The following is a 72,089-nucleotide window of genomic DNA, read 5'->3' as shown; positions in this document are numbered from 1 at the left end:
GGTCCTGGAAGCTCCAGCAGCATGAAGATTCAGGTCCTGGAAGCTCCAGCAGCATGAAGACACAGGTCCTGGAAGTTCCAGCAGCACAAAGACCCAGGTCCTGGAAGCTGCAGCAGCACAAAGACCCAGGTCCTGGAAGCTCCAGCAGCACAAAGACCCAGGTCCTGGAAGCTGCAGCAGCACAAAGACCCAGGTCCTGGAAGCTCCAGCAGCACAAAGACCCAGGTCCTGGAAGCTGCAGCAGCACAAAGACCCAGGTCCTGGAAGCTGCAGCAGCACAAAGACCCAGGTCCTGGAAGCTGCAGCAACACAAAGACCCAGGTCCTGGAAGCTGCAGCAGCACAAAGACCCAGGTCCTGGAAGCTGCAGCAGCACAAAGACCCAGGTCCTGGAAGCTGCAGCAGCACGGAGACCCAGGTCCTGGAAGTTCAAGCAGCACAAAGAACCAGGTCTTGGAAGCTCTAGCAGCACAAAGGCCCAGGTCCTGGAAGCTGCAGCAGCACAAAGACCCAGGTCCTGGAAGCTGCAGCAGCACGGAGACCCAGGTCCTGGAAGTTCAAGCAGCACAAAGACCCAAGTGCTGGAAGCTGCAGCAGCACAAAGACCCAGGTCCTGGAAGCTCCAGCAGCACAAAGACCCAGGTCCTGGAAGCTCCAGCAGCACAAAGAACCAGGTCCTGGAAGCTCCAGCAGCACACAAAGACCCAGGTCCTGGAAGCTCCAGCAGCACAAAGAACCAGGTCCTGGAAGATCCAGCAGCACAAAGAACCAGGTCCTGGAAGCTCCAGCAGCACAAAGAACCAGGTCTTGGAAGCTCCAGCAGCACAAAGACCCGGGTCTTGGAAGCTCCAGCAGCACAAAGACCCAGGTCCTGGAAGCTCCAGCAGCACGAGGATCCACATCCTGGAAGTTGCTGCAGTGAGAATCTCCATGTGGTAGAAGCCCCACCCACCCACTGCTGCACTTGGTGTTCCAGGGTCCACGGTTGCTGGAGGCCTCCAGCTTCCAATCTCTGCAAGGCCCCAGGCCTTCTTCCAGGTTAGTCCCGACATGTCCATGCCATATTAGTCCAGACGTGTTCCAGACTGGCGTGATGTCCCACTGGCAACATGGATAATTGGACGGGGGTACAATTCTAGTCGGGGCTTCATCTGCACCCCATTAAGGGGACGCAAAACAGCTTTATGGCGGCCTCTGGCAGGAATGGCGACCTGCCATGACAGGCATGAGCGCACGTTTCTACTGTCAATTCACACCAGCAGGAAACCAATTTTTGAGCTGCCGCTGCATTGTCATCCCCTCCCCCACCATTAAACCAGCCGCTGTTGGCACTGGAAAATCCCGGCTGTTATGATTTTTGATCACTCTTTATTGAACGTTGATGTTTGTGTTCAGTGTTGTACTCACCACTCTGGGGGACATGGCTGAAGTTGTAGGCTTAGCTGGCCCTCCCTTTTACGCATTATAAAGGAGATTGTCCAAGATCACTCCCAGCGGAGTAACTGAAATGTTGGAGGTGAATTCAAAGCCCTGTCAGGACTCAGCCAGCCAACACCCCAAGATAGATACACATGTGGACAGGGCTGACAGTACGCCTTTTGGGTCCCTCATTTTCATACCTTGACTGACTGTCTCCACCACTGCCTGAAAGGGTGGTAGAGGCAGAAACCCTCATAACATTTAAGAAGTATTTGGATGTGCACTTGCGATGCCATGGCATACAAGGCTATGGACCAAGTGCTGGAAAATGGGATTAGAATAGTTAGGTACTTGTTTGACCGGTGCATACTCAATGGGCCGAAGGGCTTTTCTCAGTGCTGTAGACCTCTATGATTCTACGACTCTATGGCCATCTCCACACCACACCCTGGATCCTAAGGCCCTTCCCACTTCACTCCTTCATGCTCCCGACCCCACTCTCTGCCCTCCCTTGTATCCCTCTTCCACTAATCCATGCCCACAGCCCCTCTCCACACGACTCCCCCCATCCCCACCACTGACTCACCTTTGCCATTCTCCTGCTCCCCTCCCTTGAGCTATAGAGTAAAACTTGGAAAACCACTGACCTTACACACAACTGCGCAAGGCGTTTACAGAAGATAATGTACTATTTAAAATAGTTATCAAAAAGCCTCATTCATGTGTTAATGACTACATTTGTCCTCAATCAAAAGAGTGCAGAAACAGTCAGCTGCTAAAGAGATGCAGCAAAGACCAAATTTTAAGCAGAAAATCAATCTATTGAGCACTCTTACTGTCTGCCAATGATACATGGGGACAGCCCTTAGTTTAAGTAAAATTATAACCTTTAATGAGCGGATCCTATAAACAAGCTCTGGGTTCTGAATCATCTTCCATGTAGCACTCTGTGAGCATTGGATGCAGAGTTGTGCTCAGGCTTCATAATGTAGAGCTCCAGAGTTGGAAATACCACAGTACTTTAGACACTAGCATTCTATACAATTTGTTTTTTTTATTTTTATAAACATTAAAATAATGGATAGAAGAGAGTAATTACAAGGCGGCAGTTCTGTAAAGTACTGAGCAACATGGATGATACAGATATATGTTAGTAATTAGACTGTAAGCAGAGAGTGAGAAAGACATTAGTAAGCCACGAGTGAGACAAATGGCCACAAAATTCGATAAGGTCTGAAAATAGATACAGAGTCTGTGTTGTGTGATTGGGCTGCACCTTTTCATTCTGATGCAGGCAGCACAAACTTTAGCCTGGTCATTGCCATGATTGTAGCTGGCTGAGTGCTGCTGAGTGCTGCATACCCGAGCACAGAGTGCAAAATTGTGAGAGGCTAGCATCACTTGTTAGGATGCTGTCTCATAGTGTTTAAGTTAATGGCCTAATAAGCCAAAGGCTTGGACTAATGATCGAGAGATTTGAGTTGAAATCCCACCATGATAGGTAGGGAATTTAATTTTAATCAATTTAATAGATCTGAAATTAAAAAAAATAGAATCTGTAATGATGTCCACAAATGTCCTGGATTGGCGGAAAAACCCATCTAGTTTAGCATTGTCCTTCAGGGAAGGAAATCTGCTATCTACCTGTAACTCCAGACCCACAGTATTGTGGTTAACTCTTAACCTTCCACTGTAACAGCCTAGCAAACTACTCAGTTATACCAAACGGCTACAGAAAAATCCATTAAGAATAAAACTAGACAGACCTGGCATCAACTTAAACATTGGATACAACAAAGGCACACCCATCCCAGTAGACCCTGTTAAGTCCTCCTCACTACCATCTGGGAACCTGTGCCAACATTGGGAGAGCTGTCCCACAGAATGGTCAAGCAACAGCCTGATGTAGTCATACTCATTGAATCATACCTTGCAAACAATATCACAGACTCCCCAATCACCTTTCCTGGGTAAGTACTGTCCCATTGGCAGGACAGACTGACTTGAGGTGGCAGTACATTGGTATACAGCTAAGGGGAATTGGCTGGCACTGGGAGTCCTGAACTTGACTTTGGGTTCAAAGTTCATGGAGTCTCAAAGCATCAGGTCAGATATGGGCACAGAAACCACATGCTGACTCCTACCCTCCCATAGCTGATGAATCAGTACTCTGACATGTTGAATACCACTTTCAAGAAGCACTGAAGGTAGCAAGGGTACAAAATTTACCCTGGGTGAGGGACTTCAATGCCCAGCACAATTAGTGGCTTGTTAGCACCACCACAGAGTGAGTTGGCTGAGTCTTTAAGGACATATCATTCAGAATGGGCCTGTGGATGGACTAAGGGAAAAACCTACTTGACTTGGTCCTCACCAATCTACCTGTTACAGATGGGCCTATCAATGACAATATTGTTAGGAAAAACCAGGGCACAGTGCTTATGAAAGTGAAGTTCTGCCTTCACACGGAGGACATCCTCCATTGTATTGTGTGGCAGTATGGCTGTGCTAAATGAGATAAGCTCAGAACAGAACAAGAAGATCGATAGAAAACTGGGCTTCCATGAGGTACTGTGGGCCCTCAGCTGCAGTATAATCACATTCTATTACAACCTTCACAGCCACCACAGTATATCCTTCATGATACCAATACAATCAAGCCAAGAGATCAACCCTAGTTCAATGAGAAGTGAAGGGGAGCATACCAAGAGCTGCACCAAGTCTACTTAAAAATGAAGTGCCAGTCTAGTCAATTGTACAGGACTACATGCATGCCAAACAATGGAAGCAGGGTTCTATACCCAGAGCTAAGAAATTTCACAATCAATGAATCAGATCGAAGCTTTGCAGTCCTGCCACATCCAGTGTTGTTTGGACATTTAAACAACTAACAGGAGGAGGAGGATCCATTAATATTCCCAACCTCAGTGATAGTGTTGCCCAACATTTGAGTGCAAAAGCCAAGGCAGAAGGCTGTACGACTAGCTTCAGCCAGAAATGGCATGTGTGATCAATCTCGACCACTCCTGAGGACCCCACCATCATGGTTACCAGTCTTTAACCAATTTGATTCATTCCAGGCGATATCAAGAAATTGTGAGCAATGTAACAAAGGCTATGGACCCTGTTAACATTGGGCAGGATTTTCCCTTTGTTGGGCGGGTATGGCAGACTAGCCCAGGAGTGTCCACAAAACGAGCCGCTGCCTGCAATCAGGCTCTGATGGCGATTTCATGTTGGCTGGCCAATTAACAGCCAGCCAGTGTGAAATGAGCGCTGAAAGGCTCAGTGCTGCAGCGGAAAGGGCAGAAGGAGTGAGAGTACTGAAGTCTGTGCATGTGCGTGGGAGCACTCATTTAAAGCTCCCTGAAGGCACAGATCTGCCTCAGGGAGCTGAAGAATTATAAAATCAAAAATAAAGATTCTACAAATAATATAAACATGTCCCCACATGTGGGTCAGTCACAAGAAGAGGGACATGTTAAAAATTATTTTTAAAAAATGTTTTTTTATCCCACCTTATCCCACCCATGAATGGTTTTGCAAAAAATGGAAAAGGCTACTTGGCCTATTCGTCTTCCCGCCAACGTTGGATGGGCAGCAAACAATTCTACTTAATTGCTTGCTAAAGGGCCTTAATAGCCCTCTTAATTGTCAGTGGGGGTGCTGCTGACTTTCGTGTGCACCCGTCGACCGAAATATCACGTGAGTGCGCGATGATGTCGGGATGCTCACCCAATGTCATCGCGCACTATTTTACTCCCGATCAGGTTGGGCATGCACCTGCCCGCGGGACAAAAATTTCTGCCTGCAGAATCATAGGAATTTATGGAAAAGGGGCAAGACATTGCTCCTCTGCCAGTTGAAAAATACCTGTCCAGCCTAATCCAGTTTTGAATCCACAGCCTTGGACGTTACGACACCTAAGTGAATATCTGAGTATTTTTCAAATGTGATGAGAGTTTTTGCCTCAACCACCCTTTTAGGAAGTAAGTTCCAGACCCCCAGCACCCTCTGGTTGGAAAAAATATTCTCCTCAACTCCCTCCTCATCCTCCTACCAATTATTTTAAATCTATGAACACTGATTATTGACCTGTCTGACAAGTGAAATAGCTCCTTGGTATCCATGCTATCTCGGTCACTCATAATTTTATACACCTCAGTTAAATCTCCCCCTCAGCATCCTCTCTTCCAAGGAATACAACCACAGCCTATCCACTCAAGAACTGAATTCAAAAGGGGATGTGAATGACTTCCCCTGACATCAAGTCAACATTTGTCTAAGTGTGGCATCAAGGAGTCCTGGCAAAACTGAAGTTAATGGGAATTGGCCAGGCAGACAGTGCAAAGGTAGTGGGCTCAAATAGCTATTGAGGATAATAGCTGCAGTACAGCCTGAGGGGCTGGAGATAGTGCTGCAAGAAGTTCTGTGACTTGTTACACATGCAAAGTTTTGTAAGATTGTTAGGTTTTGGGACTGCATCTTTAATTTAGGATAAAATGAAAGTGGTCATATGACTGCCTGACAACAAATCTGGGTAACAGGACTTTTAAAGATTAAAGTGAGGACTGGGTTGTTTTGCTGAAAAGGTGTAAGACCGTTTGCACTTGGAGACAATGGCAGCAGCATTTGTGTTTATAGTAGTTAGACTGCTGGTCTCCAAAGTCCCAGGGAGATGTTGCAAATGTATGGTTGTAAACAGTTACACTTTAGACTGTATTTACTTTCATGATAAAATGGAGTTGGTGTCCAAAGGATAGCTGATCAGCATTTCCACCTGGATAGAAAGCCCACATGATTCACGTTGCCATGGAGATGAGCTTTGAGAGGGGGAACATCCTTAGGAAACCATTATGAGATCAGTTACAGGTTTTCCAAAAGATATTCCTGAAACTGACAGGCATGTTAGTCTGTCAAGATCCGAGAGAAAGGGAGCAGCTAGAGGCTGAACGTCTCTATGGCTCACCATGCAGAAATGTAGGTGGGAGCTCTTGCTCAGGTTGAAAAGATGAAATTCATGAGAGGAAGAATTCCCAGGAAAATCCCTCACCAGTTCTGTGGTTAAAAGTTGCCAGGCAAGAAGTGGAAAGGAACTGAAGTAAACCCTCAGGAGCTAAGAATCACTTTGGACTGGGTCCAGGAAAATTGAATTACTACTTAAATGACAATCTAAAGTATGCCTGGGAAGTGAGCTTTTTGGTTGTTTTAAAAGTAAAAGGGGAAAGGTCTGTTGTTTAAAGTATTAGTTGTCTATAAAAATACTGTTGAGTCAAAAGTGTTTTTAACCTGTTCTTACAGTAACATATGAACATACAAATTATGAGCAGGAGTAGGCCACTTGGCCCCTCGAGCCTGCTCTGCCATTCAATAAGATCATAGCTGATCTGATTATAACCTCCCGCCTACCCCCAATAACCTTTCACTCCCTTGTTAATCTATCTGCCTCTGTCTTAAAAACATTCAAGACTCTGCTTCTACTGCCTTTTGAGGAGTTTTAAAGACTCACTACCCTCAGAGAAAAAAATTCTCCTCATCTCTGTTTTAAATGGATGACCACTGATTTTTAAAGTGACCCCTAGGTTCTAGATTCTCTCACAAGAGCAAACATTCTCCCTCACCCACCCTGTCAAGACCCCTCAGGATCTTATAGGTTTCAATCAAGTCGCTTCTTACATTTCCAAACGCCAGCAGATATTGTCCAACCTTTCCTCAGAAGACAACCTGGCCATTCCTGGTATTAGTTTAGTAAATCTTCTCTGAATTGCTTCTAAAGCATTTACACTCTTCCTTAAATGAGGAGACAATATTGTACACAGTGCTCCAGATGTGGTCTCACCAGTGTCCTGTACAACTGAAGTATAACCTCCCTACTTTTATATTCAATTCTCCTTGCAATAAATAACATTCCATCAGCTTTCCTATGTACCTGGATTCAAGCTAGCCTTTTGTGATTCATGCACTAGGGCGCCCAGATCCCTCTGAGTCTCAGAGCTCTGCAATCTCTCACCATTTAGATAATATGTTTCATTTTTATTCTTCATGCCAAAATGGACAATTTCACATTTTCCCATATTTTATTTCATTTGCCAGATCTTTGCCCACTCACTTAACTTATCCATGTCCCTTTGTAGCCTCCTTATGTCCTCTTCACAACTTACTTTCCTTCATATCTTTGTATCATCAGCACATTTAGCAACCATACCTTCAGCCCCTTCATCCAAGTCATTTATATAAATTGTAAAAAGTTGAAGCTCCAGCACTGATCCCCGTGGCACACCACGCAATACACTCCACCAACCAGAAAAAGACCCATTTATGCCTACCCTCTGTTTCCTGTTAGCCAGCTAATCTTCTATCTATGCCAATATGTTACCCCCTACACCATGAGCTTTTATTTTCCGCATTAATCTTTGATGTGGCACCTTGTCAAATGCCTTCTGGAAGTCTTAAGTACACTGGTTCCCTTTATTCACAGCACATGTGACTCCTTCAAAGAACTCTAATAAATTGATTAAGCACGATTTTCCTTTCGCAAAACCATGTTGACTCTACCTGATTGCCTTGAATTTTTCTCAGTGCGTTGCCATAACACCTTTAGTATACCTTCCAACAGTTTCCCTATGACAGATGTTAAGCTAGCTGGCCTGTGTTTTCCTGCTTTCTGTCTCCCTCCCTTTTTGAATAAAGGAGTTACATTTGATATTTTCAAATCTAATGAAACCTTACCCGAATCCACGGAATTTGGAAAATTTCAACCAAAGCATCAATTATCTCACCAGCCATTTCCTTAAAGACCCTAGGATGAAGTCCATTAGGATCTGGGGATTTGTCAGCCCACAGCTCCAACAACTTGTTAAGCACCACTTACCTGGTGATTGTAATTTTCCTGAGTTCCCCCCTCCCTTCCAATTCCTGATTTACAACTATTTCTGGGATGTTAATTGTATTCTCTATAGTGAAGACTGATACAAAATACCTGTTCAATTCATCTGCCATGTCTTTATTTTCCATTATTAATTCCTTAGACTCACTTCCCATAGGACCAACGGTCACTTTGTTAACTCTTTTCTTATTTAAGTATCTATAGATACTCTTACTATTCATCTTTATATTGCTAGCTGGCTTTGTCTTATACTCTAATTTTTCCCTCATTAATCTTTTTGTCATGCTTTGCTGTTCTTTCCAATCTTCTGACCTGCCACCCATCTTTGCAAAATTATATCCTTTTTCTTTAAGTTTGATACTGTCTTTAACTTTTTTAGTTAACCATGGATGGTGGGCCCTCCCCTTGGAAGTTTTCTTTCTCGTTGGAATGTATCTATTCTGTGTATTCTGAAATACCCCATTAATTGTCTAACACTGCATCTCTATTGACCTATCCCTTAACCTTATTTGCCAGTACACTTTAGCTAGCTCTGCATTCATTTGCACATAATTGCCCTTATTTAAGTTTAAAATACTAGTCATGGACCCATTCTTCTCTCCCTTAAACTGAATGTAAAATTCAATCATACAATGATTGCTGCTACCTAAAGGCGTCCTCACTATTACGTTATCAATTAATCCTATCTCATTGCACAATACCAGGTCTAGCATAGCTTGCTCTCTGGTTGGCTCCATCTGAAACTATCCCAAAAACATTTTATGAACTTCTCATCTAGGCTACTTTTGCCCATCTGATTTTTCTAGTCTATATGTCGATTAAAATCTCCCATGATTATCACCATACCTTTCTGACAAGCTCCCATTATCTCTTCCTTTATACTCTGTCCTACCATGTAGTTACAATTAGGAGGCCCTGTACACCACTCCAGCAAATGACTTCCTGCCTTTATCATTTCTCATCTCAACCCACAACATTTCTATATCCTGGTTTCCTGAACTTAGCTCATCCATCTCTAATGAACTAACACCATCATTAATTAACAGAGCCAGCCCTCCACTAGTTCCTAGCTTCCTGTCCTTCCTAAGTATCACGTACCCTTCAATATCCAGGTTCCAATCTATGTCATCCTGCAGCCATGTCTCTGTACTCTGTAATGGCTATCAGATTGAACTTATTTATTTCTATTTGCACTATCAATTCATCTGCTTTGTTTCAAATGCTATGTGTGTTCAGATACAGAGCTTGAGGTTTGTCCTTTTATTATGTTTGTAATACCTAGAGTTTTCTGCTGTTTTACTCATAGATTTGTACTCTGTCCCTTCCTGTCATATTCTGGTTATCATTTCCCATGTTAATACCTTTCTCTCTTGCCTTGTCTCTACTCTTTGGTTTACCACATCTTCCCAAATTTGATTAAGTATAAGACTTAAAACATGAAATCTTGTCATGTCACACTTCCAGCTATCAACTGAAAGTTCAAATTTCTTTTGAAAAATTAACAGCCTTTATAGTGTTCATGACAGACCTCATGTGGATGATCAAGGTGAGCACATGTATCCTCAAAGGTCTTACCCTCACAAATGAACCACTGGCCTCACAACCTGCTCATCCACCATCGTGCATATACCTACAATGCCTATCAACGACAACTCATAAGTCACATGCATAAATTCACCTTGCACTTACACACTTAGCATTGCTGCAAGATTCACAGCCACATTTTACAGGTTACGCACACTGCCAGCTTTTTACCATGACAGCCACATCAAACAAATACATTGCACCATACTCCCTGACATACTTCACATACTTCTCTCTTTCTGGACAATGTTGTGCATTATTCAAGGCAACAATACATAACCCATGGGTGACAGGCACAGCTGCATGTCCTCATCTTGATGGAGGAGATGGTGCTCGCCTTCATTGATGTGGCCATGACTGAGGCCATGACCAGTGGCCAGGCTGAAAGGTTTGAAGATGATGGTTGCTCATATCTAATTCTCCTTCTCACATCCCACTTCCCAAGCTGCAGATGGTCCAAGCATGCACCTCTCCCATGGTCAGAAATTCTTCACTCTTTTCCAGGTCAGGTTCACTCACAAAGCAACTCCCAGTGCCTGCTTCTGCCACAATGCGCTTCCCCTTTAAGAGATGCAGGCGAGCTTTAAGTAGTGCAAGTTAGTAATGATTTGAGGTCTCCGGATACATGCAGAAATCATATAAATGAGCCTACTATAGGAAGTTTGCATGCTGCCGCATTTCAATCAATGAATATGCATTGCAATCCCCACTCCTGTTTCTGGGGTAAATCAATTTAATCACAATAGAAATTGGCATGGGATTGAAATTACATTTAAGTAAGGAAAGTAGGATTCCTTTGTTATATACATTGGTAAACCAGTTGGGTCTTTATGGCAATCTGACAGATTCATGATTATTTTTACTGGTTCCAGGTGTTTATTTCCAAATTTAAAAAAAATAAACAAGTTGAAATTCCCAAACTTTCATGCTGAGATTTGAACTCACATTCTCTGGATTACTAGTTCAGACCTTTCTGTCTCTCTACTTCTTTCCCTTTTTAAGGTGCTCTTTAAAACTTACCTATTTGACCAAGTTTTGATCATCTGACCTAATGGTGTGGATCTTCCACGAAGCGGCAATCACCATCAGTTTGCAACATCAAACGTACTTTAATGAGCCCTCACATAGCTCTGCATTTCTGGTTTGATCTTCCGAGCCAGATTTCTCCAGAAATGCAGAGCGTACAGTCCATCAAAGAAATCTATGGCAGGGGAGTACTGTCAGGGGGCAGACTGGACACACTTGCTTTTTACAGCACTAGCTGCTGTAAGGTAAGTTTAAATGGGTGAATGGTTGAGCAGATGAATAAGTGAATAGGTAGGGTGATTGGATTGGTAGGGTGGGTGAGGAAAGTGGATAATTGGCTAGGGTGGTTGGTGGGTAGGGTGGCAGATGTGTAGGATGGGTGAGGTGGGCGAGGTGGAGAGGTGGGGTGGGGGATGGTCGGGTCGTGTCAGCTAAGGAAGGGTAGTCAGGTTGGGAGCTAGTCACATCAGGTCGGGAGGGTAGTCAGGTGATGTGGAGTGATCAGGTTTGGTTGGGGGTAGTCGGGTAACAGGGGTAGTCAAGTCTGGCCGGGTTCGTCGTCAGGCCTGGTTGGGAGGGGTAGTCAATCTGGCTGCGGGGGTTGGTATGGGGGGGTCCGGTCAGGTCAGGGTAGTCAGGGGATCGAGGAAGGAGTGGGAGTTAGCATGAATGGTTGAGGGATGGGGGGCGTGGAGTCAGTTCTATAGTTACCTAGGTGTTAGACTAGGATTTTTCTGTCTAACATTTCCTGAGTAGCTATCCAGGTAAATACATTGGAACTATGAAGTCTCCAACTCTAACTCAAAGTCGGAGACTTTCGCAGAGAATCCAGGGGATCAGAGGAATTGCCAATCCAAAGTTCAAACTTCCTGGGTAATCCCCTCAGAGGTCAGCACATCAGGACTTCTGTGGCACCCCAATGAGCATCTTGAGTTGTACATCCAGTCTCTGACAACCTGGAGACTGGAAGATCTGGGCCAATATCTCCTTATGTGTCCCAATGTCATATCTTGTTTTATAATGTTCCTGTGAAGCGTCTTGGGACATTTTTTTGTGTTAAAGTTGTTATAAGATGTCACTGCTATAATGTACCCTGGGGATTACAATAGTTAATCCAGGTGGGTGTTAGGATGGTAGTTATTCCCCAGCCCTGACTTGAAAAGCAGTCAGGAGCCCACCCACAAAAAAGCTGGCTGCCGTCCAGCTATTTTACGTTTGGCAGGATGTTAACAGGCTCAGGGTGAGACTACTGTCCCATCTGGAGAAGACGTCCAGGCAAAGGGAGCTGCCGACCAATCAAATTGGCTGCTGGCTCTATAGCAGTGGTGGGCAACCTGTGGCCCATGTGTCACATGCAGACCATCAGGGTTCTGAATGCAGCCTGCGAGACATCTTGTCGACTGTTGCCCACACGACAGGGTTGCCAGATTCTGCTGGTTTCCTTCCGAGTAGTTTTTTTCTGACCAGTATTACTAAAGTGATATGCATGTAAAGCAAGGGCATGTGAAGTGAAGTGCGTGCTGATTACACACAGCATTGACTGGGAGAGCCGTGCATTCCCTCTGTGTCCAATCAAAGAGCTGCTACAGTTCAATCGGCATTGCCTCAAATTCTTATCCATGGGCTCATGGTTAGTGCACATGCCCAATTTCAATCTTACAGCCCACTGAGATGAAGGAGGACCACTCAGGTGACCCACTCACGAGCCTAGTTAGCCCATCACTGCTCTGTAGCACCAGGTTTGAGCAGTGGCCATTGCTGGGACTGCAGCCAGAACCTAAAGAAGAGGAGATTATGGGAGCCTGACTGAAGCTAGGTCTAGGGTATTGACGGCCTCTGTCTGGTAGCTTTGATAGGCTGGAGTGGGGGTGGTGGTGGTGGTGTAGGGTATATGACCTTGGGGCAGGGGACATGGCACAGAGGACCACACCACCCACCTCCAAAAAAGAAGCTCTGCTCCTTCTTGCATCAGGCAAGAAGGTATCAGACCAGCTTGCCCAGTAAAAACTGCCAGGCCGCCCACTTGGCCTGGGCCTCCTCCTGCTTTGCATAATAATAGCAATGGTGCCAGGAAGAAGCACTTATGTGGCCACTTAAGGGCCTCAATAGGTCCAAGGGCAAGCGGGCCTCGCGATGCCTCTACGATCCCCCCTCTCTCCCCAGCCCCCATAAAATGCGAAACAGTTCAGCGGCGGGTGGAAAGGTGGTGTGCAGGCCACGTGCTGCATTTTACAAGACCCCTGCCTTCAAACATGCTGGTGGAGGGCTGTAAAATCCAACCCATGGAACAGGCTCCCAACAAACACAACTAATACAATGTAGATAACTGCTTACAAAAAGGACCAGGTAACTATCTGGTCAGGAAAATAATTTATGGCAATAGAAATAATTTGAGGACAGATAGAAAGAAAGGAAGGAAAAGGAAGGAAGGAAAGAATGAAAAGCAAGGAATGAAACGGGGAAGGAAGGAAATTAAAAAGAAAGAGTTGTGTTTACATTGCAGGTTTCATGACTTCAGAATGTCCTAACGAGCTTTACAGCCAATGAAGTACTTTTTGAAGAGCGGTAGCTGTTGTAATGTAGGAAACAAGGTGGCCCGCTTTGCCCACAGCAAGCTTTCACAAACAGCAATGTGATAATGACCAAATAACTTTTTTTGTGATTTTGATTGAGGGATAATCAAGCACTACATCGTTTTTCAGTGCTACCGAGACCAAAAAGAGTCTTCTGTGCCAGGCAGGTTCAATCATGGAAAGTTATTGGCAGGTAGCTAGCTGTTCGCAAATTTTACAAGGTTACTTTTAGGAGCCAGGGAAAAAAGTATGTGGAACTTTTCCTTATGATAAATCAAATAGAGATCACAAGAGGGAAATGGTGCACACTCTATATTAGAAATCGAGTGGATGGCATAATATACTTTTCTCACACTTTCTTATGTATGTTATGTAATCTGATTGACAGGCTCAGATTGCATTAGGCACTGCTGCAGCAATATTTGATCTGTTTATACACATTACCTCAAACTCTTGATTGAATTACTGCCTTGTAGTTACTGGCTCCTCTTCATTATTTATGATGGGTTCTGGACTGCCCTGTTTTTGTTCATGTTCCTGACATCGCCTGTGGCTCTGTAGCTGAGAGCTGTGTTTCATGTCAGCACTTGGCAATTGTTATTTTTGGTTCTGGGGTTGGTGGATAAAAAAACCCTTCACTCTAACACTAATAGGGAAGACAATAAACTTGGATAAGTTGAGGTGATTTATTTATTTACTTACTGAAGTTACACTTCCTTGGTCTCTTGGTTATTCCAAATTATTAAATAATTGATTATTGGAAAATTGTACATCCAATTTATATTTCATTGAAAATAATAATAAGCCAGGAGTGGCTTTTCCTGGAATTGTGGTGATGGTGTAAACTGCAACAAATAACAATCACTTAAATCTCTCAATGAGATTACAAACATTGGAGTCATCCCTATGAGGCAATTATTCTTCACAGAATGGAGACTGAGCTGCATTATTTTGAACATATTAGTTTGCCCATTCATGTAAAAGTCACCTGCCCATTATTATAATGAACTTGGATTTGTGTCTCAGTTAAAATAGTAAGCATAACATTCCCATTCAGATTCCAATAGGCCTTGAATAAGCTATCACACCATAGACTAATGAAAAAAGTCAGAGCATGCAGCGCCAGTGGACAGGTAGCAGAATGGGAGAAAAGGAGAGAACAGGGATAAAGAGTAACCATTCAGAGTGGCAGAAACTAGAAAGTGGCAGATGCTAGGAAGTGGTGTTCCACAAGGATAACTGCTGGGACCACTGTTGCTCACAATTTATATTTACAATTCAAACTTTGAAATCAAAAACACAATTTCAAAATTTGCGGATGACTCCCAACTGGAGGGAAAGCCAATACTGAGGCCTGCTACATGTTGCAAGACCTTAATAAACTTGCAGAATGGGAAGAGAAGTAGCTAATCAATTTCAACATGCATAAGTGTGAAGTATTACATTTTAGTCAGAAAAATAAGGAGGTCACATGTTACTTAGAAAATAATGTCAATGAGGTAAAGGAGGAAAGCCATCTGGGAGCACAGGTACAGAAATTACAAAAATGTAGCAACACAGGTTCACAAGGCCATAAAAACAATCAAACTGAGCACTGGGATTTACTTTTAGGGGGAAAAAATTGAAAAGAAGAGAAGTAATGCTAAGCTTGTATCAAGTCTGGGTTAGAATGAGTACTGTGTGCAGTTCTGGTCACTGCACATAAAAAGTACATAGAGGTACTGGAGAGTGTATAAAGAAGGTTTACAAAGATGATATGGGAATTGTAAGGTTATATCTATCAGGAAAGATTAAACAGGCTGGGCTTCTTTTCCACTGAAAAGCCAAGGCTGCAGTGTGACCTTACATAGATGTAATAACTTGATGGAGCAGCAGGTTTGGTGAAGAAGAGGCTAAGCGTTAATTAGGAGACATGTAGAGGTGCTTACACGCTAGATGCGATCTCTCTGTCGGAAGGCCCGCCCACAGGATTACTCATGCAATAAGCTTATTGGTCGAAACCCCTGCAGTAACAACACATAGTGAGTGTTTGACAGGAGGTAGGGACAATACATCTAGTTACTACACTTCCTCCCCCTTTAAAGTTTCTTACATTTACAATTAAAAAAATGTCAGAAAATCGAGCAAACAATTGTAGTCTTTGGTAATTACAAATCAAGTCTCTGAGGAGCTTGGCAGAGGCGATTAGAGCGGTGTAACTCTAGTGAAGGAGGTTCCAGAACAGGATTAATGGGATCTGGAGCTCCACTAGGAGATACATCGTTGGAACTGGGTTGTTCTGTATTTGGCAACTCGTTAGGTATGTCTGGAATATCAGCTCTAGGATGATGACACACCTCAGAAGTCAGCGGCGAAATATCAATCACATGTTGATCTTTCATTGTTGGGATGTTTCTCCAGCCCTAAAATGATCTACATGTTTACATGCAATTTTATCTGCGACATACGCTTGAAAAGAAAATGGAAGTCTGCGAAGTGATGACTCTTGTCCAACAGGGTGCACTTCTAAAATTGCACACATACACAGGGTACATGGAACATACACACCTTGCTTTGTAGATCGTGGTTCAATTTTTGATTATTTTGACTCTATATTACCTTCCCATCTAGGTTTAGATAACCCCCAAGTGTAAACGCGTACAAAAATAGCGTTTCATCTGTAACTCTGATGGTGTCGAGCCCTAGTAGTATGTGGTGTTGTACGGTAACTTAGGAGAAATCTGGAAAGGTGAGACTCCAGAGTACCTCCAGATAACTTCTTCATACCAGCTTTAAAAGTCTGGACAGCTCTTTTGGCGAGACCATTGGATGAAGGATGCCAGGCAGCAGTCTTTATGTGCTGGACGCCAGTCAGGTCCATGAATCCCTGAAATTCCACGCTGGTGAAAGATATTCCATATTAAATGCATGTAGTATGTGGAACAAAATAAATAAATTAATGGCACAAATAGAGGTTAATGGGTATGATCTTATAGCCATTATGGATACATGGTTACAAGGAGAACAAAGCTGGGAACTAAATATTCAGGGGCATGTAACATTTTGAAAGGACAAGCAGGTGGGAAAGGGTAGTGGGGTAGCTTTGTTAGTATGAGAAGGAATAAGTACAATAGCAAGAAATGAGCTTGGATCGGAAGATATAGAATACATATGGGTGAAGGTAAGAAATAACAAGGGGAAGAAGACACTTGTGGGAGTAATAGGCTCCCTAACAGTAGCAATACTGTAGGACAGAGAATAAATTAGGAGATAATGAGGGCATGTAAAAAAGGCAGTATATTAATCATGGGTAACTTTAATCTTCATGTGGTTGGGAAAATCAAATTGGCAGATGTAGCCACGATCAAGGATTCATAGAGTACATTCGGGAAAGTTTCCCAGAACAATATGTTGTGGATCCAATTAGGGGTCAAGCTATTTTGGATCTGGTAATGCATAATGAGGTAGGTTTAATAAATTACCTCAGAGTAAAAGATCCCCGAGGAAACAGTGACCATAACATGGTACAATTTATCATTCAGTTTGAGAGTGAGAGACTTGGTCAGAAACAACTGTGCCAAACTTAAATAAGGGTAATTACAAAGGAATTGAAGGCAGAGTTGGCTGGAGTGGACTGGAAAAGGAGTTTTTCAGAAAGGCCGGTTGATGAACAATGGTAGATGTTAAGAAAATAGTTCATGACTTCCAACAAAGGTATATCCCAGTGAGGAAGAAGGATTCTAGGAAGGGGATAAACCAACCATGGTTAACCAAGGATCTTAAGGATAGTATCAAATTGAAAGAAAAATAACATACAATGTGGAAAAGTTAAGTGGTAAGACAGAAGATTGGGAAAGTTTTAAAAACCAACAAAAGATGACCAAAAAACTAATAAAGAGGGAGAAAATAAACTTTGAGGGTAAAATAGCAAGGAATGTAAAAATGCAAGATATTTTTTAAATATGTAAAATGGAAGAGAGAGGCCAAAGTGAACATAGGCCCCTTAGAGAATGAGGCTGTGAAAATCATAATGGGGAACCAGGAAATGGCAGAGGAGTTGAATAAATACTTTGCATCAGTCTTCATCGTAGGAGATGCTAATAGCATTCCAAAAATACTAAATAATCAAGGGGCAAAAGCGGGGGATGGGGGTGAGGAAACAAATACAATAACTAACACTAAAGAAAAAGTGCTAGGGAATTAATGGGGCTAAAGGCCAATAAGTCCCCTGGACCTGAAGGGTTGCATCATCCAAGAAACCTTAGATTCTGGAAAAGACCCAGATGATTGGAAAACTGCCAATGTAACACCCTTATTCAAAAAGTGAGGGAGACAAAAAACAGGTAACTGTCGGCCAGTTAGCTTAATATCCTTCATTGGGAAAATGTTAGAGTCTATTATAAAGAATGTAATAGCAGAGTGTTTAGAAATGCATAATATATTCAAGCTGAGTCAGCATGGCTTCATGAAGGGAAAATCATGCCTGACAAATTCATTAGAATTCTTTGAGGTGGTAACACGCAGGATAGATAAAGGGAAACCAGTAGATGTAATATATGTGAATTTTCACAAGGCGATCAGTAAGGTACCGCACATAAGGCTACTTAATAAGATAAGAGCCCATGGTGTTGAGAGTAGAATGTTAATGTGGATAGGGGATTGGCTAACTAATAGAAGGCAGAGAGTTGGGATATGGGGGGGCATTTTCAGGATGGCAACAAGTGGATTGCCACAGGGATCAGTGCTGGGGCTACAATTATTTACAAGATGTATTAATGACTTAGATGAGGGAAGTGAATGTACTAGAGCCAAGTTTGTGGATTATACTAAAATAGGTGGGAAGGCAAGAGATGAGGATGACACAAAATGTCTACAAGGGGATATGGACAGGTTACGTGAGTGGGTAAAAGCTTGGCGGATGGAATATAATGTGGGAAAATGTGAGGTTATGCACTTTGGCATGAAGAATAGAGGAGCTGAATATTATTTAAATGGAGAAAGACTGCAGAAGGCTGCAGCACAGAGGGATTTGGAAGTCCTCCTGCATGAACCCCAAAAAGCTAACATACAAGTTAAACAGGTAATAGAGAAGGCAAATGGAATGTTGGCTTTTAATTCAAAGGGAATGGAGTATAAAAATAGGGAAATCTTGCTAAAACTACAAGGCACTAGTTAGACCTCACCTAGAATATTGTGAACAGTTTTTGTCCCATTATCTAAGGAAAGATATACTGGCATTGGAGGCAGTCCAGAGAAGGTTTAGTAGGTTGATCCCGTGTGTGGAGAGATTTTCTTATGAGGAGGGGTTGAGTAGGTTGGGCCTGTACTCATTGGAGTTTAGAAGAATGAGAGGTGACCTTACTGAAATATATAAGATTGTTAGGGAACTTGACAGGGTAGATGCTGAGAGGTTGTTTCTCCTTGTGGGAGAGTCCAGGACCAGAAGGCTCAGTGTGAGGGGGTGCCCATTTAAGACAGAGATGAGGAGGAATTTCTCTACTCAGAGGGTAATGAATCTGTGGAACTCTTTACTGCAGAGGGCTGTAGCGGTTGCGTCGTTAAGTATATTCAAGGCTGAGATAGACATTTTTAGTCAGTAAAGGAATCAAAGGTTATGGGGAAAAGGCAGGAAAGTGGAGTTGAGGATTATCAAATGAGCCATGATCTTCTCGAGGGGCCAAATGGCCGACTTCTGCTCTTACATCTTATTATCAGAAACAATAATCCCAGGTAAACCATGTATACTGAAGGAATGATGCAGCTTTTCAATAGCTGCGGCTGAAGTTGGCATTTTTACTTCATAGACATGAAGCCACTTTGAATTAATAGGAACATGGTGCCTAGAAATGGTCCCACATAATCAATAAGCAGTCTAAACCAAGGTCAACCAGGCCATTCCCATGGGTGAAGAGGAGCTGAAACAGGTAGCTTCCGGTATTGCTGGCAAAGGAAACAGTGTTTAACCATGTTCTCGATGTCATTTTCTATTCCTGACCACCAGACGTAGCTACGTGCCAACATATTCCAACTTCGATATGCCTGGGTGTGCACTGTGGAGCTCTGCCAAGAGTGACTCTCTGCCTTGTGGTGGAAGCACAGGTCTTGAACCTCATAGCTAAATTCCATCTTGACAACTCAATTCAGTGTTTCTGGAATAAAATGGAGTAAGTCATCAGGCACAAGTGTACTTGGCCGTCCTTGTAAAACAAAGTCTTTGACTTTTGACAGTACTGGGTCTCTGTTTGTCCAATTCTTGATCTGTTCGGCACATACAGGTAATGAATCCAAGACATTTAACAATAACATTCACTCTTGTGGAATGGGTATATTGACAAGACTACCTGATAACGGAAGACGACTAAGTAAATCTGCATTGGCTTTATGTGAGCCAGGGAGGTACATGAATGTGTACTCATCGGGAAGAATTTTCCCCTCATCGGGGGGTGGAGGGGAGTGCAGGAACAGATGTGTGCGGGCGCACCTCCGATCGGAGCCCCCAATTGGGGGCGCGCCGCCATTTTATGTGGGTGGGCCATAAGCTGATAATGGCAAAGCCAATGCTAGACTCTTGATGAAGCTATCGGTCGAATAGCTTTGTCTTCGTGAATAAACATGTCAGCAGCTTATGGTCAGACACAATTGCGAAATGTCGCCTGTGTAGGTATTAGTGAAACTTCTTGACACCAAATACAACCGACAATCCTTCTTTTTCCAACTGAGAGTAGCCCTTTTCAGCTTGGGAAAGTGTTCTTGAAACGTAAGCAATGAGTCTTTTTGATCCGTCTTCCATTCGATGTGATGGAACAGTTCCTACACCAGAAGGAGAAGAATCACACATCAACACCAGCTCTTTAGATGGGTCACACTGTACCGTACACACTGTACACCACACTGTAAGCATGGTGACTGAAGCAGTTTCTTCACTCTTACAAAGTCTTCATCTTGCTGTGAAACCCATGACCTACGGTGGCTCTTCCTTAGCAACGAATGTAGTGGTGCCAGTACAGTGGACAGATTAGATAAAAAATGGCTATGGTAATTTATCATACCTAAGAAAGATTTAAGCTCTGTCACGTTAGAGGGCGATGGTGCATCTTTAATGGCTTGGACCTTGTCTTCAACAGAATGCAACCCCATAGCATCCATTCTGTGACCCAGGTAGTTACCTCAGATGCTTGAAATGTGCATTTTTTTCACTTCAAACCCACACCTGCTTCCATAAATCTTCTCAGCATTTCCTCAAGGTTGGCTAAATGTTCAGCTTTGGTCAGTCCAGTGATGAGAACGTCATCTAAGTAAACGGCCACATGTGGAAGTCCCTGCAGGAGACTCTCTGTGGTCCACTTGAATATAGTGCATGCTGATGAAACTCCAAAAGGTAATCGGGTGTACTGGGAGAGGCCTTTATGGGTATTGATTGTCACATATTCTCTTGACGTGTTATCCAATTCCAACTGTTGATAGACATGACTCATGTCTAGTTTTGTATATGAGTTGCCTCCTGCTAACTTGGCATACAAGTCATCGATTCTAGGAATGGGGCATTTGTCTAATTTTGCTGCTTTGTTGACTGTCAGTTTGTAGTCACTGCATATACGTATGGTCTGGTCTAGCTTGACAAGTGGGAATATGGGTGCGGCCCACTCCGAAAACTGGACAGGCTGAATTATTCCCAGGTTTTCCAACCTGCACTTTTCTGCTACCACTTTTTTTCAGTGACTAAGGCACTAGCCTGGCCTTGAAGAGGCGTGGTGTTATTTGGGGGATCAGCATAGATTTTACCTTGCATGCCCTTCAGTTTTCCCAATTCGTCTTGAAAAACAGTGTCATATTTCTTCACGAGCCCTGGAATTCCATTGGGCTTCAAATGAAATATTTCTGACGAGTCAAGTTTTATTTTCTGCAGCCAATCTTGACCCAAAATACTGGGCCCCTTCCTCTTAACAATTATCACAGGCAGTTGAGCTGTCTGTTGTTTGTGGCAGACTGGAGCAGCAAAGCCTTTGACCTGAATAGATTCTGCAGTGTAAGTTCTTAGTTTGGCGGACGTGCGCTCCAATGTCAATGGCTGAGGCCCTTCACTGAGGTAATTGAATGTGTGCTCCCCAACAACAGTAGTTGAAGCACCAGTACTCACCTCTGTCTGAAGTTATTTGCCATTCACTTGTGCTGTCACTGTAATGGGCTCAGATTTAACATGATACAGTGAATATACATCAGTAGTAGCAGCTTTTGCTGTATCAGTTAGATCAATCAGATTCGTTTGTTGTTTTGCTGTTTGCCTATCCTTTGTTCTGCACTGCCTAACCAGGTGTCCTTTCCTGTGGCAATAATTACATTCTGCTTCTTTGAATCTACAAATGTCTGCTCCATGATTTCCTCCACATCTGTGGCAGTTGTGTACCTTATTAGCTGATGTGTTACCATTAGGCTTCATAAGTCTTTGTGTGGTGGGCATAGAATTGTGTTTAAAACTTGCTGTTCTGTTTTTCACACCACACTCAGCAGCAGGTTCCCATCCAACATGGAGTACGACACCGTTATCCACATGCTGCAAAGCCTGAGCGTCTTTCGTGGAGCTTTCCATAGTGAGAGAAAGTTCCAGGGTGCGCTTGAAATTGATATCGGATTCGGTTAGCAAGCGGTGCTGTATGGCGTTGCCCTTGACTCCGCATACAAGTCTGTCCCACAGCATATCATTGAAGGCATCCCCAAACTCACAGTATTCTGTTAACTGTTTCAGATTCGCCACAAAGGTAGCAATGGACTCTCCCGGGGCACGCACTCACGAATTAAACTTGAAGTGCTGCATGATCACAGATGGTTTGGGCTGAAAGTGTGATTTAAGAGTTCCACTAATTCACCGTATGACTTATAACTGGGCGCAGTTCAAATCAGGCTATACGTTTTGCTTCTGCATGCACTCAGCAGGATAGCTTTGCGTTTTCTTCAATGGGTAATCTCATTCGCAATGAAATAGAACCCGAGTCACTCGACATACTGACTTCAATCTTCAATGTTCACATCGTATGAATCGGTTTTTCCAAACTGCGGCATGACTGGTAAGTATTGTTCAACTTCATTTTACTTACATCAACCAGGGTGAAGTATGCTGTAGAAGTCAGTTTTATCCTCATCGCCAAGTGTAATAACTTGATGGAGCAGCAGGTTTGGTGAAGAAAAGGTTAAACTTTATTTAGGAGGTATATAGAGGTGCTTGCACTCTGGACGTGATCTCTCCATCGGAAGCCCCACACACAAGATTACCCGCACAAGTAGCTTATTGGTCGAAGCCCCAGTAGTCACATCACATGATGAGTGATTGACAGGAGGGAGGGACAATACACCTAGTTACTACAACAGGTCTTTAAAATTATGAAAGATTTTTGATAGAGTAGATACTGAGGGGAGAACATTGCTCAAATAGCAGTGGTACGTAGACTTACATCGATTCCTGCATGCAAGGCAGTATCGCAGGCCATCATCGACATGACATTCCTGCTGCTGGCAAATCAATGTAGTCTGTATAGTACCACTAGTAGTACCTCTACGAGAACAAACTTTTCCCCCAGAGACTGTGTTTTTATTTGTATGGAAGAGCAGAGTCTACAAATATAGTATAGACACCACAAATCAAATAAGGAATTCTGAAGAAACTTTTTCTGTCTGCTGCCCCTCGTTCACCACTCCGCTCATAAGCCCTCGTCTCTCCTCTCTTACAACTTACAGCACTAGTTAGATGCAACAGAAACTGCCTTATATCTTGCCCCATCAGGAAAGAAACACATTGCCCATTTAAATTGTCAAAATACCTATCAGATCAGAAAAGTGCTGCTTTCTGGATCATTACAGTCACATCAGGATCTGTCACAATCTCAGGCAATAAATACCTGATTCTCAATCTGCTTAAATATTACCATTTTAAAAAAATGCAAATTTATTTTTAGGGAAGAGAATATAGCATTCTTTGCTGTTTCAGACCAAGGTGCAACTGACACTGCAACTACACGTGTGGGAAGTGTGCTTTCTGCAGTTGCAGTGACACAGACTCAGGCAAAAAAAAAGATATCGCCTCAGCTACCCCCTATGGTAGCAATTTCCACATTTTCATCTGTAATAAACTTGGTGTACCGGACAGGTTTCTTGTTAGAAGCAGAAAACATTACTTACAAAGGTCCTGATGAAGCTATATGCTTGAACCAAGACCAAGGCTAGAAAGCCCCTAAGATTAATCACGCTTAGGGCTGATTCATCTGTACAGTCACTTATCCCCAAACAGTATGAAAGGGTTTAGTTACGATCACTACATTCCTACCCTTTAATTTTGTTTTACGTCTCCTACTCACAAGAATATCTTAATCAATAACATATACAAATATACACAATTAATGCGATTATAGATTAAGTCTCTGAGGTGATTTTCTAATTGGGTTAGAGCGAAGCAACTCTACAATTTGAGATTCTTCCATTGGATTGACTTGTCCAGGAACTGCAGCATCAGGGACATCCTTCGACAATGGCAGCTCAGAATGATTTCCTTCAACAGAGACATCAGGTTGTGTCTATTCTTTGTCGATCTGGCACCTCAGGGATCAAAGGTTCAATTTCAATTTCAGGTGGAGCAACTGGTTGTTGGAGTATCTCTCCACTCCTTCGATGATCGACGTGTTTCCTAACAATCCTGTTTTCCACTTCCACTTCGTATGATAAAGGTCCTGTTTCATAGATTATTATACCAGGAACCCATCTCTGTTCAGTTCCAAAATTTCGCACAAAAGCGTTCCCTCTCACGGTAAATTTTCGATCTTCACTGTGAACATCATGATTCACTTTCTGACAGCTTTGGTTCTTCTCCACTTTCCACTCCAAGTTAGGGAATACCAGACTCAATCTTGTACAAAGGCAGCATTTCATTAGTAATTCAGATAGTGTTGAATTGCTGGTGAGCTGCTTCCAGTATTTCTTTTTGCTTTTTGAGCAGCAAGGACCATGACCCACTTAGTGATTGTCTCCCTGGTTTTCGTGCCATGCCTGTCGGTAGGTTCCCACTCCAACTGAAGAACGGCGCCATGTTGCACACTCTGCAAAGCCTGCAAGTCCGTCTCAGCACTTTCCATTGCTAGAGCTATCTCCATGGCACGCTTCGGGTCAATGCATCCATCCATTCTTAATCAGCACTTTTCTCAGACAATATCACCACCTTCAACACCTCTTTGATCCTTTTGTCTGTGACATCTTTTGATTATCTGCTCCTATCACTGCTTGCTTATCTCCACAATCACCACACCCTCAACTTCTCTCTCCCCCCGCCCCCCCACCTTACACCAGCTTATATTTCACTTTTCTCCTAACTATACTCAGTTCTGCCGAAGGGTCATGAAGACCCGAAACGTTAACTGATTTCTTCTCCACCGATGCTGCCAGACCTGCTGAGTTTTTCCAGGTAATTCTGTTTTTGTTTACCATCTTTCTTTATGCTAGGTATGATTCCAATCAGTAGAGAGTTGTCCCCTTGATTCCAATCAATTTCAATTTTGTTAGGGCTTGCTGGTGTAACACATGATCAAATACTGTCATAATGTCAAGGGCAGTAACTCTCACCTCACTTTTTGAGCTAGGCCCTTTTGTCCATGTTAGGACCAAGGCTGTAATGTGACCTGGTGCCAAATTCCTCCAGCAGAACTCAAACTGAGCATCAGTGAGCAGGTTATTGGTAAGTGCTGCTTGATAGCACTATCAACTACACCTTCCATCACTTTGCTGATAATTGATATTAGATATTAGTTGGCCAGATTAGATTTGTCCTGCTTTTTGTGGACAGCACACATGGGCAATTTCCATACATCGCAGATGCCTGCTTTGAAAAAATAAATAACTCTGCCTTTCTACCTTATTTTCACCTGTTTGTTAGTTGCATTAATGTTATATTAGTTGGAACCTGTCGGTTGATTTGGGCAAAACAATTTTTCTGATCATAATGTTAAACATTTCTTTATGTTGCATGAGTACCAAGTTGCTTCTGTGGGTTTGTGTAAATGAGAGATCAATATAGAAAATATGAACTTAGTGCATATAAAGACAGTATTTGGAACCATTAATGCTGTTTGGCGGTGCTGTATTGACTTGCTTTGATTTTTCTGCAGAACCAGCGCTACTGATTTATCAGCACTCATGTGCGCTGCTATTTTATTTACAGGTCTCACTTGTCCAATTTAGTTCTTGCTTCCAACTTTCAGAATTTTCCACTTAGAAGTCTCAGATCTCTCATTCCTCCTTTCTATTAGTCATGCTTCCAGCCCTGTTGTATGCTATGACAATCAATGTCATCAACTATGGTAAAAGAGAATACCCAGAATCATATTCATCTATTTAACTTGACAGCTCCATGGAAGACACCTCAAATGTTCACCTGATGCAGAATGTAAGAGACATGGCAGTTGCCCAGATTAACTTGGGGCTTGTTTGAGTTTAACACCATAAAGAATATACGTATTGACTGAATTATAACCATATCTATTTTCTACTTCCATGTCACCACTTGACTTGACGAGTGTGTGGATACAATTGATGATGTCCCGTACCCTTGGTTATTAATAAAATGCCTTGCATCTTATATCGCTGCTCTAGCAGGTGGGGGCAAAGTGCATATAGAAAGGTGCATGCCTCAATAAATCCTTGGGGATACTATCAATGCATTGGTGTCATTCCCTCTAGAAGGAACCAGAAGCATAACAATTAAGGAATGTGTCCAAACCCCAGATAAGGGTTGTGCTCACTACCCTGCAAGTTAGCATGTATAATCCAGTCAGCACCTCACTGCACTAATGCAGATGTTCTATGCACTTCTCTACAGAAGAGGTGGTAGATATGATCACGTGGGTATTTGATGGCCATGAGAATTCAATGCATTCTGTGTTCCTTTCTAGACCTCCCTGTTCTATATAATTTCACTAAAAATAAACAGTGTTAATTGCTGTTTAAATTGAAAACTATCCAGCAAATTCTGCACTCTCAGAAGACCAAAACAGGAACAATGATTACAGTACCTAAATAAAGATTAGTGGAGGCAATGCTGGTGAGACAAATAATGCTCTGCACCAGCCTTAATTGAACAAAACAGACTTACGAGAATGAGGAAACATAATTTGCATTGAAGGTTTTAATTTCACTTTTGAGCTGAAGGGCTGCAATGTCTGTTGGCAGCATCCTTTTCCATGACCTACTCAATTTTCCCTGTTTGCTGTCAGATTTCCTGCCTATGACAACAGACGCGATCTGAAAGATGCAGGTAACAAAATAGCTCAATGTGAGTGATAGCCCTGTTGAACCATTTCAATAAGTTTTAGTAAAGCATGAAAGATGTATTTGTTGCTGATATTTTCATATGCCCATCCCTATGATGATCATTCCAAATGCTCAAGGAATGTATTAGTGTAAATGCTTGGGTCCTAATGGAGATTAATTTTATTTTCATGCCATGGATTCTCATCTTGCCATCGGCAGCAGGAAATCTGTTTGCACCAGGCAAAGACAGACTAATAGTTCTGACAAACGTATCTGACAGCTCACAGTCAGCATTTTCATCAAGGAGTTCAGTCAAAAACCTGATGACGAACTGAAAAAAGATTGGGATATTGTGACCCTTACATTTCTCAAATTTTTCATGCCAGGCATCACATCTGAGCAAGTCAGATATTATAACTGTACCATACAAAATAACAAAACTTGGTTTGAATTTTCTAAGAAAATTCAATATTGGCAAACGTACTATTACTAAAGAAACATAGCCAACCACTATCAGCATGGGACATATGCATATGTTTGGAAGGAAGGAGAGCCTTCCTATGCCCCAAGATAACACTGTTCATTCTGTGTCAATCAACAGTTTTACAAAATCTGAATGAATATGCAGTTAGGAGTTGCGTTGAGCATTATAACGACGAGCAGAGATTGAAAGAATCCAATTCAGTGGCAACACAATAGTTCCTGAGCAGTTGGCATATTAGAAAGGCAACCAGTCTAGGATGTAAGAGATAGATACTCTGGAATTTTAAATGGAATATTGAAAGAAGTTATTTCCTCCATTAAAAATCTGAGACCGTATTTAAAATGAACACGTTGTTCATATGTATGATCCAAGCCCCAGCATAACTTCAAGCCAAAAGAGATAAAAATATTAAAATATTTGTAGCACCAGAACTCATAAATGGTGTGATGACATTGCTGCATTGCTGGTGTAAAATTATTATTTTTTCTTAGTAGAACAATGGCAAAAAGGTGATTTACCAGAGAGATTTCTTCTTAAAAGCACCAAGCTGATAAAGTTGCATTTATCTTAGGCTGGAGCTTTGTTTTGAAAAATATCAATTTTGTGTTTCTCTGAACTTCCTACCTTTTCTAAAATATAAATTTGGGAGTATACTAGTTTGCAAAAAGAATGTGAAACATAAAAGCCATGAAAGATGAAAGTATACCCCCCTGTTCTTCTCCCTCTTTATTAATGCCTCATGACTTCATTTCCTTCTGGAAGTGTAACAGGCTGATTTAGTTTCTGATAATCCAAATTCTCATTAAATGATTGGACAACATGAAAAAAATCTCCCAGAGAGATTGAGTGACCTTGGTCAATGTTACTCCCGCTGGAACTGGCAGAGCTCATTTAGTGAGAATCAAATACAGTCAAATAACACTCAAAGCGACAATTTGCTTCACAATACTCATTTGGAACATATAATTAGAGATTTTAAAACAGTAGCAAAAAGAAAAACCTGCATTTACATTGCATATTTGATGATCACTGGACTTCCCAAAGCACTTTACAACTAATGAAGTATTTGGAAGTGTAGTCAATGTTGTAATATAGAAAACACAGCAACCAATTTGTTCACAGTAAGCTCCCATAAAGAGCAATGGAATAATGGCCAGATCACCTATTTTTGTAATGTTGATTGAAGGATAAAATATTGGCAAGGACACTGGGAACAAATCCCTTGCTCTTCTTAGAAATTTTACCATAGGATCTCTTATGTCCACCTGAGGGGACAGATAGGGCCTCAATTAAGCAATTCATTCAAAAGATAGCATCTCCAACAGTGTAGCTTTCCCTCAGTACTACATTGGAGTGTCAACTTATATTTCTGTGCTCAAGTCCTGGAGTAAGATATTAACCCACAACCATATAACTCAGTTGCAAAAAGGCTACCAATAAGCCAGAGAAACAACAGATTTGTTAACATTTAAGACATTTAAAATCTATGTGATTTACTTGTGTATATGAGAATAATTCTATCCACCAAGCTGATGCTCTTGAAACATATTTATAATAGGCTGGGATTTTACTCTGTGACAGTGACTCCATCCATTGACTAGAAAAGTAGCGTGAGGGGCAACCCCACCTCGGTCAGTCATGGAAGCTCTGTCTGTATTTAACTAACATCCTGCAATTGGGGCTTCCATTCCTTTAAGGGATGAGATCCCATCTCTAAGAGATACTGGCCAATTGGATGACTGGCAGTACTTCAATCCCAGCAGTGCCACCAGGAGTGGTGGCAACAGCTGGGACTGCAGCAGGCCTGGACCAGCCATGATGAAGGAGTCTCCGAAATGAAGATAAGGCGGTTTGGACTCGCTGAGGCCAATCACGCAGGTCTTAGTGATATCCATGGGAGAGGAGCAGTTGTGAGGATGGTTGGGGAGGATTTCAACGATGGCAGCCCTTGCCACTGGGAATGCCCTTCATGGGCCACGTTGGCGGGAAGAAGCCCTGAGGCGTTCAGTAATTGGTCAAAAGCAGAGAGGGCCTTCCTCCACTGGTAGAATACCAGCAGCAGCAGGAAGGCAACAGACATGACACCCCACTGCCATCCTACCCAGACAGACAGCCCGACTGCCTGTGGTAATTGTTAAGAGGGAGGGGCTCAGTATTATCGGTTGAGATTGGCTGCAGAAAATAAAACTTGACTGGTCAGAAATATTCCACTTGAAGTCCGATGGAATTCCAGAGCTTGCGAAGAAATATGACACTGTTGTTCAAGAAATGGGAAAACTGAAGGGCATGCAAGGTAAAATCCATGTTGATCCCCCCAAATAACATCATGATTCTTCAAGGCCAGGCCAGTGCCTTAATCACTAAAAAAAGTGGAAGCAGAGTCGTGTAGGTTGGAAAACCTGGGAATAATTCAGCCTGTCCAGTTTTCAGAGTGGGCCGCACCCATATTCCCACTTGTCAAGCTAGACCAGACCATACGTATATGCAGTGACTACAAACTGACAGTCAACAAAGCAGCAAAATTAGACAAATGCCCCATTCCTAGAATCGATGACTTGTATGCCAAGTTAGCAGGAGGCAACTCATATACAAAACTAGACATGAGTCATGTCTATCAACAGTTGGAATTGGATAACACGTCAAGAGAATATGTGACAATCAATACCCATAAAGGCCTCTCCCAGTACACCCGATTACCTTTTGGAGTTTCATCAGCATGCACTATATTCAAGTGGACCATAGAGAGTCTCCTGCAGGGACTTCCACGTGTGGCCGTTTACTTAGATGACGTTCTCATCACTGGACTGACCGAAGCTGAACATTTAGCCAACTTTGAGGAAATGCTGAGAAGATTTATGGAAGCAGGTGTGGGTTTGAAGTGAGAAAAATACACATTTAAAGCATCTGAGGTAACTACCTGGGTCACAGAATGGATGCTATGGGGTTGCATCCTGTTGAAGACAAGGTCCAAGCCATTAAAGATGCACCATCGCCCTCTAATGTGACAGAGCTTTAATCTTTCTTGGGTATGATAAATTACCATAGCTGTTTTTTACCTATTCTATCCACTGTACTGGCACCACTACATTCGTTGCTGGGGAAGAGCCACTGCCAGTCATGGGGTTCACAGCAAGAAGGAGCCTTTGTAAGAGTGAAGAAACTGCTTCAGTCACCATGCTTGTTGGTACAGTGTGACCCATCTAAAGAGCTGGTGTTGATGTGTGATTCTTCTCCTTATGGTGTAGGAACTGTTCCATCACATCGAATGGAAGACGGATCAAAAAGACTCATTGGCTACGTTTCAAGAACACTTTCCCAAGCTGAAAAGGGCTACTCACAGTTGGAAAAGGGATTGTCGGTTGTATTTGGTGTCAAGAAGTTTCACTAATACCTACACAGGCGACATTTCGCAATTGTGTCTGACCATAAGCTGCTGACATGTTTATTCGCGAAGACAAATCTATTCCACCCATAGCTTCAGTGAGAATCTAGCATTGGCTTTGCCATTATCAGCTTATGGCCAGGATATTTAGGTCGGCGAGTAGGGGGAGGGGCCTGCTCGCCGACACGTAAAATGACGCAGGATGACGTTGGGCAGAGCTCCCAACGTCACCCCACATCATTTCAATTTTCAGGTCAGGCGGGCGCAGCCGAATCAGCTGTGCGCCCGTAAACCTGTCAATGGCCTATTGAGGCCGTTTAAGAAGTAACTAAGCTCATTAATGGACCTGCTCGTCCAACCTTAAGGTTGGTGGGTAGTCCTGGAACCCTGGCAGGCTTCAGAAAAAGCATGAATCCTCATCCATGGGTGGGATGAGGTTTCATGAGGGTTTTTAAAAATGTAATAAATGTTTGATTAAAAGTGATGGACATGTCCCAACTCATGTGACAGTGTCACATGAGGGGACATTTGAGGGAAGTTTTATTTTTGCCCCTTCACCATTTTTAAGTTTGGCATCGATCTCCCTGAGGCAGCACTTAGCCTCAGGGAGATGAGCACACTCTTTTGCGCATGCGTGATAGAGCACTCTCTCTCAGCTGAGGGAATCCCCCCCATCCACACAGGGAGCACATAGCATTTCCTGGCTGATGGCAAGCTGGGCATACGCACACACGTGGACACCTCTTCATCAGAGAGCAGGTGGACGCACTCCACTGACTCGCAAGCCACTCTATTGAGGGCTTCCAACAGCTCTGCATGATGTTCCCATGCCTTCTGCTGACTCTCCAGGATGATTGGAAGGCCAAATAAGACCTCACATTTGCCTCTTCCCCAGAAGTCCTCTGAATGCTGGGGAGCTCGGCTGAAACTGCCTCCTCCTGATGCAGACACGTGTCCATGAGGCGACCACAAGACTGTGAACCTGAGCCTGCTCTAGATCTAGGTCCCACTGAGGTGTGTGTCTCTGCACTGGTGGAGGGTGTGGGTAAGCACTGTGATGAATCTTCCAGGCTGTTTGTTTCCAATTCTTCAATAGACAAGGTGTCCTCTTGGCTAGAGATGAGGACCTGGATGGAGCTAAGGGACTGGCTGGCTGAAGGTGTCGGTCAATTGGCAGAGCTCCCTGTAAATCAGAGATAATGGGCAGAATTTTGCCCTTGGTGGGCCCCACCGGTTCGGCAGCGGGCAGACAGCCGACCCCCGCCACTGAAACGGGGTCAGCCACCATTTTGAGTGGGCAGGCCAATTAAGGCCCGCCCAGCGGCCTGCCCAACGGGAAGGGCTACGCTCTTCCTGTGCGGGGGAGGGGAATCCCCAGCTGTCAAAGTGCGCTCTTTCACGCATGCGCACTGCTCCCTGAGACAAAGTACTGTCTCAGGGGGATTACTGACAGTCCAGAAAACTTTAAAAATAGAAAAATTAAAAAATTATTAACATGTCCCCCTCATGTGACAATGTCCCGCCAGTGGATGAGGTTTCATGTATTATCAGAAGCCCGCTGGGGCTCCTGGCCTGCCCGCCAGCCTTAAGGTTGGACGGGCAGGGTCTTTAATTATCTTAATGACTTTGTTAATGGCCTCAATTGGCCATTGACAGGTCGGCGGGCAGACAGCTGATTTCGTTGTCCGCCTGCCTTCCTAAAAATTTAAAGGGACCGGGATGACGTCGGGGGTTCCTCCCGACGTCATCCCGTGTCATTTTCCCCTCGGCGAGTGGGCCCCGCCCCCAAATTGCCAACGGGAAAATTTAGGCCAATGAGTGCATGGCAGCAGAGTCAAAAGCAGGAGAGTGAGCACTCACATTTGTGTTGTGAGGGATGTTGTGGTGCAGGATCCTGACAAGGGTGTTCGCCGCCGACCTTACCATCACCGCAGACACGGTCCACATTCTCACCAGTCAGCATGATGTCACACTCCTCAAAATTAGTGAGGGGCCTAATGCGGAACACTCCACCCCCGGCCTGGGACCTCTCCTTGCTGTTGTGAGCAGGCTTCTCCTGCATGGAAATGGATGGAGAGAGTGTGAGCAGGACACACAGCACTGCTTGGAATGTTTGTGTGGATGAGGACACGAGCTTGAGAGGATATGAGCCTGATGGAGACGTGAGGGTGTATGTGAGAGTTAGCGGTGTTGTCCCTTGAGGTGTGAGGTCCCCTTGGATATGTGATGGGTTTGTGAATGTGAGAGTTGAGAGTGATGAGAAGAGTGAGTTACCCTGACGGAACGGATGAGATCATTTATCCTTTGCAGCACTGGGTAGCAGTTCTATTTTTGCAGGGCATTAACATTGATCACCGCTGCCACCGCCTCCCATTCTGGATTGGTGATGCCACTGACTCTCCTGCGGCCAGAGCAGGGGTATAGGGCATCACAGCGGGCCTCCATGGCATCCAAAAGTGACGCGTCACTAAACCGGGGAGTGGCAGTCTTTTTGCCTTTTGGAGCCATGCTGTCTTCTTTGTACCAGTCCTGGGCAGGAAGCACTGAGAGGTGTGTGCGCAGCTGCACTTTAAATGTGGCACCCAGCGTGATGAAGCAGCAAGGTGATAGCGTGGCGGGCAAATGAGAGCCCGCCCTCAGTCAAATCGGTGTGTTACCCAAGAATGCATAATTAATGCAGCAGGTTTGGGATGATACGGCATGAGAAGCTGCGATTGCAGCCAGTGGGTAAAGCATTGTTTTCCTCACCCACTACTGCACTTAGTGCAAATCTGGGATGATTCCACCCATTGTCTTAAAAGAGGAAAGAGAGGTTTATCAAGGAAATTTTAGAGTTTAGGGCCTTGGCAACTGAAAACGCAGCTGCTAATTTAAAAAAAAATTCTTTCACAGGATTTGGGTACCACTGGCAAAGCCAGTATTTGTTGTCCATCTCCAATTGTCCTTGAGAATGGGCAAGCAATTCAAATTGGGGATATGCAAGAGGCCAAATTGAAGAAGTACAGTTATCTCAATGGGTTGTGGGGCTGCAGGAGATTATAGAGGTGGGGAGAGTTGAGGCCATGGAGAGATTTGCAAACAAGGATGAAATTTTAAAATCAAGATGTTGCTTAATTAGAAGTCACTGAGAGTTTGGTCTGGGAGTCACAGATTACCCAAAAAGAGGATCAAAGCCGTAGGTGATTTTCAAGCAGTTTATTAAGAAGCAACAATTGAAATATGATACATGAGCTAAACGGACAGAAAAAAACATCTCACCTGTTACAGGTGAGAAAGGTTCACTGGTCCTGGATTGAATGAACGGGGGAAGCAGTGGAGTGCTGATCTCCATGGTGACAGTCTCCTCAGAATGGTGTACTGGTCTTGGGTCAGACAAGTGGACAGATGAAGCTGATCTCTGTAGCTGGACATGGCAGTCTCTTCTGTTTTCTTCAGTCTTTTTGAGCTAGCCAAAGTGTTAAGATGAAGCCAACAAGGATCACTTTGAAAATCTCCCCTCTGTCCAAAGTCTTCTTGAGTTAAACAAGGTGTTAGACCATAGCCTTTAAAGGTCCAAGTTGAGAAGCTCTTTCCTGTCTGGAGAGCCTGTTTATATACCTTATTTCTGAGAGTCTTTTGTCAATTACTTATTCAACTGTCTATTATCAAGAGACAGGCATTCAATGTAATCCCTCCTGTTAAATCCATGCAGTCGTCTTGTGGCTTCTCGTGTGATAGGACTTTTTGTTTAACCTTTATTTAGACAAATGATTTACATATGGGTCTTGAGATTCGAACCCACCCCTAATCAGGTTTGCATTGTGTCAGGCCCTGAGCTAGAGATATGTCCTTGGCGAGGATAATGGTCTACGCTGTCTGTGTTTCTCAATCCAGGAAGCTTTCAAGAGAAAAAGAGAGAGTGGAATTCATTGAAATAGTCAAGTCTGGAGATAGCAAAGGCATAGATGAGAGATTCAACAGAAGATGAGCTGAGGCAGGGGTGGACTAGGGCAACGCTAATATGAGAAAACCCTTTCCCTCCAGTAGGTAAGAAAGTAGCTGTGACTGCTGAGTTCTTTTAAGGATCCTTACCTGAGATTGCTTCAGCCCCCTTAGTTCCACTGTGTACTCATCACAATTTCACTGGGAAGTTTCAGAAAGCCTGGGAAAGCCCTGGAACTAGTGTTAAACGGTCAATAGTTAATCCCTCGGAGGAAAGGTTAGAGGCAGGACTGGGGGAAAAATTTGAAAATAACGCTTTAGGTTGACTCTCCAACATGTTCCCGCCTCCAAGTTCTCTTGCTGGAGGTGGGGGGGGCGGCGGGGGTCAATGTGGCAGCGGCTACCCATCTGGCAGCAACCGGTAGCCAATCAGGTCAATTAAAGACCAACTGGGGGCAAGTTTAATGTTGTTGGGATCTTCCTGATGTCAGATGGGCCCCTCCCACTGAGGCTGGAGCCTGGCAGGTACATAAAGGCGGAATTCCGGAAGCAGGCCGAGGTGGGCGGATTTCCCCTCAATCACCTCATTATGAAGCCTCTAGGATAAGGTGACCTGAGCCATAGCCACAAGCAATCCTGTGGAGGGATTCCCCCTTTGCAATGATGGTCTGACAGCTGTGACCATACTTTCTTTTTAAATTTCCTGAAGAATTCAGAAAGCACCTCCATGTTGAGGCACCCTCGCTGTTCCCAACCTGCTTCAGCAGCACCCACCTCTCCCAGTGAGACAGCCAGCCCTTCAGATCTTTGGGCCTTCTTATTGGGCTTCCCACCTCTGGATCACTTAATTGAATGGTGAATGCAGAAGTGGAGTGTATTCCATCAATCTAATGACATACTAATGGTTCCAGGGATGAGGAACTTCAGCTGTGTGGGTGGATTGGAGAAGTTGGGATTGCTCCTCCTGGAGAACAGGAGGTTGAGAGGAGATTAGATAGAGGTATTCAAAATCCTGAGCAGTCTGGACAGAGTAGATAGAGAGAAACTTCCCATTGGTGGAAGGATAAAGAACCAGAGGGCACAGATTTATTGCTAACAATTGAAATTACCTGAGTTGCTGTGTTTAAAGTACAGTTTTGAAAAAGAATTGTTTATCTTAATATAAGGGCAGCTGAAATACATGAAACATATACCTCATGATTGTGTGAGTAGCAAGTGTCTCTGACTATTTGCACTTGCGCTCAAATTTTATGAGCCGTTGGGAACTCTGTTCCAATAAGAGGTTAAGTGTTCCTAAAATACATCTTCTAGGACATGATCATTCCACAGGCAAAGTAAGATATTGAGGAAGAGATGCAAAAGATGAGGGACTTTTGTTTTGAGGAGAGACTGGGGCCTAGAAATTCACTGGCATCCATTTCAGCCTCAGCAATGACCACTGCACCTACCACCTCTGTGTTCAGGTAGCTTTTAAAAACCTAGCTTTGTATTTCTTCCATGGTTTCCAGGGATCCTTTTAAGGACTACTAGTTATACTCCTGTGGGGACCATAGCACATTTCAGAACCTGTGCAGGGCAAGCTCTAAAAGGTTATTGCCCAATATGGCAGAAGACTCCTACAATAGCTACAGAACCCTCAGTTACATATTGAAATTGGGCCACTGCTGCTTTTGGGCCAGGCCATGGAAACATACACAGGACCTCACACAGAAATTGGTATTGTTAGTATTTTTGCACCCATTTTATGCCCAAGAAACAGGAAAAACTCTTACTTACTTTCACTTGGAACTTTTTTACCATAGCAGAAATACTTACGAGGCAATCCGAAAGAAATAATCACAATTATGAAGGAAGTTGATAAGATAAAAAGAGAAAAATAATTTCCATTGGTCAATAATGTTGCTAGCTGATTGATGAAGGATAGAACTGCAGCAATCCTTACATACTTTGATCAACATTTATTTACAGAATTACACATTACAACATGTGTAATCTAACACAACAACCACAGTTTTAGTCTGTATCCATTTCTTGATCCTACCAGAAGGTTACCAATAAAGAGGAAGTAATTGCCCCGTCTGAATGGTGCACCACTAATATACAGTAATAAAAAAAGAGACTTTAAAGGAAGCTTAGTTAATAAGATTAAAATGACATTCCCAGGGGCAAATTTGCACTCCAGTGCCCACTGGACTCAGAAGGCCTGAGGTGTACCTGTGGACTGTGTGCTCCCTCTCCAGGGACACCCAGTCACAGATGTAGTAGAAGAAGAGGGGCAGGCAGCTGGGGCAAATGACTCCTCAATTGCCTGCTGCTAAAACCTGTCAATGGCCACCTTGGCCAGGCCATGGAGCAGTCCTTCGAGGAGATCCCCTGATCTGTCCACTCCACTCCACACCCGCTGACCAAAGATCAGGAGTCTGGGAATGAAGTGCAGCCCAAAATTGGGGAGCAGCCCCCTCAGATAACGGAAGAGTAGCTGCTCTCGCACTCCACATAGATGTGAAACATGGACTCCTCCAGACCACGGAAAATACAGGCGGCCTGAGAGTTCATGAATCAACTTAATAAACTATTGCATGGGATTGACGCTTACAACACCCTCTACAGCAAATCCCATATGGAAGAAGCAAGGACTCCCGCATAGAGAACATTCCACCAGGGGTCCCTGCCTCCTCCAGACAGCAGGACAGAATGCCTCAGGGTGTCCTGATGGTCGACAAGGGCAAGGAAGTGGAAGGTTCCAAGAGCAGCCTGTACAGGCAACCCCTCCAGGCTGTGTCTATTTACAAGGGGGCACAAGTGAATGCCCGGATAATGCCCACCATCTGCAATGAATTAAACACAATTAATATACATATACAATGAACAGGCAGACACTTAAGACTACCATCTAAAGAATGAAAGAGTGGAGTAGCAGAGTTTGTTTTATATGATGGATTGTTAGGTCAGAGAATGTGCCTATCAGAAACAACGGTGGAAACCTTTGAAAAGGGAAGGGGTGGGGGTAAAGATTTAAAAAAATAAACAGTTAAAGGGTTTGAGGAAAAAGCAGAAGAATGGAACTAATCAATTAGTTCTATCAGAGAGTCAGCACAGTCATAGCGAGACAAATAGCTTCCTTTTCTGCCTGGAAAATTCTATACTTCTACAACAGGAAGGTGAACCATTTATAAAGAATATTGGAGGCAAGTACATACCTCCCCTCTCCTCCTATCTATTTTCCAGGAGTGGCAGGGCTTGTTGATGAATTGTGCTGTTTAAAATTAAAATTCCAGGAGGTAGAAATACAGAATGGATCTACATATTTATTCCAGCTGCTGTCATGTTTATTTATCTAAGAAAAACAGCATTTACTTACCTTCTAGGAAGTAATCACAAAGCACTTAATTCACAGATTCTTCCTCCCAATTCTGTCAAACCTGATAGCCCCTCTTGCTACACCCTCAATAGCATTTTCACAGTGACATCAACATTCACTACTGTTCCTCACTGCTACCAAAATCCATGACAGGCTCCTAGTAAACCCCATCCTCATCCAGTATTGATAAATACACGATAGATCATTCCCACAAGTACATTGTATAACAGGTTGCAAAGATCTTCAGCTTTATAAAAGGTAAATAAATAAAAATGAAATGTAATGGATAAAATAACTCATTTACATTTTTCACAAAATAATGGACAGAGCTGTGGAATGCAATCCCCAAGGTAGCAGGAAAGCTCTATGAATCATATTTAATAAAAATGCATTTTATTATAGAGTCAATGTAATTCAGTGACATAACTATAAGGACAGCTATTGTTATAAAATTGTGCATCTCCAACGTACTATGATCAATGGTAGAAAACATTAGAACATAACAACTAGGAGCAGGAGTAGGCCATTCAGCCCTTTGCGGCTGCTCGGACATTCAATAAAATCATAGCTGATCTGTTTGTGGCCTAACTTCAGTTTCCTGTCTGCCCCCTACCCCAAAGTGTGCCCCACCCTTGCCCTTCTTAACATTTGACTCCCTTGTCAATCAAAAATCTGTCTAACTCAGCCTTGAAGATATTTAATGACCCAGCCTCCATTGCTCTCTGGGGTAGAGAATTCCAAAGATTAATGACCCTCTGAGAGAAAAAAAACTCCTCCTTACCTTTGATTTAAATAGGAGATCCCTTATTTTGAAACTGTGCCCCTGATTTTCCCCTACATAGGAAAACATCCTCTCAACATCTACCCTCTCAAAGCTCCCTCAGAATCTTATGCATTTCAATAAAATCAGTCATTCTTCTGAACTCCAATGGGTAAAGGCCCAAACTGCTCAACCTTTCCTTATGAGACCATCTCTTCTTCCCAGGAATCAACCTAGTGAACCTTCTCCGTTTCCAATGCATGTAGATGCCTCCTTAAATAAGGAGACTAAAACTATATTTAATACAGTAGGCACTCTCTTCAATGCCCTGTACAGCTGTAGCAACACTTCTGTACTTTTATACTTAATCTCCCTTGTAATAAAAGCCAATATCCCACTTCCCTTCCAAATTACTCGGAGAGGAGATCTGCTTCTGTTAAAAATATAAGGTGGTTAAGAAGGCCTATGGGATACTTGCCTTTATTAGCCGAGGCATTGAATATAAGAGCAGGGAGGTTATGCTGGAACTGTATAAAATGCTGGTTAGGCCACAGCTAGAGTATTGTGTGCAATTCTGGAGTCTGCATTATGGGAAGGATGTGATTGCACAAGAGGGAGTGCAAAGGAAATTTACCAGGATGTTGCCTGGGCTGGAGAATTTTAGTTATGAGGAGAGATTGGATAGACTGGGGTTATTTTCCCTGGAGCAGAAGAGATTGAGGGGGGACATGATTGAGGTGTATAAAATTATGAGGGGCATAGATAGGATAGACAGGAAGGAACTTTTCCTCTTGGTGGAGGGATCAATAACCAGGGGGCATAGATTTAAGGTTAGGGGCAGGATGTTTAGGGGGGATCTGAGGAAGAATTTTTTCACCCAAAGTGTGGTGGGAATCTGGAACTCACTGCCTGAAAGGGTGGTAGAGGCAAGTACCCTCATAATATTTAACAAATATTTGAATGTGCACTTGTGATGCCATGGCATACAAAGCTATGGGCCTAGTGCTGGAAAATGGGATTAGAATAGTTAGGTACTTGTTTGACCAGCGCAGACTCGATGGGCTGACGGGCCTTTTTCTGTGCTGTAGACCTCTATGACTCTGTGACTCTAAAATTATGAAAACCAGCTTCTGCCCTCTCAGGTGGGCATAAAAGAGCTTGTGATGTACTTGGGGATGAGCAGGAGGGTTCTCATCAGTGTCCTAGCCAATATTTATTGCCTAAGCAACACCTACAAAAAGCAGATTATCTGGTCATTTGTTGGACCTTGCTCTGTGCAAATTGGTTGCCACATTTCCTACATTACATCAGAGACCACACTTCAAAGAAATACTTCAATGGCTGTGAAGCACTTTGAGACGTCGTGAGGTTATGGGTTACTGATACAGGGAAACAATCAGGGGGAAAATTTCTTCAGCATGACCATGCACTAAAGATCTTCCAAGGTGACCAAGACGAGGTCTTAAGCCCAAACGCCAGCTTAGCATATATTTAGTACAAGGTGAGCACATAAAGCCAGTCAGAGGAGCACCAGCTATTGCTGGAGAGAGGAACAGGAAGATGAGGAGGATGAAGTGGCATACTTCTGCCCCGTGGCTACAGGGTATCCTGTGGACCTCCTCCAACAGGACCTCCGGTGCTACATCTGAGCACCTGTGTGACATCTCCCTTGATCCCTGAGCCACCCTACAACATACCAATGTGTGCCAAACAGAGTACTCCACATCTTCAGTGTAAGTGGGTGTAAGGAGACAACATGAAAATTGTGTCTAATCAACACTTGTGTGCTAGACCTGCAGGTGTCTGATTAGTACTTCTAGACAAGTTCTAATTATAATAAACAGCAATTAGGACCAAAAATGGGGTGCTAAATCCAAACTTTAAAATAGGCATATCATATTACTCACCAATAACCGGTTCACCGATGCTCAACTTAGATTCAGCCATGGCCACTCGGCTCCTGACCTCATTACAGCTTTGATCCTAATATGGACAAAAGAGCAGAGCTCAAGGGATGAGGTGAGTATGACTGCCATTGGTATCAAGATAATATTTGACTGCGTGTGTAGCATCAAAATTGAAGTTAATGGGGATCAGGAATAAAACTCTCCACTGGTTGGAGTCATACCTAGCACAAAGAACGATTTTTGTGGTTGTTGAAGGCCAATCATCTCAATCCAAGGACATCACTGCAGGAGTTCCTCAATGTAGTGCCCTAGGCCCGAACATCTTCAGCTGCTTCATCAATGACCTTCCCTCCAACATAAAGTCAGAAGTAATGATGCTTGCCGATAATTGCACAGTGTTCACCAGCTGCAACACCTCATATACTGAAGCAGTCCATGCCCACATGCAGTAAGACCTAGACAATATTCAGGCTTCAGCTGATAAGTGGCAAGTAACATTCATAGCACACAAGAGCCAGGCAATAACCATCTCCAAAAAGAGAGATTCTAACTATTGCTCCTTGAAATTCAATGGCATTAATATTGCTGAAGCCCCACCATCAACTTCCTGGGTGTTACTATTGACCATAAGCCGAACTGGGCTAGCCATACAAATACTGTAGCTGCAAGAGCAGGTCAGAGACTTGGAACTCTGCAGTGAGTAACTCATCTCCTGACCCCCCAAAAGCTTGTTCAACATCTATAATGCATAAGTCATTAGTCTGATGGAATACTCTCCACTTGTCTTGAGCTCCAACAATACTCAAGAAGCTCAACACCATCCAGGACAGAGCAGCCTGCTTGATCAGCACCCCACCCAGCACCTTTATCATTCACTCTGTCCACCACTGGCACACAGTAGCAACAGCATGTATCATATATTTACAAAAGTTGGTACAGCAACTCCTTCAAGAGCACCTTCCAAAGCCACAAACTCTATCACCTGGAATGACAAGGATAGCAGGTGAATGGGGACATGGGTTCCCCTCCTAACTTGGAACTTTAATGCCATTCCTTCACAATCACAATCACTGGGTCAAAATTCTGGAATACTCTTCCTAACAGTGCTGAGTGTATAACTAGGCCATATGGACTGTAGAAGTTCAAAAAGATGGCTCACCACCAGCTTCTAAAAGGAAAATATTAAATGTGCAATAAATGCTGGCCTTGCTAGCGATGCTCACATCACATAAATACGTTTTAATTTTTAAATTCCAGGCTGATATTCCTTTGCAGTAGTGAGAGGGTTGATATGTTAAAGAGAGATCCCACCTACCTGTTCAGGTTGGTAGTTAAGTTTTCCCATCCATATTTGAGAAAGACCGTGGAGCTTTTCCCATGTCATGAACAATACTCATCCCTCAAACATTACTACCAAAAAAGAAACAAGCACTAGGAATTTCCACATTGGTTCTTCTAATTGGCCATCATCTCTTCTCTCCAAGATTGGCGTAAACTCTGTTTGCACAGCTTAAATGGGGTCTCTGCTGATTTTCCATCAAAGTTACAGCAACCAACCAGGATAATCCTGAAGGAAACTTCCTGCATAATTGCTCACTATTCAAAGTGTTGTCTGAGAGATATTGCTGATACAGAACAGAAGACATATTTTCCTACATAAGTAGCAGTCACTGCATTTCAACATGATAAGGCACTCGTTAAATGCAAGCTTTTTTTTTAACATTCTAAACTTACATGTGAAGGTTGGCCATTTGGACATGGTTCTGGAGGGCTGGCGATGGTTGTGAAACCGCATCCCACAAAGTGCCAGTACCTACAGAAATAGGAGGGAACTGATGAGGACAATAAGTGAAACAAATAAGAGCAAAATCAGCTGATTTATAAGGCATTGCATCGCATTAATTATAGCAACTGTACCAACAATTGCTGGTTTGGAAGATTAAGTTGTTTAGTGTAGAGATAAACAAAAGCTTTTAATTTGAAACTTTGAACCAGAAGCAAAATTAATATATGAGGCTTGAGCTAATCTTTTGGGGGAAAACAATCTCTTTATAGGCTTTGAAATTTACATGTAAAAATCGTAGAAGCAGCAGCAGAATGGAACTTATTGCATGGAATGTTTATTCACTGGTTACCAGGGTGCAGTGCTGTAAAGAAAGACCCTGCTGTGTACATCATATACACTGTACTTACTGAAACAAACAAAATACAGACATAATCATTGAGGATGTTACCAAACACGTTGTAAAGTGATACCTGTCATTTAAAGAGGCTGAATGAGGCACATCAGTTCCAAACAAGTGAAAGTGCTTGGCTTATTTGCTATTTTGCAGAATACTGTGCTGAGAATTTTATTGACTGACTACCAGTTTGAGTACATTTTCTCTGATCTAGCCACCAACAAACGTTCAGTATGATCAGTGAGGAAATACAAGAAAAAATGTGTCCACTATAAAGGAAAGGGCTAACCAGGATGAGATTATGTTGCAGCTGATAGATAAATGACATAGGGCCAGATTTTCAGCATCGAAGCAGGAAACTCAAGTCTGTAAATCTGCCGGATCAGCAGACCTGTCTCCATGGAATCAACACCCACAGAACAATTTTTGCTTGGTTGGGGTGGGGTGGGTGGGGGGGGGGGGGGGGCGGTGGTGGCATTGCGGGATGCAGTTGGTGTGAGGGCAGAGGCATGGTCGAGTCACGCCTGCTGCCTCCGGAGGCTGCCACAGGGGCAGGCAAGAGCTGAGGCAGGCTGGTTCTCTGAGACTTCAGATCATTTGTATAAAAGGCTGCTTGTCCCTCTATATCCCCTATACTTCACCACCCTACCAATGTCCATTCCCCCTCATATCCCTATTCCACCTTATACCCTGCCCCCATGTTCACCCCCTAGCTACTCGCCCAGCATCCAACGGACTACAGGAGCCATATGAAAATAAAAAATAAATGAAAAATAAAACTTCTAAAATGTAAGAGAGTTCTCACTCATACACTCCTGATACTGGGGAAAAAAAATCTCTCATTCATGAAACCCATTCAAAGATTTTAAATCTCCTCAAGTGATCAATCTGTTGCAAAACAAACAAACTTATATTCAGTAGCCATATCAAAGGCAGCTAAACCTTTTATTGGCACTTAAGACTGTCAAACAAAATGAGACCTCAGCCGCCCTGCTAAGATAAGTGGTTTTTGAGCTTTTGAAAATCAACCAAGCATGCATAATGGTCTCAGCTGTAATAACATCCTCTGGGAAATGGCAAATCTATTGAAATTGCAGGAACAGGTGGCTAATGGTCTTTTCAAAACTACACCATATGGCCTATTATCAATGCACCAGCAGGATGTGCCCCTTTTTTTTACACTAACTGACTGCTGTAGCTGTTTTCTTTTCATTTTTAAAGGGTTGGTGATTTAAAGAACTTACGATCATGACACTTAAACAGACCTTATCCCCCATTCACAGGCGTTCACACTTCCTCCATGAATTTGTGAGTCCCATACAGCAGTGTAAGGCCCTTGCTAATTTCAAATGGCCCTGCTGAGTTCAGATTTCCCGCCTGTGTGATTCACTCCCTGCTCCCATCCCTCTGCTAGCAAAAATGGGATCTGCCAGAAATGGAGGGCAGGACTTCGACATCCACTTACCAGCTACCATTTTTAAAAGCCTCCAGAATTGACCCAGCTCTGCATTTATCTGGCTCATAGTCTCAGTGATCATCATTGTGTATCTCTTCACTCTACCCAGTCACAAGGCTACATGTGCCTTGGCATTATCATTGCATTTTGCAAGGTCAGTAGCATTGCAAGATTCAGACAGGGGTTGGCAATGGAATAGGTGGTCCATTATTTACGGCTACAATTGCACATAACTACATTACTGCTATTGTAATCCCACTCCTGAATCTTGCTTTTGAATGACCAGCACAGTGCATCAGCAGTTGAGGCACTGCCAGAATGGCTTTGGCGCAGAGAAAGATGTTCATCATGTTCAATATTCAGACCATGTGGCTTATTCTATAGATATGCTCATCAGGCATCACTTCTCCAGTATTTTACACTGGAATCTAATGTGAAGTTGCAGAAGATTTTGAAGGCTGATAAGTGGCCTAATAGCAGCCACAATATGAATGCACCACAAGAGTGCTGTACCTTCAGCCTTTTCACCACAATTCTTAAAACAACTTGCAAAGGTAGTTTCCTGAAATCTTACCCTTGAATTGTAGACATTAAAGATACAGTTATGTGGAACAGTGTTTGCATATCTTTGTCATTGGAGAACTGTTGCAAATTGTGCTCATTTTTAATCTTTAAAGCAACAGCCATAAGGAGCACGGTACATCATGTGAATAGTTGTCACTGTATTTGAACTTTTATGTTCATGCGTTTTGTATCCTGAAGACATGGAAGCATACAGAAATTACAACATGGAAACTAGCTGATCAATCTAACCAGTTGTGCCTTTGTTTGGCCTCTACTAATTCTATGTGCCCACCATGTTTCCATATCACTTTGATCCCTTTTCCTTATCTAACCTGGTCTTAAATGTTGGCATGGTCTCTGCTTCAATCATCAACTCTTATAGTGTATTCCACAGCTGCACAATACTGCTCTCTGTTCTGAATCTCTTTCATTTAGTCATATCCATATGCCATCATTCTATGCTCATCCACTGGAAACAGTGGGCTAAAACTTGGTTTACCATGGTTTCCAGGTGTGGGTTTCACAGTTTGCGATCTGCCTGCACCAGTTCCAGTCTAAATGGGTAGCATGTAAATTAAGTGCTGCCACCTCATTTGCCTGTGGTCACCATTCAATTAAGGATGGCAGGCAGATTCCCGAAATGGGAAACCCAATCAAAAGGCCCGAAGCTCCCTTGGAAGAGGTAGGTGCTGTTGAGGCGGGTCAGCAAGTGCAAGGGCACCTCAAAATGGTAGTGCTCTCTGAAACCTTCAAGATAAAGAATGGCCACAGCTGTCATTCTTTCTTCTTTGATGGGAGGTTGGCCTCACTGGCAAGGCCAACATCTATTGTCCATCCCTAATAGCCCTTAAACTGAGTGGCTTGCTAGGCCATTTCATAGAGCTATCAAGAGCCAACCACATTGCTGTGGCTCTGGAGTCACATGTAGGCCAGACCAGGTAAGGATGACAGATGTCCTTCCCTAAAGGGGATTAGCAAACCAGGTGGCTTTTTACAACATAAAATTATATCTTCATGGTTACCACTGCTGAAACTTAATTCATAGTTTATAAACAGATTTTAAATTCCACCAGCTGCTATGGTGGGATTTGAATTTATGTCCCCAAACATTAATTTGGTCCTCTGGATTACCAACCCACTGATATTATCAGTCCACCACCGTCATTATTGTGGAAAGGAGGTGAGGGTGGGGGCGGGTGCGGGTTCCCCTCTACGTGGCTCTGTGGTAGTGGAATTAAGAGGAGGCATCAATAGGCTATTAGCTATCACAGGTACGCCGTTTCAAGGTACCTGCCAAACTCCAGCCTCAGTGGTGGGGTGAACTGTCCAACACCGGGAAGATCCTGGCACAGTCATCTACTTGCCCCAAATTGGGCCTAATTGGTTACCCACTGCTGACAGGCAATAGCCGTTGTCATGTTGATCCCTCTGACAAGGTGACTTGAAAATGGGAAGGTGATGGGGAATTGACCTGACAGGCTGTTTTCTAATTTCCAATGCCTCAGCAGGGTTGATGAGATTACACCTGGTGGCTTTTGAACCAAACCCCCCCAATCCTTCTGCTCTTCCACAGCAACCAGCTTACCCCATTAATAGTATAGATAGTTATTACATTTTTTAACAAATGTGCACCCCCAATTTTCTCAAACTATTTTACCTCCTAAGCTCAAAGTCAATAAAATTTTGCGAATCGTTTAATCTTATTTTCTGTCCTGTCTAATTGCAGCAAAAAATGCATATCAAGATTGAAACTCATTTGCAAAACAAGTTACATTTTCCCTTTTAATTTTCTTGTATCTGTTTGAGCATTGAATCCCATAAAGAAGTCAAGGGGAAGCAGTTGATATATTACTGTGGCTGCCCATGATTTAGTGTATTGAAAGAAGCTGTCTTCATGCAATGTATCAGTATGCAGAATAAATGGCTTCAAGCTGCCAATGTGGTGGCTTCACAACAGTTTAATTAGTTTGTTTTGCTGAGAAAAAGGTATGATTTAACATTTCAGATCTCCCTTAATTTTGAAACCGCTAATCGTAAAGAGCGGCAAACACTGATAACTTCTGTTATGTTCCAAGCCAGTGCATTTTGTGGACCTGCAGATTGGACAATTACTTTTTCAAACAGGCATTTCATTGATGTCCAGGTGAATTAATGACCAAAGCTCTAATTTCAAATTGCAAAATAGTCATCTGATGAGGCCACATAGCATTGACCATTAATCATCAACAGATATAATTTATCATTTAGTTGGAGTAAAAACAGACAGTAGGAGATGGGATGAAATTACATTTGAAATAACAATTTGATTTTCTTGAAGGTAGGATATTACTTGCTCATAGTATTTTAATACCTATTAAGTAGATTTTTTTCTGTAAACTATCTTTCAATTGCTTCCTGGAGCATTGAACCAGTTCAATTAAAATTTAGGTCCCTCAGCTCCAGTGATAAAGACTGAGCTCGCTGAGTTTTTAAAGTACCTGTTTTTAAATTCATTTTTGATTTCGAGCTTGACAAGGAGATTTGGCGGATTTGGTCCATGGTCATCCGTGTCAACACGATCTTTCCAGTTAATGAATGTACATCCCATGAAGTCCATCATGGAGCAATGGCTGGTGGAGGAATTTTGCTGCAGTTCACAATTTTCTTCTGTATGCTTTTTATCCAAGTAGGCAGTCTATGAGAAATACGTTGCATCACTGTATCTTATCTGATGCGGTAATTTACAACACACATCGCGTGCTTGCTTTAAAGGACTTAAAGCAAAAGAGCATTGGCTAATGAAGCTATTAGTGCTCACCGTTACTAAGAAGCAAATGGGACAGGAAATTTCAGCAATTACACACGTGCTTGGGTGATGGTGGAATGATGGCAATGTTGCTAGCTTCGGACTCCAGCAGTCTGGAGGGACTGCGGGTTCATATCCCACCATGGCAGAGTTTATTAATGCACCTGGAATTGAAAGATAACCTCGGTAATAGTGTTATAAAACCCCATTTGGTTCATTAATGCTCAGCAAGGAAGGAAACCTGGCCTACCTAGACACATAGCACTGTGGTTGACCCTTGACTGCCCTCTGAGATGGCCTTGCAAGTAGTTTAAGGGGAATTAGGGAAGGGCAGCAAGAGCTGCCTGCATCCCATGAAGGAATAAAAATAAATGTGTAAATTACAAAGTTGCTGCCCAATTTGACATGCAACTCCATCAGCTTCACTTTAGCAGTACCTTGCTGAGAAATTCAGCATTCACGTATAGGTAAAAGCATGAAATCGTTGCACTTACTCACTAATTACCCATTAAAAACCGTAACAAACAATCAGGCTTGTCAACTCAAGTTTAAGTGAAATTTTAATGCCACAGCATGTTTTACTCTGGATTTCATCCCTCCCTCAGCTCACCTGCTGCTGAAACCCTCATTCGTGCCTTTGTTACCTCGATAGTTGACTATTCCAAAGCAACCTAGCTGGTCTCCCACATTCTTTTTTTTTCAAGTTCCTTCCTCTTGCTGAGGATTGGATGTAATGTTGCACCAGTTGCTTTTACCAAAAGCTGCCCTCACCACCTCCTAATAACTCATTTTTGCCTCTTCCTTGACATTGTTTGTCCAAGATACTCCTGGTCTTCCTTGGCTCCGTTTGCCATTGATGTGACCTTCGAACAGTCATACCTCAACAGACGGCCAAAATAGCTCAGTTTTTGGCCCTTGATGATGTCTATCAAGCCTCTTCTGGATTTCATTCTCCCATAGAAATTCTCATTTTTTCTCCCTCTCTTCCTACTATATTTTAAGCATTCTTTTGTACGTCCACATTTCTAAGGCTTTGAGTCTTTTAACCATTTATTTGCCTACAGTCCAGTTTTCACAGCCATAGAGAAATTATGACCAGACATAATATTTGAGCAAGCTTTTTTCCTGTACACGGGTTTATTTTCCTCTGTCATTAGAATCAAATACCTTTTGTTAAAAGCATCTCTTGCTATTTCACTTCTTCTGATAATTTCAGTGTCACAATTAACCCTTCTATAAAGTTCTGATTGATGTAAACACATTTTTCCACTTGTTTTACATCCTTTCCATCAATTGAAATTATCATCTTTGGTTTTGTGGGCTTCTTACTAATAACGTTATTTTTAACCCATATTCCACCTTCTGTAAGCTTGAAGTCATCCAAAACTCTGCTGCTCATGTTTTAACTTGCATGAAGTCCTGTTTACCCATCAGCCCCACGTTCGCTGACCTACATTGGCTCCGGATTGAGCAATGTCTAGATTTTCCAATCTTCATCCTTCTTTTCAAATCCCTCCATGACCTCAGCCGTTCCTTTCTCTGTAATCTCTTTCAACCCACAAACCTCTGAGATATCTGTGCTCCTCTAATTCTGGCCTACTGAGCATCCCCAATTTTAATTGCTCCACCTTTGGCAGTTGTATCTTCGGCGGACTAGGCTCCCAGCTCTTGAATTCCAAACAAGGACACAAAAGCTAAATTCTAGAAGGGGGGCGGAAGTGACTGCCCTCGACATCAAGACAGCATTTGGCCAAGTGTGGCATCAAGGAGCCCTTGCAGAGTTGAAGTCAATAGGAATTGTGGGGAAAGCTCTCCATTGGTTGGAGTCATACCTAGCACAAAGGGAGATGGTTGTGGTTGATGGAAGTCAATCATCTCAACCCCAGGACATGCTGCAGGAGTTCCTCAGGGTAGTGTCCTAAGTTCGACTATCTTCAGCTGCTTCATCAATGACTTTCCCTCTATCATAAGCTCACAATGGGATTGATTACTGATGATTGCTTAATGTTCAGCACAATTCGCAACTCCTCAGATAGTGAAGCAGTATGTGTCCATATGCAATAAGACCTGGACAACATCCAGGCTTGGGCTGAGAATTTGCAAGTAACATTTGCACCACACAAGGGCCAGGCAATGACCATCTGCAATAAGAGAGAACCTGACCATTCTCCCCTTGACATTCAATGGAATTACCTTCGCTGGATCCCCATTACCAACATCTTGGGGGTTACCATTGATCAGAAACTGAGCTGGACCAGCTATATAAATACTTTAGCTACAAGAGAAAGTCAGAGGCTGGGGATTCTGAGGCAAGTAACTCGCCTCCTAAGCCCCCAAAGCCTGTCCACCATTTACAAGGCACAAGTCAGGAGTGTGACAGACTAGTCTCCACATACTAGGAAGACTGCAGCTCCAACAATATTCAAGAACTTTGATACCATCCAGGACAAAGCAGCCCACTTAATCAGCATCCCATATATCAACCTAAGGATTCACTCCCTCCACCACTGACACACAGTGGCAACAGTTTGTACTATATACAAGGTGCACTGCAGTAACTCGCAAAGGCTCGTTCGACAGCAACTTTCACGATCAATAGCATAAGGGCAGCAGACGCATGGGAACATCACCACCTGCAAGTTTCCCTCCAAGCTACACACCATCCTGACTTGGAACTATGAGCATAATTTTCTGGCTGTCGGGCAGGCGGAGTGGGAGTGGGCGCAGGCGGGCACGGTCACAATCACCGTCCGCAATCGGGTCCGCGCCGCCATTTTACGTGGGCGGGCCAATTAAGGCCTGCCCAGTGTGAATCGCGACTCCCGAGGACAGTGAGATGGCAGCGGGACTGCAATGGTGACCCGGCGGCCTGTTTAAAAAAGTTGTTGCAGCTTTTGAAAGGATGTCAAACATGGCTACTGGAAGGGGTCTCCAGAGCACTGCTGGTGAGCAGGCCAGGCAGGAGGATAGGGCTGGGGGGGCACTGTGCCCCTTGTTTTTCTGATGATTGCCTTGCTGCCCTCCTCGAGGAGGTGGCAGAACTGCGGGAAGTCCTCGTTCCCAGGGACGGGAGGAGGAGGCCGCCCCGCACGTAACCAAACGTGCCTGGGAGGAGGTGGTGGAGGTGGTGAGCTCCCACGACGTGGTGCGATGCACATGGATCCAGTGCTGCAAGTGCTTCAATGACCTCTTGCGTTTGGGAAGGGTGAGTACCATGTTGGCATTGGTCACTTAACCCAGCAGGCAGGCTTTCCACCCTGGTGGCCCACCACAACTCTGAGTGTAGTGACTGCATTGAATAATTGACGGCATGTGACCTTCGCTGGGTGGGCCAGCAGATATTGCCTATGCCTAGGTCACCCTGGGAGGGCGGTGATGAGATGGGTTCTGCACCCACAGCAGTGACACCCACATTACTGTTTTGCGAGCAACCAGGAGGAGCTGCACCTAGACGCAGTGCTGGAACCTCAGAACATGTCAAAGTCAGGCTGCTGACATGCTGGGAGGGGAACTTCAAGGTGACGTTGGCACTGATCCATCTGCTGCTCTCCGCGCTCCACGTGCTTGCGCCTCCTTGCTATGGAAGATTAGATTGTGCGGTGCCACATGTGATGTAGGCAGCATTTGGTCAAGGGGGTGGGGGAAGATGGGGGGGACAGACTTGGCATCTTTGTGTGAGTGTTCGTCAGCCGCGGGGTGAGGAGGCACTGGAGCCCTGATATGACCCACTCTGGTTGGGGTGGGCCGGCCGTGAAGAGAATCCAGGTACAAGTTGCACTAGTCAATGTTCTTCTCTCCTTTTCAGGAGAAGAATGCACAGAATGCTGCCGAGCGGGTGAGGACTGGTGGAGGGCTGGCCCAGGTGGCAATGCTTGCCCAGTTTGAGCAGGAGGCCCTAGATCTGGAGAGGCACCATGCACCCAGGTCCAGCGGTGTCGATGAGGCTAGGGTGCCACGGGCAGGTATGTTTTCCCAGTGCTGAGGTCACCATTAGTGTCCCAGCAGCCATGGCAGTGCTGAATGTTCAGTGATTGAAGTTTGCAACATGGCTTGACCATTGCTTATGGGAGGATGAGCGCATAATGATGCAGGGGACAGGGATGCACATTGACATTGTCTCCACGTTAACTGATCCAATGTCCTTGTTCTTTCTTTCAGCATCAGTGGAGCAGGGCTGGGAGGAGGAGCAGCAGGGGCCCCCTCTCACACCTGAGGGCCCTGAAGTCACGGACTCACCAGTGTCAGACCATCTCTGTCAGGCAGCCACCAGCGCAGATACTAGCACCTCGGTGGGAATTAGATCATTGGCTAGTGTCCCGGGGCAAAGCAGTGAGGGCACTTCACAGATGCTAGAGGAGCTGGTGGAGACAGAGAGAGTGCCCATGGCGCCAGCAGTTGGAGGACTGCAGGGGACCAGGCACATGCTCAGTCGGTGCCTGATGATGTGCCTCTGGAATCGTCCGTGAGGCAGCAAACGCAGGAAATGAGGCAGGGTGTGTGGGGGCATCTGAGGGAGATACATGATGCTATGCTTGGCTTGGTGTCCGTGGTGGAGGAGTCTACGTGGAGCATCACTGATGCAATGAGCCCCATGGTCAAGCACCCTGCCTCCTCCATGGAGAGAGTGGCGACTCTCATGGAGAGGCTCCTCCAGGAGAACAATCAGGGCTTCCTGGGGATGTGCTCAGATCAGCAAGACCTCACATCAGCATTGACCTCAGCCAGTTAGTGCCAGTGTGGGAGATGGTCTGGGCACCAAGTTTCCCAACTCAGTGCCCATTCATCTATAGTGAGCAGGGAGATCTGAGTTGAACTCACGTAGGCGCATCTGCCTGTTGTCTCTGAGGGATCCTCTCAGAGCGCTCCAGATGAGGGCAGCAACTCCTCCGTCTCTCTGCCAGTGACCATTACATCCAATGAGGCTGCGACAACTGCGGAGATGCCGACTGTGGCACTGGCCGCTCCCTCCCAAGCAGGGCCAGCACAGGCTCCATGGGCTAGAGGATGGCTGCCAAGGTCATCAAGGCCACAGGACAGCAGAGTGAGCAGGCTGTCTCAGATGCCACTCTCAGCGAGGGGGCAGCACCAAGACGTAGCACCCGAAAGCATAAACATAAGGCACCTTAGGCACACCACGAGTTTATCGCTGGTGCTTTTGTGTTGACCCGCAATGAGGCCTTTATGAGTTGGTGTGATGTTTAAGGCCTTTGTCATTTTGTTTCCTTAAGTTCCTTCTGTTATACCATTAAATTCAGACATGTCACCATGGCTGAGGGTGCCTCTTCTTCTGCAGGTGGATGGTTACCAATAATGTTATGAGTGATTTGTGGGACATTCAGCTTTATTGACAAGGCCCTTAGTTAATGTTCCTATTCTGGCAGATTTTGCACTCAGGAATCGAGTATGGATCCTGCAGCCCGGGCTTGACCTGGAGGTCCATAAGTGGTGTGCTAGCTGAAGGTTTGTTGGATTAAAGCCTCCTGGGTGTCCCTGCCTCCCTGGAGTATGCCCGGGTCAGTGTCTACCCCCTCAGCATTTCCCTGTGCGCGCTCATCCTCGGACTCACTGCTGGACTCATCGTGTGCAGTCGCAGCCAATGCATCTACATCTTCTTCGATCCCTTTCCAGCACAGGATTATGGAGAGTGCAGCATGCAGCCACTATTAGCGACACACAATCTGGGGGGTACTGGAGTGCGCCCCCTGAACGGTCCAGGCATTGGAAACGCATTTTGAAAAGGCTGATGGCTCTCTCCACCACAGCCCTTGTGGAGGTGTGGCTCCTATTGTACCACTGCTCAGCTTCAGTTCTTGGATGGCGGAGAGGCATCATGAGCTGCCTTCTGAGGGGATAGCCCTTGTCACCCATCAGCCATCCATCAAGCTCGGCTGGAACACTGAAGAGCTCCGGCACCTGGGAGTGTCTGAGGATGTAGGCATCGTGGGAGCTGCCTGGGTACCTTGCACAGACTTGTAGAACCAGCATCCTGTGATCACACACTATCTGCACATTCATGGAGTGGGAGCCCTTCCTGTTGACAAAGGCACCGGGCTCACCTGCTGGCGCCTTGATGGCCACATGTGTACACTCTATAGCACCCTGGACGCAGGGAAGCCAGTAATAGCCGTGAAGCCTCTGGCTCGTTGTGTCTGGCTGGCCTGGTCCCGCAGTAATGGATGAAGGTCAAAACAGAGTGTCTGTAACCTGCTTGACACAAGTGTGGACAGCTGATTGGGAGACACCGCAAAGATCACCCACCGACACCTGGAAGGAGCCAGAGGCATAGAAGTTGAGGGCAGCTGTGACCTTCAGAGCCACTGGCATGGGGTGTCCACCCACACAGTTAGCGGAGATCTCAGGCCCAATCATCTGACAAATATAGCTGACTATCTCCCTTGAGAGACGGAGCCTCCTTCGGCACTGCGCCTCAGACATATTGAGGTAGCTGCTTTGCCGCCTGTATACCCTGGCAGCAGGATAGTGACGTCTTCTGCAGCCACTTCCGCCTTGGACTACCTCTTGGCTCTGCACCCCTTGTGGCTGTGCCTGTCCTCCCAAAGGTGGCTCCCCTGGAGGCTGAATGTGCACTCCTGGCCTCCTCCCCCTTCTAGCCCTCCCTTCCTCAGAGGGGCTGCCTCCAGTGGAGAGTTCAACTCCCATTTCCAGGCTAAGGGAAGGCTTCCTTAAACCTGCAGGCCCAGAAAAGATTCTTCACTGCAGAGTGCAGACCTGAAGGTTAAGAGTCCAGAAAAAGCAGCTGGTATGCGTTTTGAAGTACTGCAGATCACACAGGCAAGTTTTAAAAACTTTCATAAATAAATATTTGACTGTGCACAACCGTGACCCCAGCGAACCCTCTTATCCCGCCCGTGGATGAGGTTTATACAAATGTGTCCCACCCGCCTGCCCAATGCACCCGTGCGCCGACCCAAAGATTGCATGGGCGCTGAAAAATCAGCATCGATTGGCACCTCTAGGGTGTTAACTGGCCCGTTAATTAATGGCAGGCGTGCGTCGGACATCATTGCACGCCCACCCAATGAAATATCGCGATGGCGCGCGGTGACATCGGGGTGCTCGCCTGGCGTCACTGCGCGTCATTTTACGCGTGAACGCCAAGGGAAAATCCAGCCCTATATGTGCAGCAAGTGCTCCCCCTAGTGTTGCAGCACAAATAAACACAGCCTTCATGATATCAGTCAGGAGGTAAAGTGTTGCGCTACATCCAGTGGGTTTGGATATTCATCACTCTCAGTGATGAGTTGACATGCTGTACTGGCGTTGTTTCTCCTGTTGTTGTAGGAGTTGTGCTTGATGTTGCTGATGTTGTGTCATTTGTTAATGATGCTGTTGATGTTGCACTGCGTGTTGGTGATTTGTTGATGTTGTCTTGCTTCTTAATGATTTTGTTGGTGTTTTAGATGGCCTTTTCTGTTTAACCAGCTCTGGTGTAGGTCGAACATGGACTCTCTTCCACCTCATCTACTTACCGGTTTCAGTTTTGCTGATATATGATCTTGGAGTCCTATCTTTACCAACAGCCTTTGCTGGGTTCCAGGTTTTCAGGATTGGCTCCTGTACATGTATAGCCTGTCCTCTCAACAACTCAGGCAAGGATTTGGCATACTTGTTGAAGTAGTAATTTTTTTCTAACTGCTCACCAATGAGTTGGTGTCTTACTTCCCCCTGATCATTTGGAGAATATGCATCATGCTTGGCAGAGTTGTCTTGTGTTTTCTGCCAGTCAATAGCTCTGCAGGTGATTTCATGTCAACCTTGAAAAGTGTAACTAGGAGATACAACAAAATAAATTTTGTGTCTCTCTTTGCCTCTTGGCATTTTATGAGGGCCTTCTTGATTGTTTCGATCTGTCGCTCTATGAAACTGTGTCCCCTTGGGTAATGTGATGATGAGGTGATGATTTTGAACACATTTTGTTCAGCAAATTCCTTAAACTCTGTGGAGATGAATTGGGTTCCATTACCATCTATTACCCTTTCAAGAATCCCTTGCTCAGCAAACAGAACTCCTACTGCTGTGATGATTGTTGTAGCTCTCAAATCTTTCATTGTTCTGATGAATGGGAACTTTAAGTAATGGCCTGCTACTCTAAGACACCATCCTTGGTTATGCCTGAACAAAGCAACTCCCACAGTATGCCATGGCCTGGGTGGTACTTCACTAGCTATCATCTCCTCTTTCTGCTGTGTGTTACAATACTTCTGGCGTGGACTGCATGTAGATACTTATCTTTTGATGTGTTTGTATATGCCTATCCAGCACTGAGCTGATCTGGCTCTGAGTTTACCATGTGACCTTCACCTGTCTTCTGGAGAAATTTTCTCTGCATCATTTTGGGTATGATTATTCTGGATCCAGCTGGCAGAATACCATCTTTTAGTAAGATGTCATCTCTGATTAACCAAAACTGCCATGTTGGCACTAACTTGCTTGATTTTTCTCAATCTTATTCAGCATTTAGATCATTTATAATACTTGGGTTTTAATCACAAGCACTTGCTGCAACCATGCATCACATCCTGTGGTTCCCAGAATTATAAAATAACTACGCTTTTAGACACAAATACTGAAGCGTTCATCAAGTATATTTTCCAGGTCTCACCATGTGCTGCAGAATGATATCTTGCTGCTTTGGTACACTGACTGTAGTGCAGGAGTGAGTTATGTGGCATGCTGGATATACATGCATACATATGCATGACAATATAGTTCCTGAATCATTTTGTAATAAATATAACAAGGTAACACAAAGCTCATGACGTTATTTCAAAGAAGAGCAAGGGAGTTATCCCCAGTATCCTGACCAATATTTACTCCTCAATCAACAACATAAAAAACAGATTATCTGGTCATTTTCACATTATCACAGTTTGCTGTGCACGTATTGGCTGCTGTGTTTCCTACATTATAACAGTGATTACAATTCAAAAAGTACTTAATTGACTGTAATGTGCTTTGAGACATCCGGTGGTCATGAAAAGTGCTTATATAAACACAAATCTTTTTTTTACCTCTTTGACCAAACTTTTTTGTCCCCTACTCCAGTATGTGACATGCATCCAATTTTGCTTCATAACTTTCCTGTGAAGTGCCTTGGGATGTTTTATTATGTTAAATGTGTTATATAAATACAAGCTGATGTTGTTGTGTTTATTCATTGGTCAAAAAATGAAATGGCTTATAAGTGTAGCTTATTTAAGTGTCTCACCGAATGCCTGTACATAACTGTACTAATCAGTAAAAGTTTAAATGGTTAGCCACAGCAACTTTTGGGATTCTAATTCACAACTGATACCTTTGGATCCTTCTGAAAGAGATCCCTATAAAGATTGCAAACCCCAACTCATCCAGTCAGTATGCTGATGCTCTAATTAAATTGGATTATCATGGTCCCATATTCTGGATTGAGGTGAAACCTTAACTCCGGATATACAGTAAAATTTCCCATGTGATTCTGTATTCCAGCCCCACTGTGAAGATTGGAAAATATAATCTTGTGCAATCTGGCATGCATGCCTCTGCTGCCACTGTCTATGCATCCATGGAAGAAATACCAATTGTGCTAAAATATGAAGCCATTTCATTCCAATGCTAACACTGTGATGTAAATGCAGACTTAGTTGAGATTTAATTCTGTGAGGCTGACAAGTCAGTCTATTGAAAGAAGATGAACTGAGGGAATTCGCTTTTGCTGATCTGTCTGAAATGAGGCAGGGCCGTATGGTCAGGAATGCCTGAAGACTATACTGGGCTCCATTGTTCTTTTTATTTTTCCACACTCAAACCACTGCACACCTGGCATCAAAAACTTTTTCCTCTTTTGCCAGTTAAGCAGCTGGTTAACTGCTTGTGAATTCTGAAACATAGGGCTGAATTTTCTTTGGAGTTGAGATGTCCTGCCACCCGGATCGAAAGTGGGGCTGACCCCATGCCAGCAGCTCGGAAGTCAAAGCTCTGTTAGAAGTGGCCACTGCTAAGGCTGCAGATTGAAGGAGAGGCACCCCTGAAGATGAGATAAGTTTTATTCAGCATGCCTGGGCCTGGCAGGCAAGCTCCAGTGATTGGGGAGGGAGAGGGGAGATGGTGATGCCTTAGCTGCAGTGGGGGACACTGATACATAGGCCATGGAGCAACCATAAAGGATGGTCCCTGCAGTCCGAATCCGGTGGGAGGCCACCAGGCTTAATTGGTGGTGTAGAAGGTTGCCAACCCTCCAGGATTGGCTTGGAGTCTGCAAGATTTGAAGCTCAATCTCCAGGACACTGCTGTGTGCAATCCCGGAGCAATATCACAGCGACATTAAAGATTTTTCTTTTTAATTTACTTTGGACATTCCTCTTTACTACGTACAAAAATATTGAAAATGGGAAAAAAGGCTGTTTGGCTGACAGTCAAGCATCATCCAATTGGGTGATGAGTCTTTTTGCTTTACAGCTGGCGTAGCAAGGCAGTTGGATGTGTTGGCTGACTATTGGCTGGAGTGTGGGGCAAGTCATTCGATGAAACCTCCAGGAATACATTTGATTGTAATTGGCAACCCTAGTGACATCCTCATGTGGCAACAACCCCTTCCAATGTCAGTAAAATGTCAGAAGGAGCAGGACATAGCCCTTAACTGGGCACTGAAGAGGTGCACTTTGGCACCCAGTGTGTAGCCACATCACTAAGGTTCCCACTGCTGGTAATATGCTCCCCTCACAATGCCTTCCACCCCCATATTATGAACCCTCCTGACTCCCAGTCCGACTCCAAAAGGCTGGTAAAATTCAGCCCATACCTGAGGAATAAGACAACATGATTGGCAAATCTTTGTTCATTTGAGCTTGAAAGTGTGTAAATGCCTGCAAAACGCAAAACACCTGCACCTTTAAGTCATGCTTATTGAACCTGGTTGATAAATGTAAGGAAATGTTTCCTGATTTAACAACAAAATGTGCAGGTGTGAAAGGGCCAGCATTCCAGTGTTTCTGTAATTAAAGTGTCATTCAGTGTTCTCGCAATATTGGGAGGTTGTGTCCCTTTATTCCTTTAGTATTCCACATCTGCAATTTGAATGTTTATTTTTTCCTAAGCACAAATACTGATCATCTGACTAAATTATTTATACTTTACCAAATTTCTGCTTGGTTTCTTCTCCACCTCATCTCGATGACAATTTACTGGGGAGAATTTTCTCCGTGTCGGGCATTGATTGTTCACGAACGGGAACGGGAACGGGCGTGGGCAGGTGCAGAGCCAGTCGCTGCCCGCAATCGGCTCCATGCCGCCATTTTACGTAGGCAGGCCTATTAAGGCCCGCGCAGTGTGAAACGCGGCTCCTGAGGACAGTGGGAGTAGGTGGGCAGCGGCAGGAGAGCTATGACTGCCGGGTCCAATGGCCACCCAGTGGCCTGTTTAAATAGCCCTCCTGCAGCCTTGCAAAGGCTCCTCAGAGCACTGCAGGAGGGTAGGGCAGCAGTGCACTGTACCCCTCGCTTTTCCAACGTGTGCCTTGCTGCCCTCCTGGAGAAGGTGGCAGCACGGAGAGAGGTCCTCGTTCCTAGAGACGGAAGGAGGAGGCCCCCCCCGCATGACTAAACGTGCCTGGGAGGAGGTTGTGGACGTGGTGAGCTCCCACGACGTGGTGTGACACACCTGGGTCCAGTGCCGCAAGCGTTTCAATGACCTCTTGCACTCGGGAAGGAGTACCATGTTGGCATTGGTAACTTAACACAGCAGGTAGGCTTTCCCCCCAGTCCCCCAACTCTGAGTGCAGTTACAGCATTGAATCACTCATGGCATGTGTCCCTCGCTGGGTGGGCCAGCAGATATTGCCCATGTTCACCCTGAGAGGGTAGTGCTGAAATGGGTTCTGCACCCGCAGGATGTGGTACACTGACACCCGGATTATTATTTTGGGGGCAACCTCAAGGATCTGCACCTAGGTACAGTGCTGGAACTGCAAAACATGTCAAAGTCAGGCTGCTGAAATGCTGGGAGGGGAACTTCCAGGTGGTGGGGCACACATCTATCTGCTGGCCTTGGCGTTCCACGCCCTTGTGCGTCCTTGCTTTGCAAGGTTAGACCGTGTGGGTGATAAATGTGATGGAGGCAGCGTGTGGGCAAGTGGGGATCAGCCCTGGCAGCTTGGCGTGCGTGTGCGGCAGCTCCACGGTCACGATTCACTGGAGCCCTACAATGTCCCATTCAGGTGGGGGTGGCAGGGATGCGATGGCTATCCAGGTACAGGGTGGACTCATCAATGCTCCTCTCTCCATTTCAGAAGAAGACCACACACAATAACGCAGAGCGGATGCGGACTGGTGAAGGCCAGCCCCAGTTGGCCATGAGCACCAGATACGAGCAGGAGGCGATGGAGCAGGAGAGGCGCCATATGCCCAGGTTACTGGTGGCGGTGAGGCTAGAGTGCCAGGAGGAGGTAAGATTGCCATGCGCTGAGGTCACCATGTGTGCCCCAGTAGCTCTCCCCCTGTTGAATGTTCAGTGATTGAAGCTTCCAACATGGGTTGACCATTGATTATGGAAGGATGAGTGCATACTGATCTGGGGGCCAGGCATGCACATTGACATTGTCTCCACTTGAACTAATCAAATGTCCTTGTTCTTCCTTTCAGCATCACTGGAGCAGGGCTGGGAGGAGGAGGCAGAGAGGCCATCTCTGACACCAGAGGGCCCAGAATAAACAGAATCATCAGCGTCACACCATCTCTGCCAGACAGGCACCAGCGCAGATACTAGCACCTTGGTGGGATCGTCGGCTAGTGTCCTGGGGCACAGTGGTGAGGGCACTTCACACTCGCTTGAGGTGCAGGTGGAGACAGGGAATGCCCATGGCGCCGGCAGTCGGAGGATTGCAGGTGACCAGGGACATGTTCAGTCAGTGGCTGCTGATGTGCCTCTGGAGTCATCCTTGAGGCAGCAGATGCTGGAGCTTCAGCAGGGGGTGCAGGAGGGCCTGGCGGAGATACATGAGGCTCTGCATGGCATGGTCCCCGTGCTGGAGAAGTCCACGTGGAGCATTACTGATGCAATGGGCCTCATGGCCGAGTGCCATGCTTCCTCCATGGAGAAAGCGGCGACTCTCATGGACAGGCTCCTCCAGGAGAACAATTAGGGTCTCCTGGGGTTATGCTCGGATCTGCAAGCCCTCACAACGGCATTGACCTCAGCTGGTCAGTGCCAGTGTGGGAGATGAATTGGGCACCAAGTATTCCAGCTCGGTGGCCATCCATCAATGGTGAGCACAGAGGTCCAAAGCAACCTCACATCAGCGCAGCAGTTGTCTGTCGTCTCTGTGGGCTCCTCTCAGGGCACTCTGGATGAGGGCAGCAGCTCCTCCGCCCCTCTGCCAGTGATCTTGGGATCCAATGAGGCTGCAGTGACTGGGGAGATGCCAGCCATGGAACTGGCCGCTCCCTCCCAGGCGGGGCCTTCAAAGGCCAGAGCCAGCGAGGAAGGAGCTCCTAAATGTAGCACCTGGAAACGTAAACTTAAGGCACCCTAGGCACATCATGGGCTTCTCACTGGTGGTTTTATGTTGCCCCGCTATTAGTTGATGACAAGTTGGTGTGATGCTTAACACCTTTACATTCAGTTTCTTTTCTGTTTTATTTTGTTAATTTATTAAATGTTTATATGTGAACATGGCTCAGGATGATTCCTCACTTCTGCAGGTGGACCAGAACCCATGATGTTATGAGTGACTTGTTTGTCATTGAGCTTTATTGACAAGGCACATAGTTAATGTTCCTAACCAGGCAGATATTGGTCTCAGGTATCAAGTATGGAGCCTGCAGCCCTGGTGTGTGTTGGAGGTCCATCTGTGGTAGGCTAGCTGAAGGTTCATTGGATTAAAGCCTGCCGGGTGTCCCTGCCTCCCTGGAGGTTGCCCGGGTCAGTGTCTACCCCTTAAGCGTTCCCCTGAGCGTGCTCATCCTCGGACTCACTACTGGAATCTTCGTGTGCAGACGGAGCAACTGCGTCTATATCTTCTTCCTCCACTGTGTCCCCCCTTTCCAGCGCCAGATTGTGGAGAGTGCAGCATGCAACTACTATCAGTGACACACGATCTGGGGAGTATTGGAATGCACCCCATGAATGGCCCAGGCATTGGAAGTGCATCTTGAGAAGACCGATGGTTCTCTCTACCACAGCCCTTGTGGAGTCATGGCTCCTATTATACTATGGCTTGGCCTCTGTTCTTGGATGGCGAAGTGGTGTCATGAGCCACCTTTTGAGGGGATAGCCCTTGCCAAACAGCAGCCATCCATCCAGCCAGGCTAGAGTGCTGAAGAGCCACGGCACTTGGGAGTGTCTGAGGATGTAGGTGTTGTGGGAGCTGCCTGGGTACCTTGCACAGACTTGTAGAATCAGCATCACTGGTCACACACTATCTGCACATTCATGGAGTGGAATCCCTTCCTGTTGACGAAGGCACCGGGCTCACCTGCTGGCGCCTTGATGGCCACATGTGTGCAGTCTATTGCACCCTGGACACAGGGGAAGCCAGCAATGGCCGTGAAGCCTCTGGCTCGCTCTGTCTGGTTGGCCTCGTCCCAGCGGTAGTAGATGAAAGTCAATGCAAATCTGAACAGAGCGTCTGTCCACTGCTTGACACAAGTATGGACAGCTGATTGGAAGACACTGCAAAGATCACCCACCAACCCTTGGAAAGAGCCAGAGGCATAGAAATTCAGGGCATTCATGACCTTCAACGCCACTGGTATGGGGTGCTCACCCACATAGTTGGCACAGATCTCAGGGCCTATCACCTGACAAATGGAGGTCACTGTTTCCCTTGAGAGATGGAGCCTCTATCGGCATTGAACCTCAGACATATTGAGGTGGCTGCTTCGCCGCCTGTAAACCCTGGCAGCAGGATAGTGGCGTCTTCTGCGGCTCCCTATGCCTTTGACTTCCTGTTGGCCCTGTGCCCCTTGTGGCTGCGCCTGTCCCACCAAAGGTGGCTCTCCTGGTGGCTGAATGTGCACTCCTGGCCTCCCCCCTTTCTGGCCCTCCCTTCCACCTCAGAGGAGGTGCCTCCAGTAGAGAGCACAACTCCCATTCTCAGGCTAAGGGAAGGCTTCCTGAAACCAGCAGGGCCCCAAAAATGCATTTACTCCAGACCTAAAGCCTGTTACTCCTGTCCAAGCAGCTGTAAAAAGTTTTGAAGTATTGCTGCTCACACAGGCAAGTAGCAGTAAGTTTAAGCATTAAATATTCTGACAAATACCACTTGCGACCCCACTCACCCCTCTTATCCCGCCCGTGGATGAGGTTTATAAAAATGTGGCCAACCTGCCTGCCCCTTGCGCCTGGGCGATGACCTGAAAATCGCACGGGCCCCGAAAAATCCCGACAATTGCTGCCTCGAGGGCCTTAAGAGGCCCATTAATAATGGCGGGCTCGCAGCGGAGATCATTGTGCACCCACCCACTGAAATATTGTGATGGTGCGCGGTGACGTTGGACCGCTCGCCTGATGTCACCGTGCATTATTTTTTGCGTCAGCGTGCGGGGCCCACCTCCTCATACCGACATTAAAATTTTGCCCACTATTCCAGTTTACAGTCACACAGTGGTTACATCTTCACCATTGAAAATGAACATGCTGTTGTTTCTGGAAAACTCTTCCACTGTGCTGTTCTTCCATCCTGTGTTGGCTTGGGGGTTCAGCGGTGCCAACATCGATTGCCAGAAGACAACCTCAACACCGCATCCAACTGCAGCTTTGAAAGCAATACTGAAATGGAGCTGATGGAGAGGGATCATTCCTTCAGTAATGTTTAGACACTTTAGATTACCATCTGGACAGAAAATTAGGACTCCCTTTGAAAAATGCAGGGATGGGCAATTCTGGTTCTGAGTCACAACTACATTCGCTGCAGATAGCCTGAATACTGCCACTTGAAAAATTTGATTTATCTGATGCACAACAATTAGCCAAATATCAACCATGTTCCAGAGGACGGCATGTACAGAATTATGCAAAAATGTATCATAATGCAAATGGGATCATTGCACAAACAACAACATTCTTTAAAATTACTTTTGTTACCTAATTATAATGTATTGGTAATGTTTCAATACATGTTTGATGTTGTAAATTATTTCTAGTATACAAAGCAAATGGCATACACATAAGGGTTATAATGAAATCCACTCTGTATAATTTATAATCCTGATAACACCCTTTTTTCAAAATATCAGAAATTAATGCATTCAATGTAATGTAATCTGCTCCCAAAAAATTGGTTTCATTTGTGTTTTAATGCTTTAATGGTTAGCAGTCACCACTGAGTTAAACCCTATTAAAATGTAGTATTAGCACAATCACTAGAGGATGATCTAGTTGAGGTGCTTGAAATGATAAAATAAAAAGTACTGACTGGGTTAATACAGAGTAGTATTTTTTTCTTTTCAGAGAGGAATGCAGTAAAAGTGGGCACACCTTAAAGTTGGAGATAGGCCATTCAGGAGTGAAACCAGGATGCACTTTTACATGCAAAGGGTTGTGGAAAACTGGAGCTCATTCTCCTGTGGATATGCGATCAATTGAAATTTTCATGATTAAAATCAACATACGAGAAGGTGAAATTGTATTAAGTGGTATGGTTCAAAGGCAGTTAATTGGAGTTAAAATACAGATCAGCTACGATCTAATTAAATGGTAGAAAGGCTCAGGGGACCAAATGACTTACTCCTGTTTCCAAGTAGAATGAAAGTTGGATCTTTCCTGTTTTTGTTTTATTCATTCACAGGAAATGGGCTTCGTTGGCTGGGCCAGCATTTATTGTCCATCCCTAGTTGCCCTTGAGAAGTTGGTGGTGGCAACTGAGTGGCTTGCTAGGCCATATCAGAGGGCATTTTTAAGAGTCAACCATATTGCTCTGCATCTGAAGTCACAAATAGGCTACACCAGGTAAGGACACAGATTTCCTTCCCTAAAGGACATTAGTGAACCAGATGGGTTATTACAACAATCAGCAATGGTTTCACAGTCATCATTAGACTTTTATTCCAGACTTTTATTGAATTCAAATATCAGCATTTGTCATGGTGGATTATCCTGGCTCTCTGACTTACTAGTCCAGTGACAATACCACTATGCCATCACCTCCCCCTGTTAGTCACAGGTTTACTATTCTTGTAACTAGATGCATTAACCTATATTTAACTATATTAAAATCTGCCTGCCAATTCTCAGCCCATTTGTATAATTGGTTCAAGTCTCTCTAAAGATAGGTAATTTCCTCTCTGCTCATTATGTGCCTACAAAACTTTGCATTAGCAGTATTACTATAGATACCCTGTTCCATATCATTCACAAATATTGTGAAAAACAGAGACTTGGAGCAGATCCAGCTGGAACACCAGTGACTACTCTTTCCCTGGCAGAGAATTTATCTTCTGTTGTTAAGCCAATTTTCAAATTATCTAGATGTTTGTCTTCAATTCTATGAGGCTAAATTGTGTCTATTAGTTTCATGTAAGGAACTTTCTTAAACATTTCATCCTTCGTGCTGTTGTTGGCAGATTCTTATTTTGGCTTACTTTCACACATGACAGTATTTCGAGGTTACATTTGGAGTAAATCTTGCCAGTCCTGCATCTGCCGGCAATTTATTTTCAGAAAGAATAGCCTTCAAATTTCAAGCTGCCATACAATCTGGCATAGTGCTAACTGAACAAGAATTCCTTCCTTTTATAATTTGTATTAATGAAATATGTCTGTGTCATGAAATAATAATAATTTTTATAATATGTTTGTGATTTATTGTGAAGGTAGGTTAATAGTGGGGTTTGGATAGTTTCTGTGTGGGGCGGTGGGGGGTTGGGATTTAATTGAATTGGAGACAGCTAGTCTGTAGGTTTTGAGTCATCAAAAGGAAGCTAGGTTTGAAATCCTAAATACGTAAGCATGGCTGAAGTTTTAGAATGTAAGGTGTAAGGAACGTTTACATTTTTAGGTAAATTAGGTTAGTTTGAGTTTCAAAGAAATGGTAAGATGGCACACCTGGCCAGAAGAAGCCAAGCCAAAGAGTGTGTTTATTTTCCCAAAAATTACTGATAAATTTAGTACTATGAACAGATTTGCATTATGAGAGGGGTAAAGTTCCAAAGACATATCGGAGCAATGGAATTTACATTAAAAAGGGAGAAACATGTATAAAGGAGATGAGGCTATGTGTCAGAGAAGAAGGAGTTCTAATATCTAACAAGTGTGAAAAACCTCCAGCCTCTGTGTATCAAGTTGCTGTCTACAGAAACTTTGAATTCTCCTACCCAGGGTATTGTGTTGCTCTGCCTGGGTCTGTTTAAATCTATTTGTTTTCACTGTTGCTTTAACGGAGGTCTAACTGGGAATTAGGGGGTTCAGGAGTCATTATAGTAGTAATTTATAGGCCTATGTATTTGCTTGATATCTTTTCTTTTGTTAATAAATGTTTAATTTGGTTTTCTAAAAAACCTCTGAAGTCATGGTAGTCTTATTACTTCTGAATTCAGGGCATACATCTCAAAACAAAATATAAATTTCAAAACAATTGTGACCATGTGATCAAGTTTCCATCGTGTATTTGATCTGCCTGGCATACATCATCTTCCATGTCATAACAACCTAGTTGTTACTTTGCCCATAGTTATTATTCTCCATCCCCTATAAGCCAGCCTTGTTTAACAAAGATCAAATGATATTTGATGCTAACGGGTAACTGATTATCTGAATAGAAATAGTGTTTTCTGGGGACTTGTGCTCTTGTAATTTGGGACACATCATAGGGGTCCTTGAATGCTAAAAAAGGAAGGTTAAATTACGGAAGGGCCATCCCACCCACCGTTTGGGACACTCCCCCACTCATCTGGGACTCAGACGAGGTGGGACCTGAGGGCAGAGAGTTACCTGCCCCTGACACAGGTTTAGAAGAGGTACATCCTGAGGATAGAAATCCCCAGCCAGCGGCAGTGGAGATTCCACAGACCGCACAAGAGGGGACAGTGGCTTGGGTTGAAGACCCACTAGCTGGAAAACCCCCACCAGCCAGAGTCCTTAGAAGGTCCCCACGAACGCCACGGCCAAAGAAACTGTGGTCACCGGATCCCCAGTTTAAAAGGACAGCCCCTCAAGTCAGGGATCGATCTGAGGACAGAGGTCCCCAGCCAGCAGCCACAGGCTGCGAGGGACCAAAGGTACAGGACAGGGCGGCCACACCGAAGGGAGTAGTGTGCTGTAGTCCGAACAGGGATTAACCTGGCCGCCCGGGGACGAGCGGCGGATGTACATAGCTTCTGTTATTCAGTTTTGAGATTGTTAAGTTTGGGTGTTTTAGTTAAAATTTTAAACAAGGTGGTTGGTAGTTTAAGTATTATTGTTTAAGAATGTTTGTATTGAGTCGAGGTTGCAAGACTTGACTATGCTTTACTCAAGCCAGCGAATCCATTCGGGACCTGGCTATATGCTCTTATGTCTCCCTACAGAAAGGGTTTCGATAGGATGGGGGGGCATACTCCTACTCGCCCTGATAGGAATGGCCGTTGGGAGGCGAGGTGACGCGAAGGACTCCCACATTTTTGTGTGCTCAGGGGAGAGAGCACCGGTTGTGACTGCGAGGGGCAGCGAAGGTAACGTGGAGGAGATCACTACCTATTCCCATGTGGGAAGATGGCCAGGGTGGCTGGGATCTAACTCCACCCGATACTCCGGTCAGACCGGGTTCACCTACGGGGAGGCCTCCCTCCCTTGCCCCAGCATACAGGTTGTGGCCACACCGGTTGAGGTCAATGAGGGGAAACATGTGTGCCTGACCTGCAGAGGACAGATTCCCCTGGGAAGGTGGTGGTGGCTCAGGAAGCTGAGCAGAGACATGGAGGACGGTACAGCTGACTGGGAGCGACTGGGGAACGACACCCATCGGACCATTACCGGGAACCATGGGGGGGTGAGAGTATGCTGGGACAAGTGGTGGAAATCGGCACAGGGAATCTATGTCTGCATGTGGGGATGGCGGAAGACCTGCCCCACGGGCGTATCCATTATCTTTTCCGCAGCATGGCTGGACAAGGGGAAGGGGGTGGAATGGGATTCCCACCTACACATTTGCATAACCCCATCCTCTCCAGCCTCAGTTAAGGCCACTGAACTCGTGGCACGCACCCAAAAGCCGCTGCCCACGGCCCCGGCAGTAAGGACACATATGGAGAAGTGCCCTGTCACCACCACGGGGCCAGGGAATGGGCTGGTACTAGTGCCGACCGAAAAGGTGCCATACCAGGGGGTACACTACGCGGTAGCTTCCGTGATTCTAAACCTCAAAGAGGTACATTTACCTGAGTGGTGCCCCAAGGAGACAGAGCAGCTATACCAGGCCCTGTTAAGAGAAATGTTCAGGAAATTCTACGAGTTCGATTTTGCCAATGTAGACAAAACAGAACTGTACACTACCCACACTGAGTACTTTAGCAATGCGGGGAGACAAAGGAGGGGAACCTGGAATGATGTTTTCACAGCATATAATACAGGATCCTCTGTGATAAACAGCCTGGATGACATAGAATTGCAGACACAAATAGACGGTTTAAAAACACAATTACAAAAAATCTTAACAGAGGAGAACACAGTGATAGGCTCAGAGCTACACGAGGACCAGGCCATGACGGTCCATTTAAAGGAGATTATTGCTGAGTTGGAAAGGCACGCCAAAACAGTGAATGCACTCATTCGAGAGGATAGGAATGCATCAGACCAGGCTGCACAGAATGAGGTGTGCGTGCTGTACGGGGCATGGTTGCTGGGTGAGGGTCACAGCAACCTGGAGGATTTAAAGCAAGGTTTAGTCCCCTCCTGGATCAGCAACAAGCACCTCACAGCCCTCCACCCATTTGAGAATTCACTAAGCCCGTGTCAGTTCCACCTAGCCTCTGAAGCCTACCCTGTCCCAGTAGATTGTGGGCGCTCCAACCGCACCATCATGGGTATAGTAGTGAGGATGCCGGTCATGGGTGGGACAGCCCAACCTGCACCGGTATATAGGGTGGAGAACATTGGAGTCATTCAAGGGGGTGCACACGTCCGTTTCCCAGTGGTCCCACCTTACGTCATAAAGTGGGAGCACATGATGACAAGTACAGACCTCTCTGGGTGCCGGAGCTGGGGTGCACACGTAGTACTGTGTCCCCAGCACTTGAACGCCTATTGCAGACCACAGTGTGGGTTTAAAACTGCTGGTGCACGGCCTATAAACTGTACCATGGAGGTAATGGCACAGGGCCATGTTCCCCCACAGGTAGCATATATAGGGGGTGGGACATATTGTGTCACCACAAGTGCACCCCACTACCAGCTTGGACAGCACATCCGGTGTCCGGTAAGTGACAGCAGTTTTTGTTTTAAACCCGAGGCAGTAGTTCAAGTGGCCCAGGAACGGATTGTCCCCATTCCTGAACCCTCCACTCTTCACCTCACTGTTAGGGAAAACATTACCAACCTGCAGAGCTCTGTCACACATTTCGGTTACAAAATTCCCCCTCTACCAGAACATCTTACTAAACTACTAAAAGCTGTAGAGTTATCACAAAAGTATTTCTATACTTTGGAACAGAAAACACACGAGAGAGAGGGAGAGATTCAAGTGATGAGACCTTTTCGAAAACATAGAGGTCCCTTCATGGGTCAGAATGGCTTCCCACATCCTCGTGGTTTGCCAGCTGGGAATAGTGTTGTACCTGTTGTGCTCTCAGAGCAAGGGAAAAGGCAAAATCCTGGAGTTCCAAAATGAAAGGACCTGGAAGAAGCATTATACTAAGGTGGAGAGAGATACACCTATTTGAACCTTTCATATATATTTATTTTGTGTTCCTGAATAAAGATTGTTGTTTTTTTTTGTGTTCGGTTATTTTTAAGAAAGACTTTTACTTGTTGTTTTCTTTTAATAAAGATGTATGTGCACCAAGTGGGGTGTTGGACCCCCTAAACGTTTGGATGTATGTAAATAACTGTATTTTGCCTATGCATGCTTACGTACACCACATTTTAAAGAATAGGGAATGTATGCGTCATGAGATCTTAGATAGGTAAGTACAGGGGAAGTTTGACTATGGAGGGTTGGGAATTTTGTTTTTTTTCCAGTATGATAAGGTTTAAGTATCACAGGGGGTGCTGAAGGGTTCTCAAAATTCCCACATTTTTCATTTCATCAACAAAGATTTGACTTTGGACTTTTACCTGAAACCAGACAATGAGAGGAGACAGAATACACATTCTTCTCTTTAAAACAATCAACACGAAACTAAAGCCCATCAAAATCAAACAAAGAACTAACCTTGATTTGGATTGAGATAAGAAATTCGAAAAAAAACAGTATAACCGGGCCAGCAAATCTGAAGTGAGCAGTTTTGAAAGCTGACGCAGGGCAGTGGGCAGTTTTTGAAAGCAGTTTTGGGCAATGAGCAGTTGGGAGCGGTTTTGCAGATTTTAAGCAGGGAGAGGTAGCTGAGCCAAGCGGAGGGAGGTGACCTGGAGGTTTGCAGGCCCGCAGGCAGCATCGCGGTGAGGGGCACAGGGTGGCAAGTTCAACCGAAGACAACAAGGCCGCAACCACAACCCTCCACGAAGATCGACCACCCACAACTGCACCCTCCACCTAACTGAAGAACCTTTGCAGATTCCACAGACCAGGACCACGTGGGGACGGCAGGCCCCAGAGGACACAAAGAGCGTACCCCAAAACTACAACCGGCTTACCTGGCTGGATTTCGAACTGTCAAGGAACCCTGGTTGGTGAGCATGATCCCTGACCTCTCCTAGTTCAATTTAGTTAGGTTTTAGGGGTGGGTCAAGGGTAAGGGGATTAGTAGCGTGATTTTCCCTCGTTAAGCCGTGTATTCCTCATTCTTAACTAAGTGTATTTTGTAGGTCTGTATAATCTCAGTGTAATCCTAATTTTATAAATTCATATGTGGCTTCAATAAACCCAGTTTTTTTCTTGCACCAAAACCAGTTGTCTGCTGCACTTTGTCACAACTCCCAAATAAGTCCAAGGTCTAGAACCCAGGGAGTGGGAGCGATTCGAACCAGTCAGAAGTCAGAGGTGAAGCTGACACACACCACCACCCCCTACAGTCAGTGACATCACCGTCTCCCCACTTATACCATCCCGTATTTTCCTGGGAACTTTTCATCACTCCAATGTTATCCTCAATGAAAACAGTTATTTTCATAGCTCTACCTCCCATTAAAATCAATGGCCATTCCGAGTTTGCTAAACTAATGCCAGTTTCCACATTGCGTTGAGTTAAATTTAAACCCACTGTTGTCCTAGCTTCTAGATTAGTTCCTTTAAATATATATCCAATTCTTGTATGATTATATTGTCAACTAGCATTAACATTAGCAACATCCGGAATTAGTTATAAAATAGGTTCAGTACATAGTAAAAACCTCTGTATTCAAGTTCTATATGGAATGAAGGGGTTTAAACAGAAGGAAGTCAACTTTGAGATCTTACTGATCCACTGATTCCACTGAGAAGACCTTGTCCTGGTGGGACGAGTGCTATATTTTGGCTTAGCTAATACATAAGGGGTGTTTTATGCCTTTAAATTATCATGCAGTTTCTATAAATTTTGCATTGCTTCTGATTCTTTGTTATGCTCATTATACCTTAATGAGAAATATAGGAAAACATGGAGGATGTTACCAATAGAGAGACTGGCATACTAGATGATTACATTTTGCTATTGCAGGAAAATCTGGGCTGGTATTTTTTGGTTCAGCAGTAAACAAGGCCACTAAGTTGCTGACTGGATTTTGGCCTGGATTTTATAGCAATGATCAATTGATGCTCATTTATGTTTGCCCAGTAACTTGCTATGGTCTTTTAGTTTGCGGTTTTTAGTAATTAGAGAGCTGAAACAGGGAATCAGGGACTTGTGAGAACAGGGCAAGTAATGGCATATCTACATAAACAATCAGGTGGAAGAATTCTTACTGAAACATGCAGAACCTGAACCAGGAAATGTAAGTTAGAATATTTAATGCAATGCCAAATCATGTACTGAAAGCAAAATAAAAAGACAAAAAGAAAATTGGGATTGAGAGGGAGAGATACGAAAGCAGAATAAGAAAGTAAAATACAATTTGTTTTATCTATTTTAAAACCCCCAACAATAATTAAAATCCAAGGGACTGAGACTGAACACTTGTAAGGTTAATTTGTAATGCTAGAAGGGTTGTTTGACAGTAATTAAACAGCAACAACAGCTTGTATTTGCATAGCACCTTCAATGTAATAAAACATCCCAAGGTGCTTCACAGGAATGTAATGAAACAATATTGGACAGCAAGCCATATAAGACAAATGAGTACACAGGCAGCAGAGTTTTGGGTGACCTAAGTTTAGAAGGTGAGAGGCTGGTCAGGATTATGTTGGGATAGTCAAGTCCAGAGGTGATAACATTATGAATGAGGATTTCAACAACAGATTAGGTAAGGCAAGGCCCTCACGAGTTATTATGAAGGTGGAA

Source organism: Cetorhinus maximus, chromosome 2 (assembly GCF_964194155.1).
Source record: "Cetorhinus maximus chromosome 2, sCetMax3.hap1.1, whole genome shotgun sequence".
Classification (NCBI taxonomy): domain Eukaryota; kingdom Metazoa; phylum Chordata; class Chondrichthyes; order Lamniformes; family Cetorhinidae; genus Cetorhinus; species Cetorhinus maximus.
This window is presented reverse-complemented; position numbering follows the sequence as displayed.